Genomic DNA, 72089 nt, shown 5'->3' on the forward strand with positions numbered 1-72089 from the left:
CATGCTAGGTCATGTCTAGATTTTTACTCACATTATTTATATCTAGATTTTTATTTACACACAACAAATTGATATCAAAGAAAATACAAGCTGGGCGTGGTGGTGCATGCCTTTAATCCTAGCACTTGGGAGGCAGAGGTAGGAGGATCGCCGTGAGTTCGAGGCTACCCTGAGACTACATAGTGAATTCCAGGTCAGTCTGAGCTAGAGTGAGACCCTACCTCAAAAAAAAATAAATAAATAAAAATACAAACCAAAATTGGAAGCTTATGTCAAAGTTCAGAATACATTAAAAAGCCTAAGATACATTAATGGGAATATAAATATATAGACATAAGTTACAAAGAAAATGACTATGAAAAACTTTATGTTCAAAACATAGTTTTCCCAAACTAATTCGTGTTCATGAAATGCACCGTATCTTTTTACAATGTCTCTGTGTACCAAGTACAAAATTTATTAGCTAAAGGAGATGGGTGGGAAAGGAAGAGGAATAGAGAGGGTAATGGAGTAGTGAATGTGATAAATAGATATACACATATGTATATATGGTATGCATGTATGAAATTACCACAATAAAAACTGTAATTCTGTGTAATTACCATGTGATATTAAAAATCATTGTAAAAAGGCACAGCAATAAGGCAGAGGTAGGCAGATCACTGTGAAGGCCAGTCTGCGACTACATAGTAAATTCTAGGTCAGCCTGGGCTCCAGTAAGACCTTACCAGGAAAAATAACAACAAGAATAATAATAGCCAATAATCTGAGCCATGCTTATGAGCACATAGCAATTGCTTGTGACTTTTGGGGTCAAAGGATTATTTGCCCTGTTTAGGATTAGCCTGAAGATGGAAAATGCCAATTTTCACTACAGGACAGATCCCCAGGGGGTCTTGATGATCAGGAGTTGGATTTGCAGGAGCAAAGAACAGGCGCAATGGCTCTGAGGGGGGAAATTCAGTGAATGTGAAGATGTGGGAGGCATCGCTGACATCATAGAAAGAAATGTTCCTCAGCAACAGATCAAAGAAGATCACAAGCAGAGCCTGCCCAGCCAGGGGTTCACCAGCAGAGCAATCATGGTCTCTGTGCTGGCCGCATAGACCTCTCCATTTCGCAGCCCCACGGTCCAGAAGCCTCGTCCTTCCGCCAGGACCACTGGCTCTGTGCGGTCAATGGATTCTTTGCAAACGCCTATATCCCATTCTCGGCTTGATCCCACATCTACTTCCCAGTAATGTCGGTGGGAAGTGAACCTTGAGGAACGCAGGACGCACACTGAGACCTGGAATCTCTGAGCACATTGCTTCCTTTCCTGTTTGTCAGAGCCACAGTGGACCTTCCTCAGGTCATCAGAAATGATGAGATGATCAGGGGCTGTGTCCACATCCAAAGTCATGTCCACTGTGGATGAAAACCCAGTAGGTCAGCAAAGACAGACACACTACTCTCAGCCCTTCACTTCCTCTTTTTGTCCTTCTCTTCTACTACTCCCATCACTTTTTTCTTCCTCCTCATCTCCCCCACCACTCACTCAATCTTCACTTCCACTTCAAGGACTCAGATGGCTCACTTTTACTTTTTGTTTGTTTTTTGAGGTGGGGCCTCGCTCTAGTCCAGGCTGACTTGGAATTCACTATTGTTGTAGTCAGCATCATGTTGCTGGAATGAACCTTCAGATCAGACACAATTATGAAGAAAAGAGAGTTGTTGAAGCTTGCAGATCCAAGGGACATTCCATAATGGCATGGAACCTGATCCTCAAGTCACTTATACACATCCAGATTTGAAAAAAGCCCTTATGGCCAGTGTTGTCAAACTAAGTTCCAAGTGAGCACATGCATGCTTTATATTTTCTTGTAAATATGTAGAAGAAACAGTCACAATCAATTGTGATGATATATTTTACTTAATGTCATTAAAGTATTATTGGTATTATCTGGTTCTTTATTCAAGTGGCAATGACCCCTGGGATGGCCCAAAAGTCAGCAGAGTGCTGAGAAAAAGGGATGAAGGAGTGTCCAGCACTGAAACATCTCACACCCTCCAAGGCTCAGGGTCCATTGCAGAAGACATGGCAGAAAGAATGTAAGAGCCAAAGGAAGGGTACCACTCCCTACATACAACTGACCAGACAGAGTTTGGACTTCATATCCAAAACCTCACAGTGCCTAGAATACCCACACAAGACCCTCATAATAGGAGAAAAAGATGATGACATCAAATTAAAAGAGAGACTAATGGACAGAGGGAGGGGATATGATGGAGAGTAGAGTTATGAAGGAGAAAATGGGGGAGGGGAGGGGAGGAGTGGGGGAGAGGAGAAGGGAGGGAAATACCATGGTTTGTTGTCTTAAGTATAGAAGTTGTTAATGAAAACAAAACAAAACAAAACAGGAAGGGGGAGGAAAGGGAGACAGAGTAGACAAAGGAGATGAAGCTCAATAGAAAACACTTGTCTACCATGAGCAACGCCATGGGTCAGATCCCCAGTATCGAGGAGAAACAAGGAAAGGGCAAAGCAAAGGTGTGTAAGAGGAGTAAGTGGAATGGGACAAAGGAGAAAGGGGTAGAGAAAGGGAGAGTGAAAAGGAGGCAAAGAGAAGAAAACGGCGCGCTTGTTGGTGTGTACCTATATTCCCAGCTACTCAGGTGTCTGAGGGAAAAGGATCACAAGTTCTATGGTCACCTAGGCCCCCTAGCAACTCATCTCAAAAAAGAAAGAGGAAAGAAAACCAGTGACCAAGACAACAGCAGCCCTTGGGGGCCTATGTGGCTATGTGAAGACACTTAGTGGGAGGCCCAAGCCCAGTGGGTGTGTTTCCAGTCAAGATGTGGAGACCTGACTGAATAGATAAGGGCCACTGGAGACAGGTGCTGTCCTGCACCAGGCTGAACTCAGCCAGCCACCTAAGCAGAGGACAGCCAGGAAAGCAAAGTAAGCACAGGGACATCATGGGGACACCAACCAAAATACATTCTTTCTCTACAGGAGTGACACGACCCACAAAGAGTCACCAGGCAGGGTCACCGCAGCAGGAGTCCTGGCACAACATTAGAAACCAGAGTTCAAAGCATGAGAGAACCCCATGGACACAGGCACTCCACCCGGGTGTGTCTCAGCAGAGAAAAGCCCACAACCCCAGGGGCTCTGCCAAGGAAAACACAGAATCAAAACTGGGGGACAAAGTACTCAGGAGCTGAGGTAGGATTGCTGTGAGTTCAAGGCCAACCTGAGAGTACATAGTGAATTCCAGGGCTGCCTTGGCTGGAGTGAGCCCCTACCTTGAAAAGTATATATACGTAAACTGGTATGGTGGCACATGCCTTTAATCCCAGCACTCAGGAGGCAGAGGTAGGAGGATCTCAATGAGTTTAAGGCCGACCTGAGACTACACAGTGAATTAAAGGTCAGCCTAGATCTGAACCTTGCCTAAAAATTAAACTTAAATAAATCCTTTAAAGCATGGAGTGGTGGCTCATATCTTTTTATTCCAGCACATGGGAGACTGAAGTAAGAGGATTACTTTGAGTTCAAAGCCAGCCAGTGTTACAGAGTGAGTTCTGGGTCAAGCTGAACTATAGAGAGACCCTGCTTACAAAAAAATTAAAAACAATAAACGCAGGGCTGGAGAGGTGGCTTAGTGGTTAAAGCACTTGCTTGTGAAGCCTAAGACCTCCTGTTGGAATCTCCAGGTCCCAAGTAAACCACATTCAGTGACACAAACGTGCAGTGTCGCACATGCACACAAGTGGGACCACATGTTTGGGAGTTCCTTCGCAGTGGTTAAAGTCCTGGTGTGCCCATTCTCTCTCTGCCTCTTTCTTTCTTTAGCCCCCTCTCTCATTCAAAATGGACTCCTACTACCCTGAGGAAACAGCTTAGGCCCACCTAGAATCACAGGCCCACTGGCCTGTCCTGCCACACACACACACACACACACACACACACACACACACACACACAGAAAAACACACAGACACACACACAGACACACAAGCACATATACAAGCACACACACATGCAACTGAAACAATAAAAGAACAAAAGAACAGATGAGTTTTAAAAGAAGAACCACAAAATAAAAAAAGAAAGAAAAAAAAGTTTAGCATTCTTACCCAATACTGGAAATGCAAATCAAAACTATATTTTGGGGCATAGTGACATATGCCTTTAATGTCAGCACTTGGGAGGCAGATGTAGAAGGATTGCCATGAGTTCCAGGCCACCCTGAAAATACAAAGTGAATTTCAGGCCAGCCTGGGACAGAGTGAGTCCCTACCTCAAAACAAACAAACAGAAAGTATGTATTGATTCCATTTCACCTCAGCCTCAATGGCTATACATAGGAAATTAAAAAATGCAGATTAGGAATTAAGAAATGGACACGTATGATGGTATTGGAGTGACTGAACCTTGAATGAACACGGTAATCACCAAGGAGATTCCTCATAAAACTGACTGGAGGGGCAGGAGAGATGACTTAGTTGTTAAGATGTATGCCTGCAAAGCCTAACGACCCAGGTTCGATTCTACAGGTTCTACATAAGCCAGATGCACATGGTGGCACATGCATTTGGAGTTCATTTGCAGTGGCTTGAGGCCCTGGTGTGCCCATTCTCACTCTCTATCTCTCTCTCCCTCTCTCTCTTTGTCTCAAATGAATAAATGAAATAGATGAATAAAATGTTTTTTAAAAAACTGTCTGAGGGCTATAGAGATGGCTTAGTGGTTAAAGCACTTGCCTGAGAAGCCTTAAGCATCCATGTTTGACTCCACAGATCCCATGTAAGCCAGATGCACAAGGTAACACATGCAAAACGTCACATATGCACACAAGGTGGCACATGTCTCTGGAATTCAATTACAGTGGATGGGGCCCTGGTGCACCAATTCTCTCTATCTCTCTCTCTCTGGGCTTGCTTCAAAAAAGTTAAAAAAACCTGCTGGGCATGGTGGCACATGCCTTTAATCCCAGCACTCAGAAGGCAGAGGTAGGAGGATCACCATGAGTTCGAGGCCATTCTGAGACTCCATAGTGAATTCCAAGTCAACCTGGGCTAGAGTGAGACCATACCTTGGAAAACCAAAATAAATAAATAAAATAAAAACCTGACTGGAGAGCTGTCTTATCTACCTTGACAACTACTAGACACATCCCTGAAAGAATCCAAGTTGTACACAACAGACACCTGCAGTTCATGATCATTACAACACTATCCGTAAGCTCAAACCCATGAAATCACAGTGAGTGTCCATGAAGACATTAAATAAATAAAAATGTGGGACATAAATGCAATGGAGTTTTAGCTATGAAAAATATATGTCACTTGCAAGAAATTAGAACTGGAGATTGCAGGGCTGGAGACATGGCTCTGCAATTAATGCAGTTGCCTGCAAAGCCTAATGACCCACATTTGATTCCTCAGCACTCACATAATGCCAAATGTACAAGATGGCACATGCATCTGGATTTCCTTGGCAGAAGCAGTGGCAAGCCTGTTCTGTCTCTCTGCTCTATATCTCTCTTTTTGAAAACAAAGAAACAAATAAATAGATAGTTTTTTAAAAGAACTGGAAACTAGCCGTGCGTGGTGGCGCACGCCTTTAATCCCAGCACTTGGGAGGCAGAGGTAGGAGGATCGCTGAGAGTTCGAGCTCACTCTGAGACTGCAGAGTGAATTTCAGGTCAGCCTGAGCCAGAGTGAGACCCTACCTTGAAAAACAAAAACAAACAAACAACAAAAAAAAAACAGAAAAAAAAAAGAACTGGAAACTACCATGTGTAGTAGTTTGGATGGATGCCCCCCAATAGATACAGTTTATTAAAGTTGTAATTTAGATATGTAGCCACCTGGCTGGAGGAGGTGTTGTGCAGGCCTGCAGCACAAAAGTTGGAACAGGCCTCGAACGAGGGAGTGGGAATGAATCTGAGAAAAGAACACAAGAAATGGAGCCAAGACAAGTTCTGATCAAGGCTCAGGTTTATTCAGACAGACACAAGCTTATATGCAGAAGATAAAACTTTCTGGACAATGCCTATGTGCCTAAGGTCAGCTTCACCAGGGCCGTATGTTAATGCCTCTGTATCTGACACCCACTCCACCTAGTCTGTACTAAACAATGCCTTAGTATCAAGTGCCTTATCAATAAGGCCTTTGTATTAAGAGATTAGAGATCGCCTTTGGCTCCCAAGGTCAAAGAGCAGCTGCAGCTCCTGACAAGGTGTCACTGTAGGTAGATCCTAGGGTCCAGCCCTAGGGGGGATCTGAATTTCAACCAAAGACATGCCAAATGCTTCAGTTCAGCCTGGAGTTCCTGATGTGTGCTTGCTGGCTTTTTTGATCATGGTTTTGCTCTCTGCTTGGATCCGTGAAAGCAGGCCAGCTTCTTCTGCCATTATGGAATGACCCCTGCTTCTACAAATCCCTTCCTCTCATAACTGTGCTTGGAAGTTCACCTCAGTGACCTGAAACTATCTGCTACACCATGTTAAGCAAAATAAGCCAGACTCCAACAGTCAAATATCATATTTTTCCTCATATAAGTGATCTAGTCTTACAAAAGTACGACTTTAAAGTATAGAGAGATGGTTTGCTTTGCATATGGTACCAGCATGAGTGGTGACAAGAAAGGGTAATGGGAAGGAGAATGTCATAATGAACCCACTATTTTGTACAGTGAATATACACTAGTAACAAGAAAATGAAAATGAACATGGTAGCACACACCTTTAATTTCAACCCTTGGAAGGCAGAGGTTAGCAGGATCATCATGAGTTCAAGGTCACCTTGATATTACATAGTGAATTTCAAGTAAGCCTGGCTTTGAGACACTACATTGAACCCCCCCCCACAAAAAATCTAAAGAAAATATTAAATTAACATAATTTTAAAGATGAGTCACAAGATTGATCCCAGTAGTCTAAGAGATTTCAATACTGATTTACAAACCATAAAGAATAAGATAGGAAATAAAAGGGTTAAAATCCACCTCAACACCAATCTTGATGGAAGGGTTCCTCTCTGATCATATATCATGAAAAAAATTCTCTAAAACATCATGTCAGTGGGCTTAATTACATACTGAACAAATTGAACAATGAGGACAGTCTTTTTGTTGGAAAATTTGGGACTATAGAAGAGACCTATGACCTGGCCAAATGGTCAAGTAAGGGGAAAGTGAAAAATTTGCCTTCAGGATTCTTGGACTTCATCAGCAGATATCCCCATGTGTTCATGAAGGTGTCTAGCAGGGTCCATGAAATGGGTGGATATGAGGGAGTTGGAGCAGTATGTTCGTGGTCTGCGTCTTGGTGTGTTTTCTCTGAACTCTCCACCACATGGGGGAAGGGGCTTCTGAGAGATATAGTGCATTATCTCATTAAGGAATGTAGTTTGAATGAGATGTCTCTCGTAGGTTCATGTGTTTGGAATCCTTGGTCCCCAGCTAGTGGCAATCTGGGATGTGGAGCCTTGCTGAGGGAGGTGTATCCCTGGGGGTGGATCTTGAGGTTTACTGGTTGAGCCCTACTGGGTGTTTTCAAGCTTGCTCACCCACACTCCTTCCTTTCCCTCCTGTCTTTCTTATGCTATGCTTTCTCTGCCATGTTGAGGCTTCCCTTCAAACTGTAAGCTGAAACAAACCTCTTCCTCCTATATAAAGGTTTTGGTCTGGTGTTTTGTCCAGCAATGAGAAGGCGACCATTCTTCTCACCTTTTTATCACGTCTTAAGGTGAGGGTGGAGGGGCACTTGACTAGGTGCATGGTTGATAGCCTCTATCAAACTAACTCCTAAAGAAGATGACTTAGGGCTGGAGAGATGGCTTAGCGGTTAAGCGCTTGCCTGTGAAGCCTAAGGACCCCGGTTCGAGGCTCGGTTCCCCAGGTCCCACGTTAGCCAGATGCACAAGGGGGCGCACGCGTCTGGAGTTCGTTTGCAGAGGCTGGAAGCCCTGGCGTGCCCATTCTCTCTCTCTCCCTCTGTCTTTTTCTCTGTGTCTGTTTCTCTCAAATAAATAAATAATTAATCAAAAAAAAAAAAAAAAAAGAAGATGACTTAATCTCCACCAAGGCCAGAGGAAGATTTTCTCTGGTGAGAAGGAAGTACCTTTTCCCTTTCATATGGCATTTTAAGTCCTATAGTAGGACAACTAATTGTGGTGCTTTCCTTCCTAATGTCACCAGGGAAGCAGGAGTGGGGTCTGTCCTTCAATAACCTCCATGCCTAATAGTGTCCACTTACCTATAACAGCCACCCCCTCAAGAGTTAAGAGCCTAATGGGCCAGACATGGTGGTGCATGCCTTTAATTCCTGTGCTCAGGAGGCAGAGGTAGGTGGATCTTGAGTTTGAGGCCATGCTGAGACTACATAGTGAATTATAGGTCAACCTGGCCTAGAGTGAAACCCTACCTTGAAAATCAAAAAAAAAGGTTAAGATCCTAAAATCATTTAGGAGATGGGCAGTGGCTGTCTAGATGCTACTTTCAGCTGAAGTGGTACAGAAAGGAATTTTAAAGGCCTCCACTCTTTCTGACTTCCAGACCCTAGAATACAATTGGGGGGCGTAGAAAGATGGAGATAGATTGCTGTATGACCTCTGAGGATGAACTGACTGTAAGGAAGACAAGATAGAATTACAAAATATCCGAATATCACTCTTAAGATTATAATAGATATAACCCATTTTGTTATGAAGACCCAAGACTCTAAAATGTTAAATTTGGTCGTCCAAACATATTGGTAGGGCTGGAGATATTGGAGATATTACTCAGTGGTTAAAGTTATTGTCTTCAAAGCCTAACAACCTGGGTTCAATTCCCCAGTACCCACATAAATCAGATGCACAAAGTGGTACATGGATCTGGAGTTTATTTGCAGTGACAGAATGACCATGGCATGCCTATTCTCTCTGTCTGTCTCTCTTCTGTCTATCTCACTCTGCTTGCAAATAAATAAATATTTTTTTTTTTAAAAAGAAAGGTATTGGTGGGTTGGAGAGATGGCTCAGCAGTTAAGGCATTTGTCTGCAAAGCCTAATGACACAGATTTGACACGCCAGTACCCACATAAAGCCAGATGCACAACATGGCACATGCATCTGAAATTTGTTTGCAGTGGCTAGAGGCTCTGGAGCACCAATACTGTCTCTCTTTCTCTCTCTCTCTGTAAATAAATTAATTAAATAATAAAAATATTTTTATTTTATAAAAGGTATTGGTGCCTGAAATATCTTGAATCTGATTTTGTAGATCCTGTTGAACACAGTAGACATGAATAGAATTGTCTGAAATATATTCACACATGTTTTGTTTACAGTTGAGAGAATATGATAGTCCTTTATTTATACTCAGAATCAACTAACACCTGCATTTTTGTCTCTTTTGAAAGTCTAGTCTTTTCTTTTGATTTGGTTTAAATTGCAATTCAGTTATCCTCTCCTGGGTGTTGTAGACTGTGTGTGTATGTGTATTAAGGTCAGTAGTAGCTCCTTAGGAATGACTTTTAGAGACACTTGTCTGCTTTAGTTTCTGCATACAATTTGTGCCATCTGCTGGGATGGATCAGGGTCCTGTGACCACCTGACTTCCTTTGGAAACACTGAGGATATTTTTCTCTCTCTGGACTCTCCTCATGTAGGCTGTACACTGCCTGGAGACTGAACTCTGGGTACCCTCGACCTGTCCTGTCAAGAGAACAGGTGGGGCTGGAGAGATGGCTTAGCGGCTAAGCACTTGCCTGTGAAGCCTAAGGACCCCGGTTTGAGGCTCCATTCCCCAGGTCCCACATTAGCCAGATGCACAAGGGGGCGCATGCATCTGGAGTTCATTTGCAGTGGCTGGAGGTCCTGGCGCGTCCATTCTCTCTCTCTGCCTCTTTCTCTCTCTGTTGCTCTCAAATAAATAAAAATAAACAAAAAATATTAAAAAAAAAGAGAACAGGTGACTTAATGGAGCTTTAAGGCCTTTCAGAGATATCTCACTATCTCCTGATGCCTGTCGCTTGCTTATAAAAGTGAAAGCATGACTACTGATAATTCCATATTCCCAGTTACTGACCGCCAAGCTACTGCATACTCTCAGCCACAAAGGGAATTTCCATGCAGGTTTAATTTTGCTCAGAAGTTATGTTGACCAACTTTTGACTCATTATAATCTCAATATTATGAGATAGAAAAAAAAATAACAACATGGCTACCAGTATCATGATATATGTAGCTATGACCAAGCTGGGTTAAAAAAGAAAAAGAGGAAAATGTCTTCTTAATTCACAAAAAGATGTAGTGACAATATGTATACCACAAAAAAATTAACTCAGTTTTAGGGAAAAAGCCCATACCCCAGAATGTGCTTGAGTAGAATGGGCCATTTCTGAATGAGATAGTTATCCTTTGAATTCAGTAGCCATTGGATTAAATTTTCTTTGTATTCCTAGTAATGTTTTGTTATTTGACAACAGTATTGAGTAGGGAAATGTAGCAGTTACATTCTTATGGCTGGGACAAAACATTTGACTAGGAGGAAGTTTTGGGAGGAAAGGGTTTATTTTCAGTTTGCAGGTTTTTAAATTATTTATATATTTATTAGAGATAAAGCAGCAGCAGAGACAGAATGGGTGCAGACAGGGCCTCCAGCCACCACAAAAGATCTCCAAACTCATGTGCCTCCTTGTGCCTTGGCTTTACATGGGAACTGGAGAATTGAACCAGGGTCCTTTGGCTTTTGAAGCAAATACCTTAACCACTAAGCCATCTCCCCAGGCCCAAGCTTTCAATCTCGAGTGGATGCTCCTTCACGGCAGGGAAAGCGTGGCATGAGCATGAAGCTGGCTGGTATCTTCTCACATCACTGGGTGGAAGTAGCCCAAGTACTGGACTTGGGGTTAGGCTAATAAATCTCAAAGTCTGCCACCAGTGACACACTCCTCTGGCAAGGCTCCACCTCCACAGATCTCCAGCAGCTTGGGAATGAAGCTTCAGCACAAGCACAGGAGACAGTGGGGGACACTTACACTCAAGCTGGCACAGGATGGCACTGAGAGATCCATTAATTCCTACAGGCAAGACAAGCAAGGCAGTTAAACATAATGTGCCTTCAAAGCCACACAAGTATATACATATATATTAGTGGACAGAAAGAACACCAAGACAATAAATTAACAAGAACAAAAGAGCCATGAATCAAGGGACATCCAAAGCTATGTGGATTATGCATATGATGGAAGATCATTTAGCTTTTCACAATGAAGGGAATTTTGCCATGTGATACATTGAGATGAGCCACAAGGACACTGTGACAAATCCTAGAGCCAGTCATGCGTACTGCACATTCCTACTTATATCATTTATGTGCAAATATCATCTATAAGTATATTCACAGAATTGAAAAGCAGAATGGTGGATACAGAAAGTGTAAACAGAGATGTGCTGCCCAAAGGTTACAGAGTTTCAGACATGTAAAAAAAAAAAAAAAGTTCTAGAAGTCTGCTGTGCAGCACTAAAAAGATAGTTAATAATATAATCTATACTTTAAAAATAATTACTGGGGCAGGGGTCATGTGATGTGGATTTTTGCCACAAGGAAACTTGTCAGCCTCATTACTGTGTTCTTGGCCATGAAGGAAAAAAAAATATGTTCTGTGAAATTTTGATATTAAAACTGGACCCAAATGGAAATGGTACCATAAAATCCTACACCCTGAAAGACATAATAAAAGTTGAACCTTCATCAGGTGCTTAGAGAGAACACCTGAATCACAGGGGCCTGGAGAGGGTTTGATAAAGACTCTCCTCAATATTTTCCTCTCTCTCTTTCTCTCTTTCTCTTTTATATTATCTATATTTTTCTTCCTTCTTCTCCCTTGGCACTGACCTGTAACTCCCAGTACCAGCATGTGGGTAACATCCACAATGAGCTGTTGATGAGAGAGACCTACAAGCTTTTCTCAAAAGAAGACAATTCTGTCAAAGTACTTGATGACCTACCAAAGGTTAATGGTAAGACCCTACTGCCGAAGACACCATATGCTGTTGGGATAGAATATGGAGCAACCTGGCTGGAAACTGGAAGAGAGTCAATCCCCAGACAGTTAGCTTGTCTACTGCCAGAAGGTATTACATGAGCAACTGACAGAAAATGACCAACATCTGTCCAAGCAACTCATGGTCTAAGCTACTCAGAAGCAATCAACCTGACATGATGTTCACACAAGTGTAATAGTGGCACACAGCCATGGTGGGTTACCAGCTGCTCTTGATTTGGCTAATGGATTTGCTCAGTAGAATGGAACCCATATCTGGAATGGGGAAACAAGTCATAACCATATCCAAAAATGAGTCCACTCTCCAATATCAAGCTCCCACCAACAGTGGGCTACAAGAGGGCCTACACCTATTAAATTCACTCTAAAATAATAATGGGTATCCATGTATTTTGCACTGACCTCATTCTCTATTGGAGAATTTGCTTCTCTTTTTCAGATGGACACAGAACCTGAGGAGAGAATCAGCCCATCACACCAGCTGAAGCCATAGAGTTAGTGGGGTAAAGAGCAAGAGCTGCTTTCTCAGTGAACCTGGTATCTGCTGAAGGAGACAGGTACAGAAAACACTCAACTCCTACCAAATCAGATATCCAGAAACACAGAGACTCCCAAGACCTCCTATCACTGAAATAGACCTAAAATGAATTCACCATGGCTCAGGGAAATTCGTGGAAGAGGGGGCGGAAAGATTGTTAGACACATAAGTTGGGTCATTATGCACAGAGACATTGCCTCTCACTTGTAACTGATGGCCACCCCCACAATGAAACACCCACAATCTGCAGGGGGTAATTATGGGAAGAAGGCTAAGGATGGTACCATCATGGCTGTATACACACGATATACATAACTAATAAGAAAAGAACTGCACCTCAAGGATTCTACCACCCAGACATTCACATTAATGCAGATGCCTCTAGATAAAGTGTGTCTGGAGCACATAATGAGTACTTGAGCTTGAATACACAGGACCCCTGTAAAAAATAGACACTGTAGTATGCTTTTGTCATCCTAATGTTCCTATGGGCAAGATGTGAGATGAGCACTGGAAAATTTCCCTGAAACTTGCCAGTCAGCTAGTTTGGTGAACACAGTAGTAAGGAATGAGAGATCTTTCCTCAAACAAGATGTGAGGTTGTCCTCTGACCTCCACCTGTGCCACATGGCACATGCATGTCACGCAAGCACAAAAACCCCACAAATGCACAGACATATGCATATAAGCACAAGCCCTTAAATATATGTGCAGACTGCTTACCAGATCTAGGGCTGCTCACTATAATCACATCATAATCTCTCACCAAAAATTCATCCTGATCAAAGGACAAAGATTCCATACTGGCATACCGAGAGGTCATCTTCATCACCTCAAAAAAAAAAAAAAAAAAAAAAAGTAATCTCCAGTCATCTTGACACCATCTTATTTCCAAGAGTGTTTCCTAATCTATCAGACTCAACTCTCCCTGTTTGAATGCAATGGTCTCTGAAAGCAGGGGAAAGAGAATGACAAACACTCCAACTACTGAAGCAAAGTGCAGCCCAGAAAGGGAGGTAAGGTGAGTGGAACTTGGAAGCAATTCAGAACCTGAACCTACATATGGAGAAGCTTTGAAAGTTAGAAAAGTTTAACACCCATACCAGTAAATTAAAATTTCAGAAAGAAAAGTGCCAGAGGAAGTACAAAAAGAGGGTGATGGGCAGAAGGAACCCACAGAGTGCTTAAGAAGGATACAACCAATGTCAGACTCATTGATCCTCTTTTTCTCATTTCAAGGTCTTAGTTCCTTATTTGAAGGAAGGCCATAAAATAGGATGTTTCTGAGTCAGTGAGAAGAGATCTATGCCTTAGTAGCTCACTGTTCTCTGAGCAAAGATGCCCTTGCAATGCTGGCCTTAGGCCCTGGGAGACCTAAAACAATGTGAAAGGGTGGGGGAAGCAGGGGGTAGTTAGAATCATAACTTGTCAAATACTGAAAAGAAATGACTGATGAAGGTTCAGTCTTAGGCCCTGGAAGCCGTGTGTGTGTGTGTGTGTGTGTGTGTGTGTGTGTGTGTGTGTGTGTATGGAATCATAACTTGTCAGTAATAAAAATAAATGACTAATGAATTCTCAGCCCTAAACAAGACATACACACCATCCACTCCAGGGCTCAGGAAACATGGTGGAAGACGGGATAGAAATTATAAGACAATAATAAATAGGGCTGGAGAGGTGGCTCAGCAGTTAATGTGCATACCTGCAAAGCCTAGGGACAAGGACATATGTTTGATTCCCCAGAACCCATGTAAGCTGGGTGTCACCCATGAGTCAGTCTGGAGTTCATTTGTAGTGGCTGGAGGCCCTGGATCATTCATTCTCTCTCTCTCATGTCACCTGAGGGAGTCTTGGGGATCTCTTATTATACAATGGGCAGGTTCTTTATGTCTTAAAGAACTGAGCAATGACTGGACAGATTGCTTAGTGGTTGAGGCACCTACCTGCAGAGCCTAATGACTGGTGTTTGATTCCTCAGTACACACATAAAGCCAGGTGTACAAAGTGGCACATGCATCTGGAGTTCATTTGCAGTGGTTAGAGGCCCTGGTGTACACCCATGTCCTCTCTCTTTTTCTTTCTCTTTCCTTCTCTTTCTCTGCTTGCAAATAAATAAAAATATTTCAAGGGATAGAGAGATGGCTTAGCAGTTAAGGCACTTGCCTGCAAAGCCAAAAGACCCAGGTTCATTTCCCCAGGACCCATATAATCCAGATGCACAAGGTGGTGCATACCTCTGGAGTTTGGAAGCCCTGGAGCACACACATTCTCTCTCTCTCTGTGTGTGTGTCTCTCTCTGTCTCTCTCTCTCTCTAATTTCTTTCTCTTTCTCAAAAAAAAATATAAAAATATATTTTAAAAAATTTAAAAAAGATTGAGCAAGACACAGAGTAGTCATAGTGAAAATATAGATTTTAAAATTTTATTTTTATTTATTTGACAGAGAAAGAGGGAGAGATATAATGGGCATGCCAGGGCTTCCAGCTACTGCAAACGAACTCCAGATGTGTATGCCCTCTTGTGCATCTGGCTAATGTTGGTTCTTGGGAATCAAACCTGGGTCCTTTGGCTTTGTAGGCAAACGCCTTAAACACTATGCCATCCCACCAGCCCGAAAATCTAGATTTACTAAAACTGAAGGCAAAAACAGAACATATACCACAAAACAGGAGTGAACTCAAGCAAGCATGTGGCTGGAGAGCCCCTTTTGTTAGGTCCAAGGCTTTCTATGACCAAAGGAAAGAGAAGAGTTCTCTGAAGAAATGTAGCTCTCTTGACTGTTGTAGGCAATTGCTTTTCCTTCTTTTCTGGAGGGGATTTGAATAATCCTTGTTGATGTCTAGGGCCTTCCGACTGATGACCTTTCTTGATGGTGGCTCCCAGGAATAACTTTTTCATGGCACATGCCTCTCAGATCCTCTCTTCCTGCCCCATTGCCATTTCACGGGAAGCTGAGGGGCAGTGGGCGTCATCTTCTGTAAGTGCTTCCAAATGGCATAAAACTGCAGGCATTACCTGCTGGGGTTCAAGCAGTGCTCACACCAGCTGGTCCAGTGGAAACAAGAAGAGAGATGAGTCTTGATTTTGGATTGGTCTGACTTCCTGTTGAACTGCCAGGTGGGTTTTGTTGTTGTATAGGCAAGAAGAAACAAATTTTGTTAACAGATTTAAATGGTCAGAAGGAATATTAGAAAGAACCCTGTTTTAAAGCAACCAAAATAGCTAATATTGGGGCTACAATGATGGATCAGCCATTAAGACAATTGCATGCAAACCCTCATGGCCTGAGTCCAATTCCCCAGTACCCATGTAAACCCAGATGTACAAAGTAGCACATGCATCTGGAGTTCATTTTCAGTGGCTAGTGGCCCTGGTGCATCCATTTTCCCCACCTACCCTCTCTCTCGTCTATGCTTGCAAATAAAATTTTAAAACATTTAAAAAAGAATTAAAAAGATATCTAATATCACACTTTAGGTCATCAGTCCCATGACTCAGATAGCTTCTGGCAAATTTTGTATGATGTCTCAGACTGGCACCAGTGGATTAATACAAAAATAGCATTCTTTTAATTTTTTTTTTTGTTCATTTTCATTTATTTATTTGAGAGTGACAGACATAGAGAGAAAGACAGATGGAGGGAGAGAGAGAGAATGGGCGCGCCAGGGCTTCCAGCCACCGCAAACGAACTCCAGACGCGTGCGCCCCCTTGTGCATCTGGCTAACGTGGGACCTGGGGAACCGAGCCTCGAACCGGGGTCCTTAGGCTTCACAGGCAAGCACTTAACCGCTAAGCCATCTCTCCAGCCCAAAAATAGCATTCTTAATCAAAGATGAGACATATATATCCTACTTTTTTTAGAGGTTAAGATATCTAATCCTCTTTAATTTGGAGGAGCTATTGTCACTAACAAGTGGATTAAATTTTGAAGGGTGGTAATTAATTCTGAGTGACAGTATCAGCTATCAGAGAGGAATTTAGATATGCTTTGGTAATATGACAGGAAGTTGCCAAGTCCAACCATGCATGCTGTGGAAGATTGGGCTTTTCATCTCTACATACAGAGGAGTGGGTTGTATAGCCTGGGATTTTAGCATTATCTGTGTTAGTCTCCACATGGGTAACCAGACAATGGAGACCAGAGTACATTATTTTAGTGAGCTGTGAGGAGTTGTACTGCTTTACCTGTCTATATGTTTGGTTATAGTTATAACTTTTTAAATAAAAATTTTAAGTTTTATTTTGTGTGTGTGTGTATGTGTATTGGAGTAGGGTGCACACCAGGACCTCTTGCTTCTACAAATGAATATGTTTCACTTTATATCTGGGTGCTGTGGAATTGAACCTAAGCCAAAAGGCTTTGCAAACAAGTGCTTCAAACCAGTGAGCCATCTCCCCAATGTGGTAATACTTATTATTTTAAAATCATATAGGTAATTTGTGTCTATATGCTAAGAGAGGTGGTCTCCCTGTTATATAGAGTACAAGATAGGGATTGCTTTGTATATTCCTTAAAAGATTTACCTAATAGGGCTGGAGAGATGGCTTAGCAATTTAGGCCTTTGCCTGCAAAGCCAAAGGATCCTGGTTTGATTCTCCAGAACCCACGTAAGCCAGATGCACAAGGGGGTGTATGCATCTGGAGTTCATTTGCAGTGGCTGGAGGCCCTGATGTGCTCATTCTCATTCTCTCTCTCTCTCTCTCTCATCTTTCTCTCTCTCAAATATAAATGATTTACCTAATAGTCACAATAATGATCTGTCACACAGAAGAGTGGGTAATAAATAGTTATTTATGGTGATGAGAAAACCCAAGGTAAATTTGACCCCCAACCTATAACATTTCAATTCTCTACAATCAGCCTTGTAGAATCTTTAAGGTAGGTGCAGTGTTTTATTTAATGAGAACAAAGATAACAAAACACACATTGGAGAAATGACAGCATTTTCAATAAGTGGTTCTGAAAAACTGGATATCTACATATAGAAGGATGATTTCAGACTCTTATCTCTCACCATGCACAAAAATTAACTCCAAATGGACCTGAAACCCTAAAGTGAGTAGATGAAAAAATAGGGAGAGCACTTCACTATGTAGGCATAGGGAAGGACATTCTGAATAGGAACCCTGCAGCCCAGAAAATAAGGTAGACAATCAATATGGAACTTCATGAGAATGAAGTGTTTATTGAACAGCAAAGGAAACTGTCAGCCAAGTCAAGAGACAACTTACAGAGTGAGAAAAGATCTTTGCCAGGTATACATCTGACAGAGGATCAAGATCTTATATATAAGGAATTTAAAATAAACTGAGTAATAACTGAACAACTCAATCAAATCATGGGTCATGGAACTAAACAGAGAATTCTCAAATGAAGAAATCCAAATGCCCCTAAAATACCTGAAAAAAATATTCGACATCTTTCCTTATCAGGGAACAGCAAATTAAAATCACTCTGTGACATTGCCTCTTACCCATAACTGATGGCTAACCCCACAATGCATGACCCACTGCGTAGGGGGGAGGACAGGGAGGAGGCTAATGATGGTACCAACATGGCTGTATACACACTGTGTACATAACTAATAAAATATAATAAAATAAAATCACTCTGTGATTCCATCTCACTCTTTCAGACTGGCTATCATCAAAAAAAAAATTAAATGAGGGGCTAGAGAGATGGATTACTAGCTAAGCACTTACCTGCAAAGCCTAACTACCTGAATTTGGTTCCCCAGTACCCACATAAAGCCAGATGCACACTGCCACACACATCTGAAGTTCATTTACAGTGGCTGAAGGCCCTGGTATGCACATTCTTTCTAACTCTTCTCTCTTTCTTTTTCTTTCTCTAGCAAATAAATAAATAATATTTTTTAAAAACTGAAAAAAAAAATCAAATTCTACCTAGTGTGTGGTCCAAGTGGAGCATTTAATCATTGTATGGGAGTGTAAAACAAATACAGCCTCTATTGAAATCAGTGTAGAGTTCTTCAAAACAATACAAATAGATCTAATATGTGACCCAGCTTATAAACTCCTAGGCATATATCCTCAGGACTCTACACTCTATTTCAGAGACACTGTTCATTCATGTTTATTGTTGGTCTATTCACAAAGTCTAAAAAATGGATTCAGCCTACATTTCATCTACTGGTTAATGGATGATAAATATGTGGAATATGTAAGCACTGCAATTTGTTCAGATACAAAGAAAAATAAAATTTGCAGGAAAGTGCATGGATCTGGAAAATGTTATACTAAGTGAAGTAACAGGTGCAAAAAAAAAAAAAACAAATTCTGGGGCTTGAGGGATGGTTTAACGGTTAAGGCGCTTGCCTCCAGAGCCTAACAACCCGGGTTCAATTCCCGGTACTCACATAAGACAGATGCACAAAATGGCACATCCATCTGGTGTTTATCTGTAGTGACTAGAGGTCCTAGTACAACCATTTTTTCTGTCTGTGTCTCTCTTCTTTGTATCTCTGCTTGCAAATAAGTAATACAATATTTTTTAAAAATTAAAAAGACAAATTTCATATTTTCCCTCTATTCAAATCTTAGCACTGAAAATGTAGATTAGCTTGTAGGATGTTGTAAGAGTCAGCACTAGAAACCAAGAAACTAGAAGAGGGCCATTAAGTGGGAAGAGGTGGGATTTTATGAGAGAGGAGAGGAGATACATACGTAGAGGTACATTTGTACATATAAAGAGTAGAAAATGCTATGGAGATGAGGAGGAGATTGGGAGAGATTTAACCAAAATAAAAAATGATATGAATTCACAAAATGGAAACCTAACTTTCTGTTTGATAACTAAAACTAAAACGTAAGCCATATTTTGTCATGGGACAATACTAATGTCAGAGTTGGTAAACCTCCCAAAGAGTTGTTGGTTAGGGAGGCTCATGAGCCCTCCCACCAAACAAAAACCTGCATTTTATGGTGAATGCTATACTTTTTATTAACCATAAGGCTAAATTACCTCCTTAATCTAAAAGTGTTGAATGGATATTAGAGTAACAATCTGGAGCCCACTGCAGAAGAGGTGGTGGAAAGAATGTAAGAGCCAAAGGAAGGGTAGGACTCCTTACAATGTGCTCCTCCAGACACAAAATGGCCTGGGTATCCATGACCTCCCAGTGCCTAACACTACCTACCCAAGACCATCATAATAGGAGGAAAAGATCATGACATCAAAATAAAAGAGAGACTAATTGAGAGGAGGGGGGGGGGATATGATGGAGAATGGAGTTTCAAAGGAGAAAGTGGGGGGAGGGAGGACATTACCATGGGATATTGTTCATAATCATGGAAGTTGTTAATAAAAAATTAAAAAAGAATAACAATCTGCATGTTCTTTTGCTGACAAAAATGAGGAGCACTCATTATTTAGCAATTATTGAAGAATATAAAAAGTAGCAATTGTCCTGGACAGCTCCACACTGCTGGGATGTCCCAGACAATATTTATGGGAGGAAGGGATTTATTTCATGCTTACAGATCCAGGCGAAGTCCCAAAAAATGGCAGAAGAATCTTGTTCCTTTTCGCAGATTCAAGTAGAGAGAGATAAGCCACCACCATCCAGCAGATAACACAAAGAAGCAAGCAAACACCCACCAGAGCTCACCCAGCTCTCCACACCTTCGGGCTGGAATCAGATACACTCCCAAACACACCTTTGGGCTGGACTCCAGGATCCACCCACAGTAACAGCTCCTCCAGCCACGTGGCCAAGTGGAGACCCAAATTAAAGCTTAATAAAATACTTGAGCCTATGGGGGACACACATTCAAACTACCACAGTTACTTAAAATATAACTAATCCTTTGGCACTTGCAGATGTAGACTATGTCCAATATCCCTTCTCCTGTGAGAGTGCTAGGTCATCAGAGAAGTCAGGCTGGCACATGCCACAGGATTCCACCATCACTTCCAATCCTCCTGCAAATCCCCCAGAGCTTCAATGATTCACTGTAATAACATGGGCACTCACAGAACACTGTTCACTGTTCTTATGGTCAGAGTTTATTACAGGTAAAAGATAGGGTTAAAATTAGCCACAGGAAGAAGCAGATAAGCACAGATACCTTGAAGAGTACCCATTGCTGGGCCCAGTGTCATCATTGTGATGCTCCAGATACAATACATTGCCCACATAATATGGGGCATCACTAATGTATATTGTTAACCAGGAAAACTGTGACATTTAGTCTCTCCCAGAGCTCCATCACACAATGCTCACATTGCTGACTATTACACTTTCTCTCATGTAGAGGTCACCTGTTAATGTGAGTCCCCAGAATCTAGCCTGGTTCTGATTGTTATACTATCTGGTATTCAAGCTACCAGGAATATTCATACTTCTTTCAAGCATGAGAGTTCACAGCTTTGAGATCACACTCAGTATCTAAGGTAAGAGGCTAGGGCACATGGGTCCACATGAAACCCTATCTCAAGAAGAGAAAAGGAAAAAAAGAAAGAGAATGAAACAGATAGAGAAGGAGAAATAAAAGAGAGAAAGAAAGAAATAAAGTGACTCCATTCTATTGGGCCATTATACAACTTTTAATGTTTTATTAACTTAATTTCTCATAATGTACATTGTGACATCATAATGTCCAACAATTGCATCACAATGGCCCATTGTAAGATCCCAATGTCAAATTGTACTATCACATTGTCCCATTATAAAAACAAAATTTCCCACTATGGCATTGCAACTACCCACAGTCATATTTTAATGTTACAATATTGTAAGTGGCTACAAGAGTGGTACAATATACAACTATACATTGGTTACATTATGATGTCCTACTGGTGCATCATAATGTCCCACTGCTTCTTCACAAGCCACATTGTGACCCCAAAATACCCCACTATGATAACACATTGCCACATTGTGATAGCACAGTCCCTTGGTGTGATATCACTATTTCACATGGTGCCATAGAATTCTATACTGACTTCCACATGCCTCTTTGTGGCATCACACTGCTCCCACTGTAATATCATAATGCCCGCTGTGTCAGCATAATGCCCTACTTTTCACAAGACACACTGTGATTATGCCATACCTCACTGTAATGTCACATTGCCGTACTGGGACATCACAATGTCATGTTTAGGTACCACAATGTGCCACTGTCCAACTATGATATTAGAACACCCCACTCTGATATCATAATGCCACGTTTTGACATCCTAAAACCTTACTATATGATCACATTCCTCACAGTGTCACCACATTGTTTCACTGTGACATCACATTGCCCCACTGTTTCATTATAAGGTCACACTGTGACAGTACAAGTACGACTGTTTTGCCACAATGTCACACTATAACATCACAGTACCCTACTGTGACATCATGATTCCACACTGTGATGATTCTATACTGTTAAATGCAAATATTCACAGTGCCATCACAGTAGTCTACCATGTCATCCAAGTACTACACAGTGGCATCACAATGTCCTACTATGACATAACTGTGCTACACTGCGATATCATGATGCTCCACCGAGTGATCACAAAGCTAGAATACGCTATTTGTGGCATCACATTTTTCCAGTGTGAAATAGCAATAATTCATGGTGACATCACAGTACTATACCATGATATTACTATGACCAACTGTGGCATCTCTTTGCCACAATGGAACATAAAAATTTGCGACTGTCTTTCTGAATTTGAGTCATTTCACTTAATATGATTCTTTTCAGATCCATCCATTTTCCTACAAATTTATGAACTGATTGTTTTCTTACAATTTAGCTTTTAATTGTTTCCTGTGTATCTTAAAAATGTTGTGTATAGGTCAGGTACACACTGCTCAAGAAAACTTCACAAATTATCCTGGAGAGATGGCTTAGCAGTTAAGATGCTTGCTTACAAAGCCAAAGGACTCAGGTTTGATTCCCCAAGACCCACATAAGCCAGATGCACAAAGTGGCACATGTGTCTGGAGTTCTTTTGCAGTGGCTGAAGGCCCTGTAATGCCCCGTACTTCTCCTTCCCTTTTCTCTATTTCTTGCTCAAAGAAATAAATAATAAATTTAAAAAAGAAAACTTCACAAATTGAACACAACTCTGCATGCAGCTACTATACCAAAAATCAGAACACTGTCAGCCTCATAAATGCCTCCTGTGACACTAAAATCACCATCTTGTGTGTCACAGCATACATCCCCCTTGCTTCTTTTGCATCTCATATAAATTAATTTGTTCAGCATTAACTCCTTTGTATTTGGCTTTTTAAATTCAACATTTATTTTATTTATTTATTTATTTGGTTTTTCGAGGTAGGGTCTCACTGTAGCTCAGGCTGACCTGAAATTAACTATGTAGTCTCAGAGTGGCCTTGAACTCATGATGATCCTCCCACCTCTGCCTCCCGAGTGCTGGGATTAAAGGCATGTGCCACCACGCCTGGCACCATGTTTGTTAATTTTGAATGTGGTGTTGGAAGAAGTGTTTATACAGTAGTGAACTCATTCTTTTTCCCCTTCAATACACAGAAAGTGGTTTCCAGTTTGGGGCCATTGTGAGAGGGACTGGCGGGCCACTTCTACATTATGCTTTGGTGGTAAGTTCAAGGACTTTTTTTTTTTTTTTTTTTTGCCTGTGTATATGGTGTGGCATGTCAGGTGTATGTGGAGTATGTCAAGTGTGTGTGTGTATGTGTCTGTGTGTGTGTTGTACGTGTGTGCAGATGCTCATATAATGTGTGCATGAGAGCAGAGATCAGAAAAGGGGGCTGGTGTCTCCTTTCAGTGTTCATCCACATGATTCCTTGAGGCAGAGTCTCACTGATTCTAGAACTTTCCATTTCTGCAAGCTACAGTGACTCTCTAGTCTCTGCTCCTCATAGGACTAGAGTTAAAGATGTGCATGGCCACATACAGGTATTTACTTAAGTGCTGGGGAAACAAAATTTAAGGAGTCTCATACCCTCTCAAGCCCTCATGCTTGAGTGGGATGTGCTTCCTACAACCTAAGTCATCTCTCCAGCATCCTACATGCATGGACTTCTGTTGTGCATACATGTAGCAGTGGACTTCGTGAACCATGGCATTACAGCTAGTCAGCTTCAGGAGGAACTGCCAGTGAGATTTCCCAAACAGTTACACACAATTTTCACAGCCAGAATTTCTTAATTTCAATGCAATTGCATTTGTGGCATCATTTAGAGCTAATATTTTCCATCTGCTAAACAGTTTTGTTTCCTGTAATAAAATACTAATACTGTTTTCATTTAAAGGTGTGTGTGTGTGTGTGTGTGTGTGTGTGTGTGTGCGCGCGCGCGTGCGCGTGCATGTGTTGGGGATTTGGCTAGTCTAGCTACCCAAATTGTCCCAGGCATCTCTGCGTCTCCCAAGCTCTGGGATCACAGGAAGACCACCTCACTCACCTTACTGCCTTGTATTGACATACGTTCCAGGGGTCTGAACTCAAGTCCTCATGCTTGTACAGCAAGCACTTTGCTGACTGAGCCACCTCCCAAGCCCTGTAAAAGTCATTTTCTACACAAAAGTAGTAAGTGAAGCACATGGTAGAAGACCTGGGAGGTGTTGGACATGTTTTCAGCACAGACTGTAGGAATGGCCATTCGTGGCCTGGAGTGGACTTGAAATGACTCTCCTCCCACATTTACAGTCTGTGCCTGTCCCTATAACTTTGTTGGTTGTACTGAATTATATCTTACTTTTCCAAGTCTCAGTGTTCACTAGTCACAAAAAAACTGCTCTGATTCTGGGGATGTAGCCCATTGGTGGTGCATTTATTTAGTGTGCATAATACCCTGTATTAAATCACCAGCAAAAAAGGGAATGATCTAGAATGTTCTGGCTGGCACTGGAGTGAGTTGGTCAGGAGTATGGATGCCTTGTGGATATGCAATTGAATTTCAAATTGAGGCAGTGTTGTGAGAATGAGATCTTTATCTGTGTAGTCTGAAACTAAACCTGGGGGTGTCTGAATTGTTGGGTACTAGGTTTATCTCAGAAAGTCATAGAAATGAAGTGGAAACCACAGTGCACGGTCTCTGAGAGGACCAGAGGCAGATGTTAAGAAGCCAAAGCTGCAGACAATCTAGAAAGAAGAGTTGTAGAAGCCAAAGGGACACAACTCATCCTGCACTGCTTCTCCAGAGCCCAGGTCAGACACACGTATCCTTGGACTCCCTAGGGCAATGGTGTCACAAGGCACCAAGCTGTAATCACTGTGAAATGCCAACCCAGAAAGGAAGCTTGCAGAGTTGACTGCAATGCACTACGTAAGATGTGGCCTGCAGGCAAGAGGTAAATGCCCTGTTGAAGTTCAGAGAATGACATTCCACAGAATGAGGTCTTGGCGTGGTGAATGAAATGAGGACATTAGAAGGGCCTGAGAAGCAAAATTTTCTGACTGCTGCATTCTCTTTTATTTTTTCCTGCTTCTCTTCTTCTTCTTTTTTTTTTTTTTTCAAGGTAGGGTCTCACTCTGGTCCAGGCTGACCTGGAATTAACTCTGTCATCTCAGGGTGGCCTTGAACTCATGGCAATCCTCCTACCTCTGCCTCCCGAGTGCTGGGATTAAAGGTGTGAGCCACCACACCCAGCAACCTGCTTCTCTTCTTATCTGAAGGAGTTCATAAGAACTAGAATATTACCTCCACAATGTACCCCAAAAACTTGGAAACATTTCTAATTCTTTTATCCGTGTAAGAACTTCCATACAGAAATTCTCTCACCTACTATATCTGGTAATGTGACCAAAGCACCTGGTTCCAGAAAGGGCCCTGCTCTGTACCCTGGAAGAAGGAATTTCACGGGGCCCAGGGGATCCTCCTCTCAGTCTACCACCATTAAATGCCATTACTGCTCATCCTTCATGGAACCTAAGCATAAAAGTGGTCTGCCCCTTGCCCCATGTCATGTAAAATGCCAATGATAATACATGTTAGGCTCTTCTCTTAGTAGTTTTCTGTTATAGGTGCCACCCATGACCCATATGTTAGGCAAGGGATCTTACATTTTTTCCCCTTCCATCTCGTATCCTGAACCTCCCTGCACCTGGTGTCCATACCCCAAGCTAAGTTCACTTACCTTCCATATGGATTCCCCTTCCACATCAATAGAGGCCCTAACAGCCTTGCCCCTGCTAGGAAAAGTGAACAGAGAGATTTAATCAGCTCCTTTTTATTTGCATTTGTATGTGTGTGGGTGTGAATGCATGCTTACATGTGAGGGGGCATGCGTGCATGTGCGTGCACGCATGTGAGTAGAAGCCAGAGGCTAACATTAAATGTCTTCCTAATTGTCCTCTACCTCACTTACTGAGGCAGGGTCTCTCTTGAGCCCAGAGTTTATAAATTTTGGTTGGTCTGGCTAGTCACACTGCCCAGCAAATCTTCTGTCTCTGATTCCTGAGAACTGGAATTACAGACAAACTACAATTCCACTTGGCATTTACATGGATACTTCAGATCCAAACTTAGCTTCCCATGCTTGTGGCAAGTGCTGTGCCCACTATTCCATCTCCTAGCCCCAATCTTTATAGAGAAAAAAGTTCATTTGTTATCTGAGCTGTTTTCCCTTTCCTTAGAGGAAGCTTTCCAAGGCTGAGATGTGGGAACCCTAATTATATGTGCTGAAGTTAAAAGCAAAGAGTCCTTACATGAAAGTGAGAAGAATGGTCCTGTGGCTATAAAGTCCTATAAATGAGGAAGTAGGTTAGTCAAATGGTCCATGCCTATCATAGGATACCTCAGGTATATGCAGCGGTTTATAGTTTCTAAATTGCAGTATGTTAGGCTTACATCATGCCGGTGATTATGCAGGCCAGGAGCCATTCAACTGTAACAGCCTGTTGCTTAGGAAATCACAAAACACTCAGGTGTTCTTCCAAGCTAATCCATGGTCCTTCCAATGAATTTCCTGCCCCCTGCTGACCAGTAAGGCACACTACAGGCCGTTATCCTTCAATCCTTGCACCGGAGATGAGGACTTCTTTCCTATACACTGTACTCTGAGGGCACTGCTTTCTGAGGTCAATGACAAACTTCAACATCCTCAGATCCTGTGGACCTGTCACAGCAAGGAAAGAACAAACAACAAAGTGGCCACTGGAGAGCAAGGGGAGAGGGCTGAAGGGGCAGATCTTGACCTTCCAAGGTCTAACTTTCATCACCGTGCTTTTCTCTGGTTTGCACGGAAAGATAATAACATAGGAAAGGAATGCAACCCAAGTCCCACCATCCCCTCTCCAAAGCTAATTGATGATATGCATTATTCGCTAATACACTGGGTTTTCTTCATCAAACCTACTGTTTTATTCTTTCCCTGTTATTCACTTTACTAAGTATGTTGATTTTTAAATATATTTTTCCCTTCCTTGAGCAACTCAACAAAGGATGACATTTACGTGATACACAATTCACTTCAGTCTGTGATCCTTTGCCATGACACTCGGTAAGATAGGATTCTTCTAAGACTACAATTTATACTTTCTCTTTTTTTCTTTGATTCTTTTTTCTCTTTGTCTTTCTTCCTTTCTCCTTTCCCTCCATCTTTCATTTCTTTTGCTCTATCTTCCTCCCTTTTTACTTTGTTTCCTCTATCCCTTGTTCCGCCTTCCTTTTTCTTCTCCTTCCCCCTTCTCTCACTGTCTCTCTTTTGTTTTTGCTCTGCTGAGCATTACACCCCTCTCCACCTCTTTTAGTTTGACCCAGGACTTCACTAAGTTGCCTGGGCTAGCCTCAAACTCACATTGCTGTTCAGGCTTTCCTTGACCTTGGAATCCCCCTCCCTCGGCCTCTCATATAGCTGGGGTTATGCAATTCCAGACCCGTTCTACCATGCATAGTGGGGTTTAGTCCTTCACTTGCAGCCAGTGGCTCTGAAGTGCTCTGCACCATAACAAAGCTTGGCCTAGAACTTCTGCCATGGAGAACACATCATACCAAAACTTATGGGACAAAATGAAGGCAGTCCTCAGGGGAAAATTCATAGCACTCAATACCTTCATTAAAAAAACAAACAAACAACAACAACAAAAAAAAAACAGAGAGATCCCAAATCAATAACCTAACCATCCACCTACAGGCACTGGAAAAGCAAGAAAAATCCAACCCAAAGAGCTCCAGAAGGAAAGAAATAATTAAAATCAGAGGAGAAATTAATGAATTGGAAACTAAGAAAACAATTAAGACAATTGACAAAACTAAGAGCTGGTTCTTTGAAAAAATAAACAAGATTGACAAACCCCTGGCCAATGTGATCAAGCAAAAAAAAAAACAAAAAAAAAAAAACAAAAACAAAAACAGATGCTTCAAATTAACAAAATTCAAAATGAAAAAGGAGAGATCACAACAGACATAAGTGAAATTGGGAGAATCATCAGGACTTATTTCAAAAACCTCTGCTCCACAAAACTGGATAATGTGGAGGAGATGGATAAATTCCTGGACACATACCTTCTATCAAAGCTAAACTCAGAGCAGATTAGTCACCTCAATGAACCCATCACACTCATTGAGATTGAAAAGTAATAAAAAAACCTCCCCAAAAAGAAGAGTCCAGGACCAGATGGCTTCTCAGCTGAATTCTACCAAACCTTCATGGAAGAACTCAAACCAATCTTCCTCAAACTGTGCCACACAATTGGAGAACAGGTTAAGCTACCCAACTCTTCTTCTTCTTCTTCTTTTTTTTTTTTGTTTTTTTTTGAGGTAGGGTCTCACTCTAGCTCTGGCTGACCTGGGATTCACTATGGAGTCTCAGGGTGGCCTTGAACTCACAGTGCTCCTCCTACCTCTGCCTCCCAAGTGCTGGGATTAAAGGCATGCGCCACCATGCCCGGCTCCAACTCCTTTTATGAAGCTAGTATCACCATAATTCCAAAACCAGGCAGAGATGCCACAAGAAAAGAAAGCTACCAGCCTATTTCCCTGATGAACTTAGATGCAAAGATCCTGAACAAAATCCTTGCAAACCGAATGCAATAACATATCAAAAGCATTATCCACCTTGACCAAGTGAGATTCATCCAGGAACACAGGGGTGGTTCAACATATGGAAATCTGTCAATGTAATACACCATATAAACAAGGTTAAACACAAAAATCACATGATTATTTCCATAGATGCAGAAAGGCCTTTAACAAGATACAACATCACTTCATGATCAAAACATTGGAGAGAATTGGCATGGTGGGTTCATATCTTAACATAATAAAGGCAATATACAAAGCTCCACAGGCCCAAATAATACTTAATGGAGAAAGACTGGAGGAATTCATATTAAGTTCAGGAACAAGACAGGGGTGTCCACTCTCTGCTCTGCTCTTCCATATAGTACTAGAAGTCCTAGCTCAAGCAGTAAGACAGGAGAAGAAAATAAAAGGGATACAATTTGGAAAGGAAGAAGTTAAGTTAGCTCTATTCGCTGATGACATGATTGTATATGTAAGAGACCCGAGAGACTCCATCCCAAAACTCCTGAAGGTGATTAACTCCTATTGCAAAGTAGCAGGATACAAAATCAATGCACAAAAATCAGTAGCCTTTCTAGAGGCAAATGACAAAGATATAGAAAAAGAAAGTTAATTGTGAACAGATTATCCTACACTCTACCTCTATCTCAAGGATTCTGTACCCCTCAGTAATTTTCTCCAATACACTGAGATTAATTCCTGGAGCCACATAACCACACACAGAGACTGAAAGTTTTAGGCAGAACTTCTGACTCCTTCCCTGGCCAAGTTTATTCTCTACACCACATTCTCCTGGAAGTCTGATCTCGAGCGTCTTTAACACTGCTATTATTAAGTACAAAGAGGAATAAAAATATGGTCTATTCTGGGTGCACATTTCATGTCCTCATATTTGTGTTTCTGATTTCCTCAGATATTGGTTAAAAAAAAAAAACGATTCCTAGACAGTAGACTCTAAACAGTAGACTCAAAGAAACTCTAGACCACACAGGAGGTAGCAACAGAATCATGGAGCAGCTTGAGTTCAGTCATGGACACTACGTATCCTAAGAATACAGACACATTTACTCTTAATGAGATGTACTTGTGTCTGGCACTTCTCTGGAGCAGCTGGGTGTATGCATTCCAATGGAGAGTTCCAGGTCTCATCACACAGTGATGCAACACTACAGAGTTCTGTAGAGTGGGGGAGGATATAAAAGCGAGGGAGCTCTGTGCCACCTCCTGTTGACCAGTATGATCATCCCCACCATGAAATAAATCACGTATTTTCTTCTCCAACTGTTCCACCTCTGTCCTTTAATTATATCAAACATTCACTAGTACCACTTCATTTTGGATTTAACTAAGACATTAGATGCTGTGACGAGTGCAGCATGTCAGGGGCGACTCTAGGATTATGATGAAAGAAAGAAAGACACAAGTAATAACAAAACGTAAAGCTGGTATCCAGTGGTCAACAGGCTCTGCTGGAGACACTGTAGCCCTGCCTAACCAATGTTGGTGTAATTTATATCCAAGTAGAAATGCTTTGGGAACTAATTTTTCTTTTCTTTTCTTTTTTTTTTTTTAAGGTAGGGTTTCACTCTAGTGCAGGCTGACCTGGAATGCAATATGGAGTCTCAGGCTGGCCTTGAACTCACAGTGATCCTCCTACCTCTGCCTCCTGAGTGCTGGGAATTAAAGGTGTGCGCCACCATGCCTGGCAGGAGCCACTCTCTTTTATCAAATATAGGGGGGAAAAAAGCATGGTAATAGGGGACAAGATCAGACAATGAAGAAAGGAGGCTGCTGTGGACTGTTTTAAAGCACGTACTGCTTTTGACACAAGGTGAGGATAGCACAAATAGTCTAAGAGGGGAAATTAAGGAGGGGCTATGCCCTGCTCAGGTCTCTGTTGATTCAGCTGGAGGTTGTGGCTCTCTATAATTAGGTGGATCTAGCAATCCCCTTGAGAGTTAAACATTTTTATACATTTTATTATGTCTGCCTGTGTGTAGGACAGAGGGGAATGGTGTGTGTGTGTGTGTGTGTGTGTGTGTGTGTGTGTGTTTGTAAGTGCAGGTGTGCATGTGTCATAACTCAAATGTGATGGCGAGAGGACATCTATCAATCAGCACTTGCCTGTCCACCTCATTTGAAGCAGGGTTATCACTCTGGATTCTAGCTCTGCTAGAATAGGGAATAGTACCTTAACTTCATAATAATTTTTTTCGAGGAGATACTAGAATTTAGGACCTGGCACATGAGTATTCTACCACTAAGTGACATCTGTAGTTCAGTACTTCTTTATCTTCCAAGTCCTTCTGCCAGTGAGACATCAAAACTTTGCCTCCTCTAGCCATGCAGCTCCTTACCCTGATATCCTGGTATCTTGTTCTTCCCTCCCATGGTCCATCTCCCCCACATTTTATAGTCTATTTCTTCCTTTTTCTTTTATTTTCTGTTTGCTGGTTTAGGTGGTGGGTGTTGAAGTTTAAAGTTGAAATCTTAACCCATTCTGTACATGTTTACGGGCACAGTGCTTATTCCCAGCAGGATACTGGTCATTAACCTCATGTGCTACCTGCTACGTACTCCTTTCTGTTCTTTCTATGCTGGCACACCAGTTTTCCTCCCAGCAAGGCAACACTGTGCCAGACACTCTGCATGAAGTATTGGCAAAATTCCTTCCTAAGTCTTCTCAATCTTTACTTTAGGTTGGATGAACCCCAAACTCTCTCTTTTGTGTTTAAACTCCTCTGATGATTACCTTTTAGAAACAACCCCCAGATGTGCTTTAACTTCCTTGATTAGTTACCTACTACTTGAACTTCTTACCTGTAAGTGTGGCAGTAAACAGATGTATAAAACAGTCGACTTTTTGTTGTACATGCAGTATGAGGGGCGTGTGTGGTATGCATGCATATGTACAGATGTACTTGCAGTACACAGATGCCAGAGAACACTGGGTGTCCTTTCTCCATTGCTCATCTATGTAGTTCCTTGAGACAAGAGTCCATCTCGCTTTCTCTCTCTCTCTCTCTCAACATGGACTTCTGTAGTTTACATGAGCCCCAATGATTCTCGTGTCTCTGCTCTCCACAGGACCAGAGTTACAGAAGCATGTGGCCACACTTAGCTGTTTACTTTTGTATTGCCAAATTGAATTTGGGTCCTCACAGGACCCGTAAGGACCTCACGATTCTAGAAAGTGCTTTTACTTGCTGAGCTATCTCACCCAACCCCTCATTGGAGTTTTTAAAACCAAGTTTTGAGGTATGAGTGGTACATGAGTATATGAATATGATGTGTGTGTAGATAAATATCTATTAATGAAATTATCATCACATAAATATTCTAAACAAATCTACCACTTCTAAAGGTTTTCTCCTACTCTCTTTGTCTTTTAGTTTTTTTTTTTTATTTTGGGGTAAAGAATATTTAACATAAGAGACTTTCTAGTAATTTTTTTTTTTGCAGTAAGCTCAACAGATTGACTTTTTTTTTTAATGAGAGAGGGAGAGCAAGAGCAAGAGAGGTAATTGGTGCACCAGGCCCTCTAGCCACTGTAATCAAATTTCAGATGCATGAGCTACCTTGTATGCATGTGCAACCTTGCACATGCATCATTTTGTGTGTCTGGCTTATGTGGGATCTGACAAGTCCAATCCTTATGGATCCTTAGGTTTTGCAAGCAAGTGCTTAACTGCTAAGCCATCTCTAGCTCTCTAATAAGGTTTCTTTCTTTTTTTTTTTTTTTGAGGCAACAGACTGACCATTTTTTTTAATGTGAGGAGTGAGCAAGAGAGAGTGATAGAATTGGCACTAGGGTCTCAGCCAGTGCAATCAAACTTCAAAGGGTCACTTGGTCCCATGAGCCTGAGGAAAACATCATACCAGCAGGAATATATGGAAGAAATTCACCTTGTAAGGAAATAGCCAGGAAAGGAATGGGATCCAGGTATAACCTTCAAAGTCACATGCCCAGTGATCTACTCCTCCACTAAGGACACATCTTCTATAGTTTCCAGAACTTCCCAAAGTAATGCCATCTTCTAGGACAAATAATTCAATACATGGGTCTATGAGGAACATTTCATATTCAAACATCTTTCCCCCATGTTCGTTGTCACAGTCACCAATATATGAATATTTTCATTGCTCATCATTAAAGAAAACACACATGAGAATATTATTCATCCTTCAAAAGACAATAAATTCTATCATTTGCAACAGTGTGACCACTAGGGTAGACACAGAAATGCATGTATTGTATATTTTCACTTATATATGCTGTAAAATGGTCATATCTATAGGAACAGAAAATAGAATGGTGGTTGCTAGGATTTTGAGAGGAAAAAATGGGAAAGTGTTGATAGCATTTCATTCATGTAAGATAAAAAAGTTTTGGATATGTACTTATAAAATAGGGCATTGAGTTATTAATATTGTACTGTACAGTTAAAATATTATTACAGGGACTGGAGAGATGGCTTACCAGTTAAAGTGCTTGCCTGCAGATCTTAAGGACCCAGGTTCGAAGCTCTATTCCCCAGGACCCACGTTATACAGATGCACAAGGGGGCTCACACGTCTGGAGTTCCTTTGCAGTGGCTGGAGGCCCTGGCGCGCCCATTCATATCCCACCCCCCCCACTATCCAATAAAAATAAATATTTTTTTAAAAAGATATCTTTAATAAAAGATCCAGGTCTCCTTCATACCACTGTCTCCTGAAATTATTTTCAGCATCTATACCATGAATCCTGGTTTTATACCTTGAGAAAGAGGGAGAGTGGGAGGAGAGGAGAGGAGAGGGACAGAATATACTTAAGGTCTAGAGAAACTGGGGAACTCCTCAGGCTGTTCAGGGTGACTATGTGTATAGCTGCACCACAGCAGGAGAAAGTGCTTTCCCAGAGAGTGGATAATTTCACACAGACCACTGTGCCAAGCTACACATTACTTTATACTCTTAAAAGTTGCTAGAACCAAGGTGTTTCCTAAACAGCAGTCCAGGGCAGGGCATGGTATGTCCTTCTCCTAATCAGAAAGCTATGTCTCCACCAAGAACAAAGACAAAACTGAGTTCCCATTCTTCTGACAATAATGATAATAATAATAATGTCATGTAATAGAGTAATTAAAGAAATAAAAAAAAAAACCTGTATAAATAGCCCTCTTTTACCAAGAGGAAAGCGTCTTCCTTTAACAGGCCTCAACAAAGTCCTGCTGTCTGTGCCTTTCTCCCATTCATATGGCACTCTACATCTTAAAGTGGGGCACTCGTGATACTTGGCCCTTCCTTAAAATCAGTGTTAACAGAGACACTTGTCAGGTGAGGCCCAAAGCCCATTATGAGAAAAATGTCCCTCCTTTATGACCTTCAAGCCCACTAACGTGTAACTAGCTGAAAAAGCCGGCTGATTTTAACTAGCTACCTAAGGCCTGGGCAAAGAGGTTTCTAGGTCAGATCACATCAAGAGCTCTGGGGTCTGGCTGTTGAGAGGGGCGATCCCCAGCGGCCTGGCTCCTTCTAGATGGCTCCTTCCCCAGGCCGCGGTGCCCTGGCGTCCTCTCATCAGGGCACTACAACCCGACAATCCGAAGCACGCAGCCCGGCCTGTCCCCACCCGACAACCCGCATCAACCAGCACCCGCACCTACAGGCCTTCTTCACGCTGCCAGAAGGCAGGCGTCCCTCCCGCAACTCCCGACCTCATTGGACAACCACAGCTGCCCATCTCCACCGTTGCTAGCGGCGACGTAGGCGGGTACAACCGCGGTCGCTAAGATACCGCCTCATTTCCGCTTCCGGCTTTCTAGTGCGAGCTTCGGAAAGCCAATCACGTTCGCTCGACCAATAGCAAATGGTTGGTGGGCGGAACTTGGCTGGTTGGGACCAAAGAAGTCCCACCTCGGCGCGGCTAAGCCCGGCCAATGACGGTTGGGCGGCCCCGGTAGAGCGTCTTGGCGCCCGCCCGCCCGCCCGCCTCTCCTCCTCCTCCTCCTCCTCCTCCTCCTCCCCGGAGCCCGGATCTGTCCCCGCGCCGGCCGCAGAGTGACAGGAACGGGACGGAGCCGAGATGGCGGCGGCCGACGGCGACGACTCGCTCTACCCTATTGCGGTGCTCATCGACGAGCTGCGCAACGAGGACGTGCAGGTCCGCAGGCTCCGTGGGGCGGGGGAGGAGGGCAGAGGACCGGCGGCCGGCCCGGGCGCCGCTCGCCTCGGGGTCCCGGGCCCGCCGCGTGCGCGCCGCCGCCTGGCATCCGGGTCTGCGGCCCGGGGCGGGGCCGAGCGGCGGGCGCGGAGGTTGGCGGCCGGCCGTGAACGGCCCTGGGTCGGGGAAGTGGCCTCCTGGGATGGGGAACGTGGAGGGTTTTCGCCCGGCGGGGCCCAGCGGAGGCCGTCGCCGAGGTCACCCTTCAGTCCTGCGGTTCCCTGCGGCCGAGCTTTGGTTGAGACCTGAGGAAGTGGCCGTCCGCGCGGACCCGCGCCGGAGGGAGTTAGGCCGGAGAAACCCGCCGCCCCTCGCCGCCCCCGCCGCCCTGCCCAGGGCAGGTTGCCCAGCGGCCTGGCCTGTGTGCTGAGGGGGGAAGGTGACCCCAGGGGCTCTGAGCCCAGTTGAGACCGCAGGACCGCGACCGATCTGCTGATGGACGACACCCCTCTTGCTCATCATTTCATTGCCCCTGGCTTCAGTGTTCTATGACATAGGGGCCAATAGTAGTCCTGGCTTCCCTCGGTGGTTGAAGAACTCAGCTGGTAAAATAGGCTTCTTGTTAGGGCCCAGTAAACGTTAGCTGTCTTTGGGGAAGTTGACATTGAAGTGGGACCTCGCCTTATGCCTCAGTTTCTTCTTTTGTAAAATTGTTCAAGGTGCACTGGGTAACCTGAGCGGGCCCAGCTTCCTAGATTCGTTTCTATGACTCTTTCATGTCAGTGTCTTGACGGGCTGGAGTTCTTCCACTGCTTGCTCTCTGACGTGTGCAAATTTCTCTTCCACCAAACAGGAGTACTACTGTAGTTATAAGGTCATTGTGTAAATTCATTTGCTCAGTACCTACGTGCAGTGGTTGTGGATATACAGGAGACATCGGAGCTGCGCGTGGTGGCGCACACCTGTAATCCTAACATTGAGGAGGTAGAGGCAGGAGGATCAGAAGGTCATCTTTAGGTGCAAAACAAGTTGAAGGGAAGCCTGGACTACATGACACCCTTTATTGAGAAAATGGAAGAATTGTATACAGAGTTGTCAGGGGGTGTCATATTGAGAAGCAAAATCCTGACTGAGGCAAGGAAACTAAGCTGTGAGTCTTGGTAGAAATTAGAAAATGGACGAAGTGGGGTGAAGAAGCTAAAGGAGGCTCCTTCAAGGATGAGGACTTGGAAATGGAACTGTCATAAGGTGAGGGACCAGCCATGCAGAAACAAAGTAGACACACTGGCTGTAGTTCTCAACTTGAGGGTGACTTTGCCCACTGCGGGACATTTGGCAGTGTCTGGAGACATTTTGGGTTGCCATAACTGGGAGATTGTTGCTGCCTCTAGTGGGTAGCTGTCAGGGATGCTGTTAGACATGGTTGCAATTCATAGGTCAGCCCTCTCACATACTTGTACACATGCATCCACAAGTATGTATAGTCTCCAGTCTTAAAAAAATCTTTATTTCTGCCATTTGTGGTGGCGAACTTGGGAGGCAGAGGTAGGAGGATTGCTCAGTTGGAGGCCACCCTGAGACTACATAGTGAATTCCAGGTCAGACTCAGCTAGAGGAAACCCTACCTGGGAGTGGGAGGGAGAGTCTTATTTCTGAGGTTCAGGGAAGTTGTGTAAGAAATTAAGCCAGAGGCAAAAAGAGTCTGGTTATCTTTGGCCAATTTGTTTCCAATTTAGTTACATAACAAATTTATTTTCTGGTTCTGGAAATCTAAATTTCCCTGGTGAAAATTATCTTAGCTCTTGTAGCTGATACATAAACAGCTTAGCCTTGAATTGAAGCAGTGTGGCTGTGTGCCACCTCTCTTCAGCATTCACAGTGCCATCTGCCTACAGAAAACAATGGACATTGTTCCCAGATTCACAACTAGTATTTCCAAGGCCAAGTCCCCACCATGGGAGAAGTGACAGCTCACACGCACAGCTCTTGAGCATCATTCTTCATTGACTGTGATGTTGACATTAAGTCAGACAACCTGGGTTATCCTTGTAACTCCATTGCTTTCCAGCAATTGTCTATGTTTCTGTATCAGCACCCTTGCCTGTAAAAGTGATTCTAGAAATAAGACCTTAGTGCAACACTCGGCACACAGGAAACAGTCAGTAGATGTTGTGTACTATTGTTCCATGATTATGAATGTGATTGTGATTGTCCCCTGCCACCATTCCAGTGGCTTTGGGGCTGCTGCTCACCATCTGTGGCCTTGGCCCATGTTCTTCCCTGTAGCCTAGCTGAGTGAGGAACACAATCATCCCTTTAACCTAAAGACAAAGTGGAAAGAAAACAGGTGGCAATATCAGTCTTCCCAACAATTTTTTATTTGAAAACATTCAGACATAAGAATATTGAAAAATGAATACTAATACTGTGTGAACCAAATTTAGCCACTAACTGCTTTTGCAAGTAAATTTTTGTTGGAACACAGCCATAGAAGTTTGTTTACATAATGCCTGGTTGTGTGGCTGGGCTGCTGTTGAACTGCAAGGGCACAGTTGAGTAGTGCACAGACTGGTGTATGTTCTGCATAGCTGCAAACATGTACTAGCACTTCACAGAACAAGTTTTACTGGCCAGTACAGTGAGCACCTATATACTTACCATCTGGATTTGGTGATTGTTAGTGTTTGCCATATATTGTTTTTTGTGACCACTGTTTTGTTTTACTATAATTTATTTATTTTTACAAAGGTTGTGGTCTTATACTCCCTTTCCCCCATTTCCACTTTTCCTTTTTTTTTTTTTGGTTTTTTTTTGAGGTAGGGTCTCACTCTGGTCCCGGCTGACCTGGAATTAACTCTGTCATCTCAGGGTGGTCTTGAACTCATGGCAATCCTCCTACCTCTGCCTCCCGAGTGCTGGGATTAAAGGCGTGCGCCACCACGCCCGGCTCTCATTTCCACTTTTCCCAAGGGCTCTCCTCGGTGGGGTTATTGGTGCTCACTGTTGGGTACTTAAGGCCTCAGTCAGTCTCTTGCTGTGGGAACTGTGGCCCGGGATACTTCTACCCACCCTGTGGTTCTTATGGTCTTTCCATCCCCTCTTCCACAGTGGTCCCTGAGATCTAGGCTGGTGAAATGTTGAGTTCTCTGTAACCTCTAGTTTTCTGATTCAACATGTTTTGATTGACTACAGTGTCTGTTACCATTTCCCTGGAGCTGGTTGCCAGGCTAGCAGTGGGACCTACTACTGCTACTCATATATCTACTTCCTCTGCAATTTCTTGTGGGTCCCAGCAGGTGTGGTAGAGATGGCACATCTTATGGTAGGCATATCTTTTCTATCTTTTCTTAATGTATTGATGTCTATTGGATCTCCTGATTTTTCTCTGCCATTTGCAAAATAAAACATTCTCCTACCAAGACCGAGAGCAGCTTGTATTAAAAAGAATCTATATAGTTATTTGAAGGAGTTTTTATTCAGAGAACAGTGGGGACTTCTCTGTGGAGAAGTCTGAGTTTTCTCTTCATGGGATTATGACGACTTTATTTCAGGTACCAGAGTAAGTGCTCCCCTGCTGAGCATTCCCATGTCCTGTGGAAGAACAGGTGGTGTTGCAGTCAGGTTTGTATTGCTGGTGGAAATCACCCAACCAGGAGCAGCTTGTGGGAAATAAAAGAGGTTTATTTTGGCTTACAGGCTTGAGGGGGAAGCTCCATAATGACAGGGAAAACGATGGCATGAACAGAGGGTGGACATCATCCCCTAGCCAACTTCAGGTGGACAACAGGAACAGAAGAGTGTGCCAAATACTGGCAAGGGTGAACTGGCTATAACACCCATAAGCCTGCCCCCAACAATACACTGCCTCCAGGAGGCATTAGTTCTCAAATCTCCATCAGATGGAAACCTGGCATTCAGAACACCTAAGTTTATGTGGGGGCCACACCTGAATCAAACCACCACAGTTGGTTACGCATAGAGGCTGTGTGCCACTGTTGAACACATGTATACTTCTTACCTGGCTGGTTGGTTTCATAGCTTGTAGGGTCCCCTGATTACTCTTGCTGATGGTGTCCATTGTCCCCCAGCAACTTTCATAGTGCTTTCCAGCACCATGAGGGCTAGCCAGATGGAACTGGTTTCCCTCAGTTTGAGTGTGGAACTTCATGACCTGTGACCACAAACTGTTGTGTCTTCAGCAATAGGGTCTTGCCTTTTACCTCTATCAGGTAATCAAGTGTTACAGTGTTATATCCATATTGTTTTATCTTTCCATAGGTTGATCTCTGCATATTTTTCTTTGGGTTGAAGATAAGTTTCAGGTCTCACACTGTATCCTTAAGCCTTTTTTTTTTTTTTGCTGTTGGAATGAGCTTTAGGCCTCCTTTCATTGGTCCAAAAGGAATAGTGATATTGAAAGAGAAAATTGGTATTTAACTTTTGTTTTATTTTTTTGCTTTTGTGTATGGTACGCACATACATGTGCTCTTGCAGCACCCATGTGCTCACCTGTGGTGGGGTGTGCTCACTCATGATAGTTTTTCCACTGGTTGTTGAGCCAGAGTCTCTTACTGATCTTGGAGCCTACAGCTTACAGGTTCCTCATCCTCTATGGGGCTGGAGTTATAGACATATGTGGCCATGCCCAATTGTAATGTGGGTTTTGGGGATTAAGCAGCAGCAGTCTCTCATGTCTCCTTAGGCCCACATGCTTATACAGGAAGTGCTCTTTACCTTTGAGGCATCCCTCCAGCCCCATTTTGCTTCATTTATTTATTCATTTTAGGTAGGATTTTGCTGTTTAGCCCAGCCTGGCCTGCGGAACTTGTGATCCTCAGCCTTGCAGGTGCTGGTATTACAGGCTTTTGCCACTGCCCAGCTGTAGTCTTCATCATAGCATTTTATTAGATTCTCATCATTTGTGAGTTGAAAGAGCCCCCCCCCCCACCCGCCTTTTGCAGCCCCTGACAACAAAACCCTACTTGTGCAGGCCCTCATTCATTTGCAGATTTCTTCCTAGCTGCATGTGCCCAGGAACAGAAAAGGCAGTGGGAAACCCTCCTCATCTTGCCCCTACCTTTTGTTCTTCTCCTTCCCAGAAGAGGGTTCTCCTGTGTGCTCATCTGTGCCCACTTACTCCAGGCCTTGCCTTCTACTGTCAGCATGGTGTCTTGACATTCTTGGGACTGCCCTGGTATTTAGTCGAAGAGGTACCTTATGAGGATGAACCAATGCACAGGGAGGGTTTGACTGTCACTATGCATTCAGAGCCCCTGGCTTTGGACCTCAGCCCTCAGTGCTGGCCTAGGCAGTTACCTGCTTTTCTGAACATTCGTTTCTGTGGTGTGGAGAGGGTGGAATGGGCATCCTTAGGCTCACTTTTCATCCCTAGTGTGGAGAGGATCAACTAAGAACCCACCATGTAAATGCTGTTTGTGTGAGCCAAACACATATGTTATCTAACACTCTTGTGGTAAGTCACCCCAAACAATGTCCTTTCAGTCCTGGAGACCAGAACTCTGAAGTCAGGGTGTCAGCAGGGCTGGTTTCTCTGGAGGACCTGAGGGACATGTGTATCATAGATCTCCTATTTTGGGAGCGCTACCAGCAGTTGTTGGTGTTTAGCTTTGGATGTGTCGTCCCAGCTTCTGCCTCCATCTTCACATGGTCATGCCTTCTGTGCATGTGTCTTCTCCTTTTCTGTTGCTTAGAAGGACACTTGGGTCTGGAACCAACCCGCACTTGATCTCACCTTGTAGTACTGAACTGAAACTGAAACCCATCTACAAAGATACTATTTACACTCACAGATGCCAGGCGTTAGGCTGGGATGTATTTCTTCACGTGCAGTGTGATGCACTACCTGTTTGTCCTCTGCTCTCACACGGTCACCCGTTCTGTGAGCGGTGCTGTGGGGTGTCTTAGCACTAGCAATGAAGCATGTCTGCAGTAGCAGTCAGTAGCAAGGTTCAGGTCTGATGCTAACAACCTGGGGACAGTTCCCACAGGTTAAGGTCATTGCTCCCAACAGTCTTTCCCCCAGTCTCAATTTAAAAGCTACTTAAAATCTTGGGCTTTTTGTTTGTTTAAACCTGTGCTTCTGACCAGTTGGATAGTCAGGGTTTGCACATACTCCCTACTTGGGTTGATTAACTTGTTCGAAGGTCTCACACAGAACTCAGAGAAATGCGTTTACTGGCTTATTACAAAGGACCAGGTATAGGAAAATGAGTGTTGACCTTTCATGCTCTCTATGGAATCTCTCCATAACCTAGTCTTTTCTTTATGCAGACCCTAATGCATGAGTATTTTGAAGCAGGGAACCTTGTGTCCCAATGTGATCAAACAAAAAGGATATGATCTGGTTAGTGTAAATAGACTAGGTGAGGAACCCTGGCAAGGCCTGTGTACTTCAGTGTTCCCTCTGGTCTCTGTGTAGCATCTCACCCTGTCAAGCATGGAACAGGATCCGTTCTGAAATGGTTCTTAGGATTTTATGTCATATGTGACAGAATTCCGCTGTAGCCAGCTCCAAGACAGAAAAAAATAAGGAAGATTAGACTGTCCATGCCTCATTTCTAGGGTCTACAATGTGGAGGGAATTTCAAGGTGGAAATGGTGATACCTCCTTTCAAATATAAATACGTATATATCATAATATCATGGATTACTATTCAGTCCCATTATACTAGTTGTATTATTAGTACTGCTAAGGCTAATACTATTGTTTTCCCTTCTTCCCTCCTTTGAGACTTTTAGTATATATTTAAGGATGGCTTCAAACTCAGGATCCTCTTGCCTCAGCCTGCTGAGTCCTGGAGTTAAATTTGCCACTGTGCCCAGCTCTGTCACTACCGGTTTCCAGTCCTTATACCTCATTGACTCAGAGGAACTTTGGCTTCTTGAGTGTTGACCTCTGTAAAAAGGGACTGAGTGAGACTAGCTCTGACCACGTCAGGTTATTTTGATGGTTAAAATGACATCATAGGTGTGTGCGTGCTTGGTTTAGGACCTGACCTAGAGCTAGCTTGCTAGAGGTGTGGCTGTTGTTACTAAAAAGTTGTGGTGCTTAGCATGTTAGCCCATAGCTCAGTACAGGAGAGGAGGAGAGAGTTGGGAGTCTGGGAAGGGGAGAGTCATAGCATGAACTGAGAAAGTGTAGTTTTGTGGTGTTGGATTTGACAGACCAGAGGATGCTTTGGCTTTTGTTGCTGTCATTGCTGTGATTTAATGCTTTACTCAGGACTATAAAATAGCATGCTGTGTAATTACTAAATTACTCCTGAGCAACTCCATGCATGGGAGCAAGGCTTACAGTGGCTGACTTGACTTGTTCCAGAGCTGCGGGACTCGCTGAATCCTGGATTCCTGACATTCTCCCTTCTTGTTCTCTTGTTAGCTTCGCCTCAATAGCATCAAGAAGCTATCCACCATTGCCTTGGCCCTTGGAGTGGAAAGGACTCGAAGTGAGCTCTTGCCCTTCCTTACAGGTAAGGACTTCTGGAGTCACAGGGCTATGGGGTTGTTTGGAGGATGGTTTCTGCTAGGTGAGCCAGAAACCATATCATAACCGGATCAATTGTAAGAGTTTGCTCTGTGCTACATGGAGTGAGGGCAGTGGTGTGGGGAAGGTCAGGTGCAGTCCTGCTTTGAGAAATTGGTCTGGAATAATAGCAGTAGGTGCTGGTGAAGAGTCTAGAAGCAGATGGAACCCAGTTTGAACCACAGCTTTGACTGTTAGCTGGTACCTCAGGCAAGTTTCTTTGCATCACTGCTCCTTGATTTTTTTGCCTATAAAATGCAGGTAATCCCCACACAGTATTGTTGACATTTATTACATACTTAATATGTGCTGGATCATGTTTTGTGAGAACAAGTTAGCTCCCATAAAGTGTTTATAATAGTGCCTGGACTGTTAAATGTACATTACCATTGCCATTCTCCCAGTCTGTCTCACAGCAATGCCCTAAGGCAGATAGTACTACTGTCCCATTGTAAATGAGGAAATTAAGGTGAAGTGATTCACTTGCCTGAGGTCTGGCTCTTTGAAGGTGACTAGGGGAGCTTTTATATCTTGGCCATGACTTTTGCCCTTCTTCCATGTGGCACTTGGGGAACTGAGACCTAGTGAGGTCATTCTTGCCCAGCATGGCACAGCTAATGACCAGGAATGCAGGTATGCCTGAACACCACCTGTGGAGTAAGGTGTCTATGTGTGTGACTCTGGGCAGAATGCCCTAAACCCGTGATTCAGGAGGATATTTTTAAATCCTTGGGATTCCAGATAATGCTTATTTTTTCTCCTCTGGGTCCAGCCATTGGAAAGTATTCAGAATAGCTACTTGATACACTGTGTCTTTCAAGAGGTGATAATGTTTCAGATAGAACAGAGCTGCCTGAGTTCACAACTATACAACATTCAGAATTGATTTTACCAAAGGAAATTTACTATGTGTATTATTAGTTTTCTTGGTACAAAATGCCACAAACTGGGTGCCTTAAGCAATAGGAATTGGAAGTTGGAAGTCTGATAGGGAGGTGTCTGCAGACTTGGACTGTTTCTCCCAAGGCCATTCTCCTTGGCTTGCCCATGTTAAGTCTGTGCTCTGGAAAGGTTAATGCTGGTAAGTTCCAGTGACTATGCACATTCTGCCAGAGGTCAATAGGTTCCTTGGCCTCTGAGAAGAGAGGTGGGAACTTGAGAGAGGGCTTTGAGCTTTCTTGTCACTGTGGAGTAGTTTTCTTTCCACATTCATTCATTCTTTTAGCAAGCTGATTTGAGCTCTTGCTATGCTAGGCTCTGGTAAGAATAAGGAAACTCAACAGCCAGTTCTGAATGCATGTGATCATGGCCTGTGGTCAGGGTTCAGGTAAAAGTGATAGGGAGAAATGAGATTGAGTCCAGGTAAAGGGCTTGTCTTGGTCTCAGGGTTTCCTGGTAATTCTCCAAGAAGCAGCAGCTGAACCAAGTCTGAAAATGTGGAAAAGATTTCCCTAGCAAATGAGAAGTTCTGGCAGAAAGCAGTGCTGTGGGTAAGAGCTTCACCCGGCCAGAGAAGCACCATGTACCATGTTCTGCACTGCATAGTCCAGTCTTGTTGCTCCTTCTGAGGGAGCTCAAGAGTGCTGGTATCAACACTCCAGCTTCCCACACCTAGCACAGGGCAGAAAAGAGCAGAAGTCAGCTTCTGTTGTATTGGCCAGCACAGCTGTGTGTGTCACTCTTCGCTATCCAGGTGATAGGGCGTGGCAGTTTGAGAGATCCTGGGTGCTAACCTTCATGGAACACAGTGACACCTGCCTGTGCCAAGTGTGAGTCACTGAAGTGTGTCTTGGTCCACAGATACCATCTATGATGAAGATGAGGTCCTCTTGGCCTTGGCAGAACAGCTGGGAACCTTTACCACTTTGGTGGGAGGTCCTGAGTATGTGCACTGCCTGCTGGTGAGTGTGAAGCACGGGAATCCCTGTACTTTGTTGCTGATCTATGGGCAGACCTGTGGCTCTGTCTGCAGGGGGGGGAGTGGGGAGCACTGAGGGGAGGCTGGGCACCACCTCCCAGTAGACATGCCCTGGGTGTCACATTACCCACAAGTCCGTAGTGTGTAATCTAGTATTGCTGCCGTTGCTCTGGTCATCCAGGCTGCTTACTAACCAGTGTCATAGTTAGCTGGTGCCCCACATGTAGGTGGGTGACTTTTGAGAGAGTTAACTTCTCTGTGAGCCCCTGTGTAAATTTGGGGGGAGGGCATTGAAGCCCACTTTCATAACTTGACTAAGAATCTTGTCAACATACCAGTTGGGCACATAGTAAGGTACTAACAGAGAGCTGATTGTCATTGTTACAGTGGGGTGTTCCATCCATCCTAGTTGGTCACTTAGAGGACCAAGAGTTTGAGTGGCTTGTTGAGGACTCACCACTAGGAAGTGACAGCTGGGTTCCAGGGCTATCCGTTGAGCTCTTCTGTGCCCCAGCACATTGCACGCTGTGCATCCATGTGTTGCATCACAGCTGGGAACCTGAAGAGGGTCAGATAGTAAAGGGACCTGCCATTTGGGAGAAAATAAAGGACAGCCAAGTGGTGTGCCTTTAGATCTTGGCATGTAGCTATTACTAGCCTGGAGCAGGTTCTGTAGACCCAGATTTCTTTGTTCAAATGAAGCCAGTGTCACGATGGCTTCCTAGAATTCATGTAGTCAGAATGAGTGCCCTGCATATGCACAACGCTGTGACTCTGACTGTGACACAGTGCACAAGTGCATAAGTGATGCTTATTGAAACCTAGGATGTGGAGTCCCCCAAAGTGGAAGCCTTGAAGGTTCATAGATGCCGGGGAAGCTCTGTCAAGCACCTTCAGTAGGTAGGAACTTCAAGGGAGGCTTGCTGGAGGAAAGAAAGTATGAGTGATCAGACTCTCCTGTGAGCCCCCAGGCCCATGGGCCAAGGAGCTGCCTGCTGAGCACATGTTCTTGCCACAGCCACCCCTGGAGTCACTGGCCACAGTGGAAGAGACGGTTGTACGGGACAAAGCGGTGGAGTCCTTGCGGGCCATCTCACACGAGCACTCGCCTTCAGATCTGGAGGCCCACTTCGTGCCACTGGTCAAGCGGCTGGCGGGTGGCGACTGGTTCACCTCCCGCACCTCAGCCTGCGGCCTCTTCTCTGTCTGCTACCCCCGAGTGTCCAGTGCTGTGAAGGCAGAACTTCGACAGTGAGTCCCCTCCCTTCTCTTTGGCAGCTAGCCTTCCTCACTACCTCAGCCCCTGTGAGGCTACTCAGTCTCTAATGTCCTTTAGTCCTTCCAGCAGCCCCCACCTCATCAGCCCCCAGAGGGGCTTGCCATTGTTGTTAGTTGCTGGATGTCCCTGAGCAAATTGGCCTGGTCTGCCATAGTGGGAGTTAAGCTCTTGTTGATTCCTGCCAAGATTGAAAAGAATGTTTATAGTTTACTTGGATCAGAAACCATATAGCAAATGATGTCTGGTGCCATCTCCAGCCTGTCTCAGGTCTGGAACCCTCAGAGATATACCTTGGAGTTGCTTGCTATCTACTGCATCCCTCAAACTTCAATAGGAAGTCGAAGCCCTGAGCTGCTACTCCACAGCGTATAGCAGTCTGCACACACTTAGATGTCCACATTAGTTCCCATGCTTCTGTAGCTGATGTACGTGGCTACTGAAAGGGAAGGCCTTTAGTGGCGTTTTAGTTGAACATTATTTATGGTCATGTTTATAGTGCTCAGCACCTACCTTGGACTAGATTTGTTGTGTGCAGACCTGTTGCTTGAGGCATCTCCCATATGTGATCTCATTGAGACCATGTAGACCCGTGTGGTATGTATTGTTGCTGACAGTCCCATTTTATAGGGCTGAGATGACGGGTCACACAGCTGATCCCAGCACCTCAGCAGTGACTTGTATGCTCTACCCTGCTGCCTCCCACTGCCTTGGGGTTCCAGATGTCCTCCTGAGCCCCATTCTCTGTCCCCAGGTACTTCCGGAACTTATGCTCAGATGACACCCCTATGGTGCGGCGGGCCGCAGCCTCCAAGCTGGGGGAGTTTGCTAAGGTCCTGGAGTTGGACAACGTCAAGAGTGAGATCATCCCCATGTTCTCCAACCTGGCCTCTGACGAGCAGGTGCGTCTGTCCCAGCTGTCACCGTATCCTTACCTGCCCCTCTGGAAGCAGCAGAACCCAGAGCTAAGTGTACCTCTGCTGCCCTCCTGTCCCCTGCTTTCCCCAGGACTCGGTGCGGCTGCTGGCTGTGGAGGCATGTGTGAACATTGCCCAGCTTCTGCCCCAGGAGGACCTGGAGGCCCTGGTGATGCCCACCCTGCGCCAGGCTGCTGAAGACAAGTCCTGGCGTGTCCGCTACATGGTGGCTGACAAGTTCACAGAGGTAGGTGAGGGACTGTGGGTATCACCCCACAGGTGGGGACGCTGGGTAAGTCATGTCACATATAGGAGCTAGTGTGCTTCGTCAGGCCCCCACGATACAGTGAGAGTTCTGTGCATCCTGTTGGGTTTTGCCTGCCTGTCCTAGCCCTGGGTGTGGATGCAGCAGCCTGGACTGCTGTAGTACAGATTCTGTCACCAAGTTCATGCTCCGTTGAAGAAAGGTGGAACTTTGTTTATTGAAACAAAGAACACAGCCAAAGAAAGAGCTTGTCTGAGCGGAGCTGGGACAGGGGCCTGGGCCTCGGACGGCTAGGATGGTACTCTTTCTGCAGAGCTCTAAATTTCCTTTGCCCACAAACCTTTTTCTTTTTTAAAAAAAAAAAAAATCATCATCATTATTATTATTTAGTGTAACTGGAGATTGAACCTCGCGAGGGCTGTATGCACACTAGGCGAGCACTTGCCTATTGTTGTATTGTACTGTATTCCCAGTCCCGTGGTTTTTGAGCACTACCTCGTTGATGTAGATCCTGGGGCACAGTGACTTACATACATTCCTGGCCTTCAATGAGCAGGCTGTCTCAAGGCTAGGGCCAGTCTAATGAGTAGGTGGGAGCTAGGACAGGAACTAAGCCCCAGCACAAAGTCATGCATAGAGGAGGCGAGGCTAGAGTGAGGACAAGCAGCAGCATTCAAAGCTTGAATATTAGGGTTCAGAAAGAGAGTGCAAGCGAGCAGTGGATGTGGGTAGTCATATCAGAAAGAATGTCAGCTCCCTCTCCTGTGTTGAAGCTGATCAACCCTGGATTTTACTGGAAAGCTAATTATTCCAGCTACTGTTCCCTGTGCACATTGGAGACGGTTGAGACCCCTTGGTTATGCAGATGTGTATGTAGGAAAGGCCAGAGAGATAGGCTGTGTGGATCCTTCTGACTGAGCAGCAGAAACAAGCTCTACTGGGCCTTGTAGTAAAAGCTCCAGGAGGACAGGCACTGCCCAGCTGTTAAAACAGTGCTGCTCCCAGCAAGCAAAAAATGGTAGGTAAATAAAAGACAGTCTTTGCCCAAGATAACATGAGGCTCTTCAAGGTTTCACTTGTTTATTCCTTTATTATGAGTCATCCTGCTTTCATATGGTCTTCCAAGAGGCAGCTTTGAGCAGACCCAGGAGACAGGCCGAGCTCATGTGCCTTTTTGCCCCTCAGTCTTATTTCAATTACAAAAAAGTAGGAACCACTGTATTACTATGTTTTGTGTGAAATGACAGGAAACCCATCCAAAAACAGCCTGAACACTAAGGAAATGTGCCACTTTGCATGTAAACTACATTTTATGAGGGAGGTGTCCTTGTAGTCTTCATTCTGCCTCTGAGGAAGCCAGAGCAGAGAGGTGAAGAGCGCTGCCCAGGGTTAGATCCTCTAAGCTTCTGGCCTAACCTCATTCTTCTCCCCTTACTTGAGTTACATACTCACTTGCCCATTTGCTGGCAGAGTCTCACTTTCTCTACCAACACCACACCTCCCTGTTTGCAGCTCCAGAAAGCCGTGGGACCTGAGATCACCAAGACAGACCTAGTGCCTGCCTTCCAGAACCTGATGAAGGACTGTGAGGCTGAGGTGAGGGCCGCAGCCTCCCACAAGGTCAAAGGTTGGTGCTCATGATGAAAACACAGGTGGGTGGACATCCAAAGGGTCACAGGTTGACCAGGAAGTCAGGTCTAATGTCTGCTTCCTCTTTCTCTCCACCCAGAGTTCTGTGAAAATCTCTCAGCCGACTGTCGTGAGAATGTGATCATGACCCAGATCTTGCCCTGCATCAAGGTAATGGGTGGGGCACTTGCTTGTAGGATTTTAGCCTGTCCGAGGGAGAGGGTGGAGACCGGGTTTTAGGGACAGCCAGTTACAAACTAGATTCCCAGCCCTGTAGGGACACAGAGTAACTGGGTTCTGGCAGTAGGCACAATATGAGGGTTGAGACTGATCTCAGATCTCAGGGGTGTACTTGCCCTTCAGAGACCCGAGTGTGCCCTCAGCCATAGAGTTTTGGAAGTGGGATATGGCCTGCTGGGCACAGGGGTCCTAGAGCTCTGAGAAGGGGCACTTGTCAAGAACTGTCATGTCCCTGGCTCTAAACCTCTCTGGCTGTGTCAGAAAGAAGTGCCCAAGCAGGCTGTCTTCTCGGTATTGTTCCTTACCACTGTAGGAGCTGCCCTGACCCCAGGGCTTCCCTGACTCCGTGACTGCCCCTGCTTTCCCCTCTCAGGAGCTCGTGTCAGATGCCAACCAACACGTCAAGTCAGCACTGGCCTCGGTCATCATGGGCCTTTCTCCCATCCTTGGCAAAGACAACACTATTGAGCACCTCCTGCCCCTTTTCCTGGCTCAGCTGAAGGATGAGGTAAGGGTGCCCGAATGCTTCTCAGCCGTTTGCAAAATCATGGTGGACTGTTGCCTTCTTATCTTTTTGATTATGGCCATAAATATGTGCTCACTAATTCTGTCAGGCATTGCTTTGTGAGTCTTCACTCTACTGGTCCTTTTCCTGAAAGTTGAGGACATGAAGAAAGCAGAAACAAGTCAACCTTGATCCTTAGGGACCTTCAGAGCCTGACAGTGGAGAGGAGTAAACAGATAATCTTAGGGTACCAGTATAATGTTGTAGATGATGGGATCATGGTGTTTTGTTAGGGTTTATGTAAAGGTAGAGTAACAAAGACCCCAAAAATACAGTGGGTTGAACAAGACAGGATTATTTCTCACATCAGCCAGTTGTTCTTCCATTGGAGGGATAACCTTGCGACCTCAGCTCTCATGGTCTGAGTAAGGCTCAAGATTTTCTGGTGCTGAAGAAGGGTTTGATAGTGGTAGGCCTAGTCCTTCCAGGGCAAGCCCATTGTCAACTCCACGTGCCCCTTTGGTCAGAGACAGTCAAGTAACTCTACTTGCTCTTCAGATAACGTGGACCACAAGATAACGTGGAGGGCAACAGACATCTTCGGGGAGACTGTTGGGAGAAGAGTTTGTACTTGATTTTGTGAGCAGGTGGTAGAGTTGCCAGAGATGTATGTGTCAGAACCCTGTGTGTGGCCATGCAAAGCAAGGGTGAGTGAGGCAGCCGGAGGTGGTTGTGGAGTCCACAGGAAGGGCTGTCAAGGCCAGGAGAGCAGGTGATGAACTTGTTCTAAATCCTCTCATGGACTTGATGACAGTATCATAGACACATGCACATAGCTGTTCTTTCCAGGCTGGCACAGAGGTGGCCACACAGGCAGCTCCTACTTTAGAGGAGAGGAAAGTGAGTCAGCAGCGTCAGCAGCTCTTACTCATGTGTGAGGTCCTGGGTAGCAGCTCTTCCTGTGATTGCTTAGTCTTAAGGGTGCCTGCTGGGTCCAGGTCGCAAAGGCATTAAAATTCATTGTGTTTATGTGTCTTTTCTTACAAATGTTGATTTGCTTTATGGAAGATTAGGTTTATATATATTGTAATTCAGAGTTTAGAATACTTAGAGTTGGGCAATTTCAAACATGTGTAGCTTTTAGCAGACATGTATTGAGCGCCTGCCGTGGGCCACAGAGTGCTGGGTATTGAGACCGATGAATGAAGTGTGCTTGTGGTCTTCAGGAGTTATGGAGGGAAGCTCCCACACATTAATCCCTCTGTGTGCCAGACACCATCATCACCCACTAGATGGCTCCCATCTCAGTTTCATGGCCTTCAACTACCTCTGAGTCTAGATGTGTATTTCTTGTTGCAGGCTGTACTCAGAAAGGAGCCCTTGCCTTACACCCCTTCTCCCCCTGGTAGTAGGCCATTGAAACTGGAGCAGAATCATGTCCATCCACATTTATTTTCCCCACAATCTTAATTTTCCTTTGTGTTTCTGTGAAAGGGTAAGCACGTCGTGTGGTAATAGAAGATGGACAGGCTGCTTCACTTCATAATTTGTTACTTGCTTTGTGTGTGCCTGTGTCTTCAGGGACAGGAGCAGGGCTTGGGCAGTGGGTGCTCCAGGCATGGTTGTGTGGAACAAGGCACAAGTGAGTCTTTTTGCCCTATGTTGGGCTGCTGTTTGCAGGCATTCTCTGAACTCTCCTGTTTTCTCCCCAGTGCCCTGAGGTGCGGCTGAACATCATCTCCAACCTAGACTGTGTGAATGAGGTGATTGGTATTCGACAGCTCTCTCAGTCCTTGCTCCCTGCCATCGTGGAACTGGCTGAGGATGCCAAGTGGCGTGTGCGGCTGGCCATCATTGAGTACATGCCTCTGCTGGCTGGACAGCTGGTAAGTGAGGAGCCCTTGGCATGATACATTGCCAAGTCCAGTACAGCATTCAGGGCTGTGGTGGTATTAACTGGGAGCATGGTGACTTAGTCTAGGCAGTGACAACTGCCTGAGGAGTTGGAGGACTGGACCCAGGAAATGTGTCTGTAGAAGGTAGATGAAATTCAGTAAGAGAGAGGAGGAAGGTGGTGCTGGCGGAGTGGTGAGTAGATGGTTTATCTAGAGTTGTACTTTTTCTGAGCTTGCTGGCATCTCTCCCTGTCCATTCTTCCTTGAGCTCTTACTTCCTTTTCACTTGTAGGGTGTGGAATTCTTTGATGAGAAACTCAACTCCTTGTGCATGGCCTGGCTGGTAGATCATGGTAAGTTTGTCCAGCAGCATAAAAGGAGGAGTTGGCAGTTCTAACAAGGACAGACTAATGGACTGGAAACATTCCTCCAGCATCAGATGCTCACATGGACCCACTTTGTTGCTGTGTAGAACCCGAGAGAAGTGTAGACTATGAGGGGTACATAGCAGGTCTCCCAGGGGTTGTCTGGTAATAGTGGAGTTGTAGGGCCACCTATCAGGTAGATCTGGGTTTGAGTCCCCTACTCCTGGATACTTAACCTTATGCAAGTCATTTTCCATCCTTCAGCATTATACTCATTCTGTGAAACATGGGATTTCTCATCCCAGCCCCAGGCCATTGTGGGAAGTGCTCATTGTTCTGATTTTCTAGTGATCAAAAATAAACATCCATGATTGTCTTTGCCAGACAGCTTGAAGTACTAAGTGCTAAATAAATTACTTGAGCAAATCTTTTCTCAGAACCTCAGTTATCCCTTTATATATAACTGAGGGAAATAATGACTCTGGCTCCATATAGCCAGGTGGTCCTATATGAGAAGAAGACACTAGATGGAGCATAGTGAGTCCCGTTTTTCTTTATGGCTGAGTGTGCTGACTCCTGTGTGACCTGGCCTGGGGATGCTAAGTAAGCAGGAGTGAGTGGAACTGTTCTGAGTCATCTCCCCTTACCCTCACCCTGCTGCAGTTTATGCCATCCGGGAGGCGGCCACCAGCAACTTGAAGAAGCTGGTGGAGAAGTTTGGGAAGGAGTGGGCCCATGCCACTATCATTCCCAAGGTCTTGGCCATGTCTGGAGACCCTAACTACCTGCACCGGATGACTACCCTCTTCTGCATCAATGTGAGCACACCACCTGCTGCCCATCTGCCTCTGGGGATCTGTAGTGCCCAGGGTCATGAAGGTGGAGGGTCCACATATGGCTTGGAAATGGAGAAATGGTGGGGCATGGGGTGTCAGGGTGAATGCCAGGGGAGTACAGGCCACAGCTTGAAGTGTCATCGCCAGGATCTCAGAAGTTAGACGGTGAGAGGTCTAGGACTAGAATGTTTGATGTGTGTGAGCTGCAGTCTGCAGAGTATTGTGAGAAATATCTGCTTTCTTGATGAGCAGGAGAACATCTGCTTACACTGCACTGGCTAAATGCACAGCCTCTAGCGTTAGACTTAGTCTTAAATTCCAACTCTGACATGCATTAAATCACATAGCCAGTTAGTGCTTCAGTTTCCCACCTGTGAGGAGTTCATGCTGATACATTGACTAGCTCATCAGCTTTTAAAGAGTAACTTGTTTGTACATGTAGTGCTTAGAAGTTAAGATATATATATGTAGTGTACTTATGTATCAACTTTGGTAATTTCATAATGACTTCATGCTACTGTACAGAGCTAGAAATGAAAGGTGAGATTTGGAAATATATATGTGTACACACACACACACACACACACACACATATCTTCCTGTGCCACAATTTGGAGACCACTTCATGAAGGTGGGATCTCAGGGGCTCGGAATCAATACCTTTCAAGCACTGAGTAGAAGAGAAGACAAGGGACAGTGAGTGTGATATCCTCAAGTGGAGACACAGTGTTATAGGAGTTGGGAGCTGCAGAGATTCTGTAGGGTTGTGCTTCTGGACTCAGAGCCTCCCATTTTTCCAGTCCTTCTCCCTGGGCCAGATAATGATTAAGTGTCCTGGTCAAAAGAAAAGGGACATGGGGGTTTTGCATAATTGTCTCTCTGCCACTTACTGGCACTCAGGTGCTGTCTGAGGTCTGTGGTCAAGACATTACCACCAATCACATGTTGCCCACTGTTCTGCGTATGGCTGGGGACCCAGTTGCCAATGTTCGCTTCAATGTGGCCAAGTCCCTACAGAAGATAGGACCCATCCTCGACAACAGGTGAGGCTGGAACTTGTGCTGTCCATCTTAATCTCGGCCTCTGAAGACAGAGCATAGGGATTTTAAGGTTCAGCTTGTTTTGTGTTCTTGGCCTGTGCCTTCCATTTATAAAATGTTTTCTTGGGCTGGAGAGATGGCTTAGCAGTTAAGGCTTTTGCCTGCAAAGCCATAATACCTCGGTTCAATTCCCCAGGACCCAAGTAAGCCATATACACAAGGGGCCGCATGCGTCTGGCATTTGTTTGCAGTATCTGGAGGCCCTGGCGTGCCTTTTCTTTCTCTGCCTTGTTTTGTCTCTCAAATGAATAAATAAAAATAAAGTAAACAAAAAGATAAAATAATATGTTTTCTCTACTGTAGAATGAGAATTCATATGGGCATTTCACACAGAATGGAATAAAAGAGATGAGAGAGGGATCTCAGCTAGTATACCAGCAAGAAATCAGTAGACAATGAAATTAACCCATATTTCATTATGCATCTGTGTATCCATATATAAATTTGTATGTATCTGTATATAAGTATATGTTTGTGTGTATAATTTATGTATAATTTGTCATTATGCCACAGACAGCTGACCAGAAATACATTTAATGAAATATGTATAACATTTCTTGGGAATGCTATAAAACATTTCCCTGACAAGTCTGGAGAGACCTCCTTAATGTTCATATATGGTCTTTAGATTGGGGTAAGCCCATTAGATCTCTACAGGTTCTTAATAGAAAACTGATAGGCTGATTCTAGAAATATAGTAGTGGTACAAGATGTCTGAATTAGACAGTATAATCTTAACAAAGCCAGACAAATTCGTCTGCCATGAAAACAGTGAGGTATGGGCTTAAGGATGTTCATATTGCCCACTGGAGCAGTGTCAAATGCACATAAAAGCTGAAGTAGATAGAACTATGGAAACCATTGTAGTTTGATGGAGAAATGCCTGTATTTTTTGAAAATGCTGAGGCACTTGAATGTCCATGCCAACATAATAGAATTGTTGCCTCAGTGCTGTAACAGATTAATTTGAAATTGACTTTCAGACCAATACCAGAGAGGTAAAACTTCTAGAAGTGAATGTAGAAGACTGTCTTTATGTCTTGGGATGGGTATAGTTTTACTAAATAGGAAAAGGAAGAGATTGATAGGGTGGCCTTCACTAAAATGAAGAACTGTTTATATTAAAAAGAAACATTTTTAAGGAAAATGGGTAGCCCTTGTCATGGTAGATACACTTATAATACATGAGAGATTTATCTAGAATAATGACTTATAGGTAGCAAGGAAAGAGAAAACCCTCATAGATTGATAGGGAAAAGATAGACACTTTGACAAGATGATGTCTAGCTGTTCAGTATTCTCACCATCAAGATGATACAGGTAACAACTGTGCCCCCCACTGTGGTCTCTAGACCAGCCTGGCTTACCTTCTATCCCCCACACCCCCTCCTTCTAGCACTCTGCAGAGTGAAGTCAAACCCACCCTGGAGAAGCTGACCCAGGATCAGGATGTGGATGTCAAGTACTTTGCCCAGGAGGCTCTGACTGGTAAGACCTTGAGAGTCTGGAACCTCTGGCAAGAGAATTATTTACAAGAGCATGGGCTTTCTGGACAGGGGTGGCACTGTAACTTTGAAGAGTGCAGTAGTTCCAAGGCCTGTCTTATTTCTGTTTCCCCAGTTCTGTCTCTTGCCTGATGCTGGAAGAAGAACCATTGCTGGCCTCTGGTGTTCACCCTCCAAGTCCCACCAACCACCTCCCTTGGGAAGATGGTGCAGGGCCATTGACTGTCACTTCCTGTGCATGGTCTGACCCAGGACCCTTCCCCTCGCACGGTTCCTCCTCTCCTCCCTGTAGCTTGGAAAGACTTCTCTCTCTCCACTTCCCAAGGGGCTGTGGAAGTACAAGGTGGGACTTCCTTGGGAGGAAGGAGCCACTTCTCCCCATGTTGGAGGAAAGACTTGGGCATCCCAGGCTCCTGCTGCTGTAGTGGGGATCCCTCTCACACCTATTTACCCATCTTTTCTTCCATTCCCTTCAACCATGTTTATTTTGTGTCAACTGTGCCATTTTTATTTTATTCCTTTTCTCCTCTTTTCATAGAGAAATAAAGGTCTAGAAATAGTCCTCTGGTCTTGGTCATCACCATAGAGCAAAGCGCCCCCTACATACCCTCTTCCCTTCTCTCTGGGTTGACTGAGTCCTGAAGCTGTCACATCAGATGTGCTGAGAGTCAGAAGGGCTTGGATCCATCCAGAAATACAGTTGTCACAGGGCAGAGGGTCACTGAGATGTCTTAGGCCCACGGAGTCTTGTGCAGTTCAGCTTCACAGTCAAGGGCAGTTCTCAGATTTGTACTGTTATAGGAGTTAGTTGTGCCTGGATTTGTGAGTGCCAAGCCCTGGGGTCAGGCAGGCTGATGGTTCCATGTGCACCTCTGAAGGAAATTCTCTACACTGGGGAGGCTTGATCCTGGAGGGGGTCTCATGATAGTCAGGACAAACCTATGTGCTGGGGACACTTGGGTCTTATGGGAGGGGTCTCATGATTGTAAGCACAAAGGGACTGTTAAACCAAATCCATTTGTCCTTAATGTTTGCTCTCCTAATATAGAAGTACTGATTTTTAGTTGGGTGTGTGACTTCTTGGATTCAAGGCATTGTCTATTCAAGTGTGTGGTGTGATAGTATGACTAAATTATGGATAAGAAGATATGGACAGAAGTGGTATGCACATCTAGTAAGCGTTGCTAATTGGGAGACATTGTTTCTTCCTTTACTTTCCTGTGCTCTGGAATGTAGACCAGGTGGCTCAGGCTAGAAAAGTATATGAGGAGTATCAACCAGGCAGGGCAGCAGTGAGATAGTAGCCTGGGTCCCTCACACTGAACAGCCAGATGCAGTTACCTGGGAGGGTTGAACTGGTATGTGACAGTCTCATCATTTGAAGTTTCATCAGCCACATTTGGACTGAAGCAGGAGTAGGTGTGGGGTGGTGATGGGAGGCAGTGTCCTCCAAAAAGGAGCGAGTCAAAGCAGTCCATTAACAAGGAAGGGCTTCACACTTGCATGAGGTGGCTGAGTTGGATGGGAGTGAACTATTTGTGGAACTGATGGCTGATTTGGATTTGACCACTGTTTAGTTGAGTTGTGAGAGGTAAAAGACCAGAAAGCATCTTCAGATATTGCCTTTAGGCATACCCTGCTGTGAACCATGCTAGAAATGTTATGTGAACAAAGCACATGGAAGTCTGGCATTAACTCATACTTTAGTCCTCATGGATAATGCAAGGACCTTGGAATCTTGATACCCAGCAAGGTCTGCAGTCTCTGAGAGCTTGTTAGGTTGTAGAATCTGCTGCCCTGGCCCAGACTTGCTGAATCTGGACTCATTTTAACAGACCCTCCATGGACCTACTCACATGCTAGTTTGGGAGATTCAGCCTTATATACTTTGCCCAGTTTTCCTGTCAAGAAGAACATTGAAGGTCAGAGATGAATGACATGGGGTGTGGTCTAGAGTTCTTGAGTGGACAAGCCGCAGGTCTGCGTGAGTGATAGGATAGGACCAAGGCTGGAGGCAGTGTGGTGACTCATCCCTCAGTGCGCTGGTTGTGGAGTTGAGCATTCTGATCACGTGTTGAGTAGGTAAAGGATGGGTTAAGACACTTGAAGTTTCTGGCTGAGTGTCAATCAATAGCAAGTTAGGTAGGAGTTGCCTGCTGTCTGGTTGTAGTGTAGGGGACGAGTGTTGTCAGAAAGGGACACATACAACAGCTAAGAACCCAGGATACAAGCAGACGGTTTGGGGCCGACTGCAAGTTTTGCTTGCTCAGTGAGTCAGGCCTTGTGTGGGAGTTACGGCTTGCTTCTTGAGACTGTGAGTGTGGATCGCAGGCAAGCTCCGCTGCCCGCTTCCTCATTGTCCAGGCGCAAGTCTCAGCAGCTGCACTGCTCGTCTCTCCTGGCTCCTGTCAGCCATTCCTGGAAGCCATTTTTCTGTAGCCTGTTTTCTGTGTTTTGTTTTGTTTTTTCTTTGGCCAGGATATTTTCCTCTCTGCTGTTCCACTGCTTTGACCCATGTAACTGATGTATAGGCGAGATTATGGGTAGATTTGATGCTTTGGCTAGTGAGTGGGGTTCAGGCAGAGCCCTAGGATCTTAGCATTCTCAACTCCAGCACAGAAACTGCCTGTGGTGAGTATATGGCAGGTGTCACTGTGGGACAATTATGCTTTACTGAGCAGACGAGAGCAACAGATTTGTGCAGGACAAGGTCCTGCCTCCCTCTTCAGGATCAGATCCATCTGTCCCAAATGGCGGTGACAGGTCTGAAAATTGCCTTGTTCAGGCTTTGTGCGGGCACCTGTGAAGGTTGCACCGATGTGATGGAGAGCACCCTGAAGCCTCGCAAGATGCAGCCTGCATCAGCTTGTGTCTGAGTAGGTAAGACAAGAGTGAGGGCTATTTCTATTCATTCTCACTTTGTTGGCTATTTCCTCCCCTTCACTTACTGTCTACTCATTCTACCCCAGCCTCTTACTCTCTTTCACCTTTTTTCTGAGGCTGCAGTCATTGCACCATGATCATTCTGATAGTGCATGCTTCTTTGCCCTGCATTCAGCTAATAAGGCAGATATCAAATGGAGTCTACCCAGAGGGTATTCTCTCTTCCTGTTCCAGATGTGAACATGTGGAAGGGCAGATATGGCAAGCAGCATCTGTCATATTCCTGGACCTTTCTCAGTTTTTCACAGGATCTATATCTAGAGTGTCTCAACAACATAGATTTTCATTCTGGCCTAATTCCAAAGGACACAGTTTAGCTTATAAACTGTAGAAAATGGCCTCTGTTTCCAGAAAGATATTCCTATCCCTGAGGCTTGCCTTGGAGCTGTACTACCTTGAGAAGGGAGTGTGAACTTGCCTAAACCAGGGGTATTTTTGTGCTCCTGTCTTGCTGTCCAGTGTCCAGAGAGAGGAGTGATACTTCGAAACATGAAAAAAGTTCCTTTCCTGCTGCTTTTTTTCTGGACTAGGGTCCAGTGTCAGAGAGCCAGGGTCAATACTGGTGCATTCATGTACCTTCTTGGTGTTTGTCCCGGAAGTTTGAGAAAAGAAGTAGAGATAAGAAACATGAGGACACTTTCCTTTTGGGGCAGGAGGGTGAACAGAGCCCAGAGCAGTGCCCCTAATAGGTACTCTGCTTCTTGCTCACGGAGGATCCCTTTTCCTACTTAAGAGCATGCACAGCGTGGAAACTAGATCAAGCTTGGGAGTGGGAGCAGCTTCCACCTTCTCAGGTTTCATCCCGTGGTCAGATAGCACTGCTGGCTGTGAACATAATTATGGTGGGGAATATGTGGAAGGGCAGAGTCAAGTCTTGGCACCAGGAAGCTGGAAGGAGAGTAAGAAAGGGGTGAGAGACAAGGTGTTATCTTCAGTGTAGTAGAGCAAAGTGAAGTCACAGCTGCCAGGCAGCGGGGAAGGACAGCGAGGAAAGGCCAGAGGCAAGATGTTCTCTCCAATGGCATGTCTGCAATGACTGCTTCGACTAAGCTGTACCACTAACCAGTAACATCATCAGCTAGGCATCAAGCCTTCACAGACACTTTCAGGGTACATTCCAGACCCAAACTATCTGAAGAACTTTAGTCTGATGCATGACTGATGGACTCTGCTTGGGTTGCAATTTCTGCCTCTTACCTACCTTTGTTAAGCCCATGGAAGCAAACCATGCTCCTTCCTTGGAGAACATGTCCCTTATGGGACAGGAAATGGGTCATCTCATTCACCGGTATTCTGAAAATCCTTAGCCCTTGGAGGAGAGCAGCTCTGGGATTTGTATGCCCCAACTACAACTGATGATCTCCTCATGTGACTCTGCATGACCTTTTCTCCATTTGGAGTTCCAATTCCTAAGCCTTTCACTGTTAGTCCTTTTCAGTCTGTCTGGGCTCCAGTAACAAAATAACTAAAACTGGTATTGAATATTTGAAACTATAAAAATTTATTCTCATAATTTCAGAAACTCAGAAGTTGAAAGTTAAGATTCAGATTCAGTGCCTGGTGTGGAGCCACTTGTTTCATCAATATTGCTTTCTGGTTCTTTACATGATAGAAGATACATATGGATTCCCTTCAGCCTATTTTCTAAGGGCACTTACTCTTCATGAGGTCATATCCTTATGACTCAATCACTTCCCATGTAAATCTTATGACATCTTGTGAGTTAGGAGGTGCCATCTCAAAAAACAAGTCTGATTTCCACAGTCAAGATGTGGAAGTTGTGCCTCCAAAATCAAGTAATCCTGCCATTAAATCTCACCACCCTCCCCTCCCCCAAGTGAAGAAGAGGATGGATGATGGCTCACATCATTTTTAATTCCACTTGATGAACAGATAATGGATTGGAAGTGACCAGTGTTCTGAGTTCTGCTGTGAGCCTTCCCTGATGGCTTTGTATTGAGAGGGAAGAAAGAACTGTAGCATTTTTAGCTTCAGAAACTGGATATAGGACCTCATGAAGAGATTAAAGTGTGACTGGAGAACTCAGGGTGTGAGGGGAAGAACCTTTTCCATGATCCACTGTTCATGCCGGAACTCCAGTCTTGCTCGTTCTTCCGGGAAAGTAGCAGTCATCAGTGAATATTCTGGCTCACTTGAGTTTTAGTCTGTGTTCCTTTTTTTCTTTTTTAAATTTTTTTTTGTTCATTTTTATTTATTTATTTGAGAGTAACAGAGAGAGAGAGAGAATGGGTAGGCAGTGAGCTATGTATATGCCATTGTAATGTCACGATTTCCTAAAGTATACATACTCATATATAGTCATTTCAGCTCTTATTTTGGTGAATATTATAATTATTTAACATATCTTCCAAATAAATAAATATTTTAAAGTATCTGGTAAATATTTTCAGAAAGATACAAAAAGAACAAGGTACTGTTTATGAAAGGAAGCCATTAGATTGACTTGCATACAGGCAAGTCTACTTGGTCCTGTCTTCACAGCTCATTTCCAATTGCCACTGAACTTTTGTAGGTACTTCATCAAAGTTCTTAGCTGTCAGGAGCAGGAGGAGTTCGCAAACTCCATGTAAAAGACACAGAAGGTCCTAAAAGACTAAGCACAAGACATGGTTTGACGAGAAATCTACCATTTCTATACAACCAGGTATGTCAGTGCTGCCTGCAGGGAGAAGAATCATGTGCTGACAACAGACTGCAGACAAGATGAAGGAAATATACTTAGAGATTTTTCAAATATTGTGGTTTAGGTAGGGGTTACACTAAGACTCCATGATGAAGATAAAAGAATATAAGCTAGGCCTGGGGCTACAGATACATAACCCCAGCTATTGTAGGCTGAGGCAGGAGGGAATTACAAAGGCTTTTCTTGGCTATGGAGCAAATTCAAAATCACTTAAGGCATTTGCCTACAAAGCCTAATGATGTGGGTTTGATTCCCCAGTGCCCACATAAAGCCAGATGCACAAAATGGTACACATATCTGTAGTTCATTTGCAGTGGCTCGAGGCCCTGGCACTCCCATTCTCTCTGTGTCTCTCTGCTTGCCAACAAATAAATACAATATTTTTTTAAAAAAAATTACAAAAGGTGGGAATATAGCTCAGTGGCAGAATGCTTGACTCGTGTGTGTGAAGACCTGGGTTCAGCTTCCAATACCACACGTACAACAAAAGAGTAGATTACTCATGAGAGAAAGCTGAGAAATGTCAGAAACACAATGACGATGTAGAGAAACTATGTAGAATATAGAAATAAGCTGAGACAAGATATACAAAATCTTCCATGAAGAAAGCACCTAGGAAACACTGTAGAGTTCTTGTTTGTGTCAGGATTGGGTCAGTGGTGGCTGCCAGTGAGGTGGTATCCTGCACATAGATGCCATAGGAACAGTGAGAGGGAGAGAGACCAGGTTGCAGACACTGGATAAAGAACAAGTTAAAAGAGAAAGGACCAGGGACTGGATATACTGTGACTGAAAAAAACATTTGGACTAACACTTGGTGTAAAGACTGAAGCAGAAGTGCAAAGTTGATATTCTCCAGGAGTGTCCCAGAGTGTCTAGCCTGAAGAACTTATAAAAGAGAACAACTCTGCTACTGTGTATGTAACCAAAGAATTTAGGATTGTGAAATACGCCGAATCTAGCATAGTCATTATCAGGCAAGAACTGTGAAATACTGTTGGGGGTGGGGAGATCCCAAAATCTGGCTGTTGAAGGGAACAGTCTGTGGTAGTAAAATGCATGTCTTTCTCAACCACACAGACCCCCTTGGTCACATAACCCCTTGTGCAAAAGGTACAATTCCTTAAATACTAGGTATCAAGTTTCAGATAGGAGGGTTCATGCAGTGTACAGCAGGCATCTGGAGTTAATTTACAGTGGCAAGAGACCCAGGTGTATGCTCTTGCTCTCTCCTTGCAAAGAAATAAAATTTTTTCTCAAATTTTATTAACATTTTCCATAATTATAAAAAAAATCCCATGGTAATAGCCTCCTCTAACTTTCCACTTTGAAATTCCATTCTCCATCATATTACCTCCCCATCTCAATCATTCTACATATATATATATAAATAATACCAACCTATTAAGTACCCTCCTCCCTTCCTTTCTCTTCCCTTTATGTCTCCTTTTTAACTTACTGGCCTCTGCTACTGAGTTTTTTTCCTTCTCACGCTGAAGCCCAATCATCTGTAGCTAGGATCCACATATGAGAGAGAACATGTGGTGCTTGGCTTTCTAGGCCTGGGTTACCTCACTTAGTATAATCCTTTCCAGATCCATCCATTTTTCTGCAAATTTCATAACTTCATTTTTCTTTACTGCTAAGTAGAATTCCATTGTATAAATGTGCCATATCTTCATTATCCACTCATCAGTTGAGGGACATTGGCTGGTTCCATTCCCAGCTATTATAAATTGAGCAGCAATAAACATGGTAAGGAAATGAGATGAGTCCTTAGAATATATGCCTAGGAGTGCTATAGCTGGGTCATATGATAGATTTATCTTTAGCTGTTTTAGGAACCTCCACACTGATTTCCACAATGGCTGGACCAGATTGCATTCCCACCAACATTTCCTCTTTTTCCACATCCCCGCCAATATTTATGATCATTTGTTTTCATGATGGTAGCCAATCTGACAAGAGTGAGATGTGGAATCTCAATGTAGTTTTAATCTGCATTTCCCTTATGACTAATGACGTAGAGCATTTTTTAGATGCTTATATGCCATTCATATTTCTTCCTTTAAGAACTCTCTATTTAGCTCCATAGCCCATTTTTTGATTAGCTTGTTTGATTTCTTATTTAACTTTTTGAGTTCTTTGTATATCCTAGATATTAATCCTCTATCAGATATATAGCTGGGGAAGATTTTTTCCCATTGTGTAGGTGGCCTCTTTGCTTTATTCACAGTGTCCTTTGCAGTGTAAAATCTTTGTAATTTCATGAGGCCCCAGTGTTAATCTGTGGTTTTATTGCCTGAGCAATTGGGGTTGTATTCAGAAAGTCTTTGCCAAGACCAATATGTTGAAGGGTTTCTCCTACTTTTTTCTCTAGCAGTTTCAGAGTTTCCGGTCTGATGTTAAGGTCTTTAATCCATTTGGACTTAATTCTTGTGCATGGAGAGAGAGAAGAATCTATTTTCATCCTTCTACAAATACATATCCAGTTTTCCCAACACCATTTGCTGAAGAGGCTGTCTTTTCTCCAATGAGTATTTATGGCAATCTTATTGAATATCAGGTGGCTATAGATACCTGGACTTACATCTGGGTCCTCTATTCTGTTCTATTGATCTACATTCTGCTTTTGTGCAAGTACTGTGCTATTTTTGTTACTATGGGTCTGTAGTATAGGTTAAAATCAGGTATGGTGATACCACCAGCCTTATTTTTGTTGCTCAGTATTATTTTAGATATTTGAGGTTTTTTGTGATTCCAAATGAATTTTTGGATTGCTTTTCTTTTTCTTCAGCATAGAGGATTCCTTCATGTATTTTCTGTAAAGCTGGTTTTGTCTTCAAATACTCCTTTAGCTTGCTTTTGTCTTGGAATGTCCTTATTTCTCCGTCTATTTGAATGGATAGCTTTGCAGGATAAAGTAACCTTGGTTGACAGTTGTTATCTTTCAGAATTTAGAATACATCACTCCATGCCCTTCTGGCTTTTAAAGTTCGGGTTGAGTAATCTGCTGTAATCCTGATGGGCTTGCCTTTGTAGGTAACTTGATTTTTCTGTCTGACTGCTTTCAATATTTTTACTTTGGATTGTGTGTTTGGTAGTTTGATTATAATATGGCTAGGAGAGGTTCTTTCAGGTTTTGTCTGGCTGGTATTGTAAAGGCTTCCTGTACCTGCATTGGCACCTCTTTCCCAATTTTGGGGAAGTTTTCCTATGATTTTATTTAAGACTCCTACTATGCCTTTGGAGTGAAATTCTTCTTCTGCTATGCTCTGAATTCTTATGTTTGATCTTTTCATGGTGTCCCAAATATCTTGAAATTCCCATTCATACTTTTCTATTAGTTTGTCTTTCTCTTTGTTGGACTGTATTAGATCTGCCACCTGGTCTTCTAGCTTAGATACTCTATCCTCTCCTTCATCCATTCTACTGGTGAGATTTTCTACAGAGTTTTTTTTATTTCATTAACTGTGTTCTTCATTGCTAGTAATTCTGACTTTTTTTTTTGTATTATTTCTATTTCCTTATTTATGTCTTGTATTGACTTCTTTATTTTGTTAAATTGGTGTCCTGTGTCTTCTTCTTTGATTCCTTTGATTTCTTCTTTGACTTCTTTGAATGTATTTACAATCATTGTTTTTTAGTCTTTCTCAGACATTTCCTCTAACTCGTTCTCACTGGAGGTCATTTATGATGCATTAATACTTTTTGGTGGATTTATATTGTCTTGATTTTTGGTGTTTCTTGTGTCATATATATATGTGTGTGTGTGTGTATATATATATATATATATATATATATATATATATATATATATATATATATATATATATCTGCATCTTGGATTAAGTTAATGCTTGGATTTTCTAGTTAGCTTGGTATTCTTAGCTGTATCAATTGATCTGATGTTATATATCTTCAGGGTAGGAGATTAACATGTTAAGTTTGGCTCTTAGCACTCTCAGAGTATCTAGAAAAGTGTTCTTAGGGGTTGAGTTTGTCTGCTATGGGAGTATTCAAGTAGGCTGAGTGGAACAAAATACAGGTGGTTTCAAAAATTTAACTAAACACTATACACATTCAATAAAAACAGCTCAGAGTATTTATCCAAGAGTAGGTATTATAACAACCAGATCCTCTATCAACAAAGAGGTTGAGATTTCTGGTCTGCTGAGGGTTCCAAGTCAGCTTGTGACCAAGTGAGACCTTTCCCTGGTGCAGTCCTAGTTATCTTTTTGGGTGATTTTGGTCTCAGTCAAGTAGGCTGGCTGGGTTGCTGGACCACTGTTCTGTTTTCTGGAGCTGGGCACTGGCTTTTCCTGTGGGGTAAGCCAAGCCTGGCAGCTGTGGCCCTGCAGACCTGCACCACCACTGCTGGAACCGCCACTGTTGCTGCTGGAGCTGCTGCTACTGAAGCTGTCGCTGCTGAATGGATCTGCCAGTGCTGACGCTGCTGGATCCACTGCTGCTGCTTCTGAAGCTGCCACTGATGGATCCACCACTGCTATAGCCACTGCTATTGCTGCTGTCACTGCTGGAGCTGCTGTCGCTGCCAGAGCCAGAGCCGCGGCTTCAACTGCCACTTCCACTGCTGGAGCCAGAGCCACCACTGCAGAGCTGCTTTGGCCTGCCTGTGTGGGCTGTGGATGCTCGCTCTCTCTCCTACTTCTCTGCTGCTGCTTGAATTTCTTATACACCTCACTTTTTAGTAAAAGTGTGTATTTTGCGGGTTTTCTTTGGCTTTTTCTCATCTAGGCTGCTTTGGCATGGTTTCTATGCTGCCATCTTAATAGGAAGTTGAAATAAAATATTTTAAAATGTTTTGAAAATTATTTGGAATTCAATAATCAAAATTTAAAGATCTTAATATAATGATATATAATGAGCAACTATTTACTTTTACTTAGATATTTAAATATAAAGCAATATATCATGTTCAGAAAAACTGATAATGAGAACTCACTAAATATTAAGTTGAAAGAAAAGTATTAGGATCATATTGTAAAAGAGATATCTGGACAAAATGACATCCACCTACCCATCGTACCTCCAGGGAAAGAAAGGTAAGACATCAAGGGTTCATGGGGTCTTCTAGAGGGGAGCAGATTCAAATAGATCTCCAGTGAGAGGGCATGGAGGGTCAAAAATCTAAAGAGAATCAGTTGATTCCTACACTCTCGGGTAACCCCCCAGTCCCCTAATTCCCCAAATAGCTGTCCTAGCCATATCTCAAGCCACAGGTTCCTCCTGCACTAACCACAGGCAACTGGGCCCAAGCATGTGCCAATGCCTCCCACTTGCCATTGCGGATGTGCCAATACCATGCCCCTTGCTGCCATCCCTTACCCCCATGTCCAGACCCAAGCCAGCAGGCCAGCATAGCTCCATCCATGCCTCCAGGCTCGGAAATGCGATCCCACTCGCCACCACCCCTCACCCATTAGTGCAGACCCAGGTAGGGCAGATTAGCTCCACCCATGCCTCCAGGCTCGGGAATGCCAGCCCACTCACCACCAACCCCAATCCCCTGTCCACTTCAGGCCACCTGACATGCAGTCCAATATCTAAAATTACAGAAAACAAGACCCTACATCAGGTACTTGGGCTCCACCAGATCTCATGGGCTACTTCCTGCTGAGCAGGCAAGCCCAGTTACGACCAGAAGCCTAGTGGAAGCAAACAAAAGGGAATAACCACTTAACACACTTCAAGGCTAAACTGTAGCTTCCTCCAAAATAAGACTCCTACACTCTGATGGGCAGACCATAGCACAAAAGGAATAAAATTTAAAAAAATCAAAATGTAAGTAAATTCAGTAAGATCACCCAGTCCCACAATGGATGTATCTAATCAAAACATAGAAGAGACATTAGGCTCAGAACCCCAAGATGAAGATATAAGCTATGCAACCCTGACCAAGCAAATAGCAGACATTGCAGAAAAGTAGCAAAGGAGCCAGTATTTGTATGAATGTTGTCCTAACTAGACTAGACCTAATAGATAATAACCAGGAAGAGTTCCAAAGGCAAATGATCTTAAGGAAAGCAAAAAAGAGGACCTCAATAACCAGCTGACTAAGCTCAATGAAGGCATAAAGAAATGCAAGAATGAATTGCATTCGTATTTTTTATTTTTTTAATTGTGTGTAGGTCTTTTCTCAATTTTTATTAACATTCCATGTTTATAAAAAATATCCTATGGTAATACCCTCCCTCCCCCCACTTTCCCCTTTGAAATTCCATTCTCCATCATATCCCCTCCCCATCTCCATCAGTCTCTCTTATTTTGATGTCATGATCTTTTCCTCCTCTTATAATGGTCTTATTTAGGTAGTGTCAGCCACTATGAGGTCATGGATATCCAGGCCATTTTATGTCTGGAGGGAACACTTTATAAGGAGTCCTATCCTTCCTTTGGCTCTTACATTCTTTCTGCCACCTCTTCTGCATTAGACCCTGAGCCTTGGAAGGTGTGATTGAGATGTTACTCAGTACTCCAGTCACTTCTTTTCAGCAATATGATACCTTCTGAGTTGTCTCAAGGTCACTGCCCTCTGAAAAGAGAAGATTCCCTACCCAAAGTGAGAATAGTATAAATATAAGGGTATAAATATTAAGAGAAGTGCTTACTGGGCAGTTTGATAAGCATAGTATATACATTTATCTAGACATCAGCAGATGTTACATCCCTAGGGATCATGACTACCCATATTTTAAGGTTTCAGTATCAGAGATGTATCCCCTCCCATGTAGTGGGCCTCCAGTCCAATTGGAGGGCAGTTGGTTTCTACCATGACAGACGTTGCCACTATTGCACCTGTTGGCTCATTTGGCCTGGCTGGCCAATTATATGGCTTGCAGAGTCCACTGTTGAGTATCTTCATTAGTGTTATCCTTTCTCCCATTGAACTACATGTAGAATGACTTCTTCCAGCTTTCTGTCAGCTGGTCTACACAGAGGAGGATATCAGCTCAGTTCCAGCAAGATTTCTCAGTGGCCTTGAAGGCCAAGTATGTAGAGTCTTCAGCAATAGGGTCTTACCATCTATTCCTGGTGGGAAACTAAGGCCTTGGCAATGTCCTATGTTTTGGAGGCATCAGGGATCTCCCTGGCAAACAACTCACTGGAGGTATCCCATCCCTGGCACTGAAAATTTTCTAACAATGATCTATGGCTTCTAAGTGTTCCATTGTCCAAAACCAGAGGATTCCAGATGAATTATTTGTATCCTCGTGCATTTTGATTAGCCCTCTCTCCACCTTTGCTTTACTCCACCTCTTCCCCTGACCTCAATTTGGGCCTTTTCACCCCCATTAATCATCTTCTACTTACATATATACAATGCAAACCTATTAAGTACACTCCTCCCTTCCTTTGTCTTCCCCTTATATCTCCTTTTTAATTTACTGGCCTCTGCTACTGAGTTTTTTCCTTTTCACAGAAGCCCAATCATCTGTAGCTAGGATCCACATATGAGAGAGAACATGCAGCACTTGGCTTTCTGGGTCTGGGTTACCTCACTTAGTATAATCCTTTCCAGACCCATCCATTTTTCTGCAAATTTCATAACTTCATTTTTCTTTACTGCTGAGTACAACTCCAAATCTTCATTATCCACTAATCAGTTGAGGGACATCTAGGCTGGTTCCATTTCCCAGCTATTATGAATTGAGCTGCAATAAACATGGTTGAGCATGTACTTCTAAGTAAATGAGTCCTTAGGATAGATGCCTAGGAGTGCTATAGCTGGGTCATATAGTAGATCAATCTTTAGTTGTCTTAAGAACCTCCACAATGATTTCCACAATGGCTGGACCAGATTGTGTTCCCACCAACAGTGTAGAAGGGTTCCTCACTTTCCACATCCCCACAGCATTTATGATCATTTGTTTTCATGATGGTAGCCAATCTGACAGGAGTGAGATGGAATCTCAATGTAGTTTTAATCTGCATTTCCCTGATGACTAGTGATCTTCATTGACCCATTCATCATTTAGTATTGCGTTGTTTAATTTCCATGATTTTGTGTACGCTCTATAGCCTTTCTTGCTATTGACTTGTAGTTTGATTCCATTATGGTCAGATAGAATGCAAGGAATTATTTCAATTTTCCTGAATTTGTTAACGTTTGCTTTGTGTCCTAATATATGGTCTATTTTAGAGAATGTTCTATGTGTTGCTAAAAAGAATCTGCAGCATTTGGATGAAATGTCCTGTAGATATCTGCTAGGTCCATTCCTTCTATGACCTCATTTAGTGCAGCTGTCTTTCTGTTTATTTTTTTCCAGGATGACCTGTCAATTGATGAAAGTGGGGTGTTGAAGTCATCCCTGTTTTTGGTGTTATCTGTGACCTTAGTTCTAATAGCATTTTTTTGATGAATTTGAGGGCCCCCATGTTAAGTGTATATATGTTCAGGATTGTAATGTCCTCCTGTTGGAGGATGCCTTTAATAAATATAAAGTGGCCTTCCTTATCTTTCTTAATTAATGTTGGACTGAAGTCTATCTTGTCAGATATTAGGATAGCAACCCCTGCTTGTTTTCTAGGTGTTTGCTTGAAACACCTTTTTCCAACCTTTCACCCTAAGATAATGTCCATCCTTTGTAGAACGTTGGGTATTTTCTGTAGAGCTGGTTTTGTCTTCAAATACTCCTTTAGCTTGCTTTTGTCTTGGAATGTCCTTATTTCTCCGTCTATTTGAATGGATAGCTTTGCAGGATAAAGTAACCTTGGTTGACAGTTGTTATCTTTCAGAATTTAGAATACATCACTCCATGCCCTTCTGGCTTTTAAAGTTCGGGTTGAGTAATCTGCTGTAATCCTGATGGGCTTGCCTTTGTAGGTAACTTGATTTTTCTCTCTGACTGCTTTCAATATTTTTACTTTGGATTGTGTGTTTGGTAGTTTGATTATAATATGGCTAGGAGAGGTTCTTTCAGGTTTTGTCTGGCTGGTATTGTAAAGGCTTCCTGTACCTGCATTGGAACCTCTTTCCCAATTTTGGGGAAGTTTTCCTATGATTTTATTTAAGACTCCTACTATGCCTTTGGAGTGAAATTCTTCTTCTGCTATGCTCTGAATTCTTATGTTTGATCTTTTCATGGTGTCCCAAATATCTTGAAATTCCCATTCATACTTTTCTATTAGTTTGTCTTTCTCTTTGTTGGACTGTATTAGATCTGCCACCTGGTCTTCTAGCTTAGATACTCTATCCTCTCCTTCATCCATTCTACTGGTGAGATTTTCTACAGAGTTTTTTTTATTTCATTAACTGTGTTCTTCATTGCTAGTAATTCTGACTGTTTTTTTTTTTGTATTATTTCTATTTCCTTATTTATGTCTTGTATTGACTTCTTTATTTTGTTAAATTGGTGTCCTGTGTCTTCTTCTTTGATTCCTTTGATTTCTTCTTTGACTTCTTTGAATGTATTTACAATCATTGTTTTTTAGTCTTTCTCAGACATTTCCTCTAACTCGTTCTCACTGGAGGTCATTTATGATGCATTAATACTTTTTGGTGGATTTATATTGTCTTGATTTTTGGTGTTTCTTGTGTCATATATATATATATATATATATATATATGCATCTTGGATTAAGTTAATGCTTGGATTTTCTAGTTAGCTTGGTATTCTTAGCTGTATCAATTGATCTGATGTTATATATCTTCAGGGTAGGAGATTAACATGTTAAGTTTGGCTCTTAGCACTCTCAGAGTATCTAGAAAAGTGTTCTTAGGGGTTGAGTTTGTCTGCTATGGGAGTATTCAAGTAGGCTGAGTGGAACAAAATACAGGTGGTTTCAAAAATTTAACTAAACACTATACACATTCAATAAAAACAGCTCAGAGTATTTATCCAAGAGTAGTTATTATAACAACCAGATCCTCTATCAACAAAGAGGTTGAGATTTCTGGTCTGCTGAGGGTTCCAAGTCAGCTTGTGACCAAGTGAGACCTTTCCCTGGTGCAGTCCCAGTTATCTTTTTGGGTGATTTTGGTCTCAGTCAAGTAGGCTGGCTGGGTTGCTGGACCGCTGTTCTGTTTTCTGGAGCTGGGCACTGGCTTTTCCTGTGGGGTAAGCCGAGCCTGGCAGCTGTGGCCCTGCAGACCTGCACCACCACTGCTGGAACCGCCACTGTTGCTGCTGGAGCTGCTGCTACTGAAGCTGTCGCTGCTGAATGGATCTGCCAGTGCTGACGCTGCTGGATCCACTGCTGCTGCTTCTGAAGCTGCCACTGATGGATCCACCACTGCTATAGCCGCTGCTATTGCTGCTGTCACTGCTGGAGCTGCTGTCGCTGCCGGAGCCAGAGCCGCGGCTTCCACTGCCACTTCCACTGCTGGAGCCAGAGCCACCACTGCAGAGCTGCTTTGGCCTGCCTGTGTGGGCTGTGGATGCTTGCTCTCTCTCCTACTTCTCTGCTGCTGCTTGAATTTCTTATACACCTCACTTTTTAGTAAAAGTGTGTATTTTGCGGGTTTTCTTTGGCTTTTTCTCATCTAGGCTGCTTTGGCATGGTTTCTATGCTGCCATCTTAATAGGAAGTTGAAATAAAATATTTTTAAATGTTTTGAAAATTATTTGGAATTCAATAATCAAAATTTAAAGATCTTAATATAATGATATATAATGAGCAACTATTTACTTTTACTTAGATATTTAAATATAAAGCAATATATCATGATCAGAAAAACTGATAATGAGAACTCACTAAATATTAAGTTGAAAGAAAAGTATTAGGATCATATTGTAAAAGAGATATCTGGACAAAATGACATCCACCTACCCACCGTACCTCCAGGGAAAGAAAGGTAAGACATCAAGGGTTCATGGGGTCTTCTAGAGGGGAGCAGATTCAAATAGATCTCCAGTGAGAGGGCATGGAGGGTCAAAAATCTAAAGAGAATCAGTTGATTCCTACACTCTCGGGTAACCCCCCAGTCCCCTAATTCCCCAAATAGCTGTCCTAACCATATCTCAAGCCACAGGTTCCTCCTGCACTAACCACAGGCAACTGGGCCCAAGCATGTGCCAATGCCTCCCACTTGCCATTGCGGATGTGCCAATACCATGCCCCTTGCTGCCATCCCTTACCCCCATGTCCAGACCCAAGCCAGCAGGCCAGCATAGCTCCATCCATGCCTCCAGGCTCGGAAATGCGATCCCACTCGCCACCACCCTCACCCATTAGTGCAGACCCAGGTAGGGCAGATTAGCTCCACCCATACCTCCAGGCTCGGGAATGCCAGCCCACTCACCACCAACCCCAATCCCCTGTCCACTTCAGGCCACCTGACATGCAGTCCAATATCCAAAATTACAGAAAACAAGACCCTACATCAGGTACTTGGGCTCCACCAGATCTCATGGGCTACTTCCTGCTGAGCAGGCAAGCCCAGTTACGACCAGAAGCCTAGTGGAAGCAAACAAAAGGGAATAACCACTTAACACACTTCAAGGCTAAGCTGTAGCTTCCTCCAAAATAAGACTCCTACACTCTGATGGGCAGACCATAGCACAAAAGGAATAAAATTTTAAAAAATCAAAATGTAAGTAAATTCAGTAAGATCACCCAGTCCCACAATGGATGTATCTAATCAAAACATAGAAGAGACATTAGGCTCAGAACCCCAAGATGAAGATATAAGCTATGCAACCCTGACCAAGCAAATAGCAGACATTGCAGAAAAGTAGCAAAGGAGCCAGTATTTGTATGAATGTTGTCCTAACTAGA

At 43.6% G+C, this 72089-nt stretch overlaps 1 protein-coding gene and 1 pseudogene across 1 annotated transcript; one reads left to right on the top strand and one right to left on the bottom strand.

Annotated features, from left to right (window-relative positions):
* Positions 1-815: 815 nt before the first annotated feature.
* Positions 816-1402, bottom strand: LOC101599540 (annotated as a pseudogene).
* Positions 1403-34549: 33147 nt separating this feature from the next.
* LOC101599832 (serine/threonine-protein phosphatase 2A 65 kDa regulatory subunit A alpha isoform) lies at positions 34550-55262 on the top strand. The gene is made up of 15 exons (XM_045133995.1): positions 34550-34706; positions 42106-42196; positions 44050-44150; positions 45186-45418; positions 46198-46345; positions 46452-46607; positions 48138-48252; positions 48355-48425; positions 48868-49002; positions 50712-50885; positions 51187-51247; positions 51923-52077; positions 52996-53138; positions 54592-54683; positions 54816-55262. The coding sequence occupies exons 1-15, from the start codon at positions 34629-34631 to the stop codon at positions 54830-54832; spliced, it is 1770 nt and encodes a 589-aa protein (XP_044989930.1). The 5' UTR covers positions 34550-34628; the 3' UTR covers positions 54833-55262.
* Positions 55263-72089: the final 16827 nt, after the last annotated feature.

The sequence above is a fragment of the Jaculus jaculus genome, chromosome 14 (assembly GCF_020740685.1).
Source record: "Jaculus jaculus isolate mJacJac1 chromosome 14, mJacJac1.mat.Y.cur, whole genome shotgun sequence".
Taxonomy (NCBI): domain Eukaryota; kingdom Metazoa; phylum Chordata; class Mammalia; order Rodentia; family Dipodidae; genus Jaculus; species Jaculus jaculus.

Bases quoted from the DNA above. Each gene is read 5' to 3' on its own strand.
- LOC101599832 (XM_045133995.1), top strand. From the start codon at position 34,629: ATGGCGGCGGCCGACGGCGACGACTCGCTCTACCCTATTGCGGTGCTC. The intron at 42,197-44,049 runs GTAAGGACTTCT...CTTGGTCCACAG, and splicing joins GCTCTTGCCCTTCCTTACAG to ATACCATCTATGATGAAGAT. The intron at 50,886-51,186 runs GTAAGTGAGGAG...TTTCACTTGTAG, and splicing joins CTCTGCTGGCTGGACAGCTG to GGTGTGGAATTCTTTGATGA.